This window comes from Nerophis ophidion, linkage group LG09, assembly GCF_033978795.1.
Source record: "Nerophis ophidion isolate RoL-2023_Sa linkage group LG09, RoL_Noph_v1.0, whole genome shotgun sequence".
In the NCBI taxonomy this organism is placed as follows: domain Eukaryota; kingdom Metazoa; phylum Chordata; class Actinopteri; order Syngnathiformes; family Syngnathidae; genus Nerophis; species Nerophis ophidion.
In genome coordinates this window covers 63,446,807-63,518,072 of record NC_084619.1, presented here as the reverse complement: position 1 = coordinate 63,518,072, position 71,266 = coordinate 63,446,807, and the positions used below count along the sequence as shown (strand labels likewise).

Here is a 71,266-nt window from a genome sequence, read left to right as displayed (position 1 = left end):
CATTTTAGGGACGGCGGGAACCTCCACATGTCACACCTGGTCCATCATTTGGCAAATAAGCCAACATCTCTTGTCAGGTTTCAAGCATATTGTATTCCCTTTTAAATCCGCGGTAAAATGTAACGCTCACGTAATTTATTTATTAATGCTTTTTTTAAAGGCCTACTGAAACCCACTACTACCGACCACGCAGTCTGATAGTTTTTGATTGATTGATACTTTTATTAGTGGGATTGCACAGTTCAGTACATATTCCGTACAATTGACCACTAAATAGTAACACCCGAATAAGTCGGGGTCCACGTTAATCAATTCATGGTAGTATATATTGTGGCGGTCCGCTCTCTGTACGATCAGTGCCAGAGCTTGGTCCGCATTGCCGGCAGTAAGTCGAACACATTTCCAGTGAGGGTTGGACTCCGCCAAGGCTGTCCTTTGTCACCGATTCTGTTCATAACTTTTATGGACAGAATTTCTAGGCGGAGTCAAGGCGTTGAGGGGTTCCGGTTTGGTTCTGCTTTTTGCAGATGATGTGGTCCTGATGGCTTCATCTGACCGGGATCTTCAGCTCTCACTGGATCGGTTCGCAGCCGAGTGTGAAGCGACCGGAATGAGAATCAACACCTCCAAGTCCGAGCCCATGGTTCTCGCCCGGAAAAGGGTGGAATGCCATCTCCGGGTTGGGGAGGAGACCCTGCCCCAAGTGGAGGAGTTCAAGTACCTAGGAGTCTTGTTCACGAGTGGGGGAAGAGTGGATGGTGAGATCGACAGGCGGATCGGTGCGGCGTCTTCAGTAATGCGGGCGTTGTATCGATCCGTTGTGGTGAAGAAGGAGCTGAGCCGGAAGGCAAAGCTCTCAATTTACCGGTCGATCTACGTTCCCATCCTCACCTATGGTCATGAGCTTTGGGTCATGACCGAAAGGATAAGATCACGGGTACAAGCGGCCGAAATGAGTTTCCTCCGCCGTGTGGCGGGGCTCTCCCTTAGAGATAGGGTGAGAAGCTCTGCCATCCGGGAGGAACTCAAAGTAAAGCCGCTGCTCCTTCACATCGAGAGGAGCCAGATGAGGTGGTTCGGGCATCTGGTCAGGATGCCACCCGAACGCCTCCCTAGGGAGGTGTTTAGGGCACGTCCAACCGGTAGGAGGCCACGGGGAAGACCCAGGACACGTTGGCAAGACTATGTCTCCCGGCTGGCCTGGGAACGCCTCGGGATCCCCCGGGAAGAGCTAGACGAAGTGGCTGGGGAGAGGGAAGTCTGGGTTTCCCTGCTTAGGCTGTTGCCCCCGCGACCCGACCTCGGATAAGCGGAAGAAGATGGATGGATGGCTATATATATCAATGATGAAATATTAACATTGCAACACATGCCAATACAACCTTTTTAGTTTACTAAATTACAATTTTAAATTTCCCGCGGAGTTTGTTGAAAATGTCGCGTGTTTGTAACGTTATTGGTTGGCGGGGACATTTTAGCACAGCACCACTTACGGCTAAAAGTTGTCTCTTTTCATCGCATAATTACACAGTAATTTGGACATCTGTGTTGCTGAATCTTTTGCAATTTGTTCAATTAATAATGGAGACTATAAAGACGAATGCTGTTGGTGGAAAGCGGTGGATTGCAGCTGTCTTTAGCACCGAGACACTTTGTTTGTTGTGAAGCTTTAACACAGAGCGGTCACGCGGACATGTTTCTCTACATCAACCAGCATGTTTTTGGATGGGAAAATTGTGATCTATATCTTACCGGAGACATCAGTGGATTATGCGTCCTCCTGCAGTAGCTGTCAAAAAAGGCAGCTGTGAACTTGGCTCCTCGGCTTCTCTCTGAGACACTGGCGTGTTCACCGCAGCCGTCCGACCTTGAGGTATGTCTTTACAATCTCACTAAAACACTATTAAAACAATAAGCAGATAAGGGATCTTCCAGAATTATCCTAGTAAATGTGTCTAGTTACATCTGAAACGCTCACACTGCCGCCGCCCGGAGTTGTCGTTTTTTATTTTTATTTATTTTTCTAATCCTTCACTATCAATATCGTCATCCACAAATCTTTCATCCTCGCTCAAATTAATGGGGAAATTGTCGCTTTCTCGGCTTGAATCGCTCTTGCTGCTGGTGGCCATGATTATAAACAATGTTCAGATGTAAGGAGGTCTACAACCCGTGATGTTCCGCGCACATCGTCTGCTAAATGCAGTACAGGCAAGGGTTTTTTTCTTAGCGACCAAAAGTTGTGAACTTTTTCGTCGATGTTCTGTACTAAATATTTTCAGCAAAAATATGGCAATATCGCGAAATGATCAAGTATGACACATAGAATGGACCTGCTATCCCCATTTAAATAAGAAAATCTCATTTCAGTAGGCCTTTAAGCTTGTGTAAGTGTGGTTGGGGTCATTGTTCAGTGCAATTTTCTCATTTACTTCCCTTTTGTACCATCAGTGTTGCTTCTTCTGTGTGTGAAAAGTTTGTACATCCTAACGTGACCTTTTTGTTGACATAAAAAGGTAAAGGAAGTCAAGTGGTCAGCCTGATTTACAGTATTAGCGTACACTGCCACCTTGTGGAAGAAAGCTGTTATTACAGGTCAAGCCCACCTGCTCTATTAGAGCAGGGGTGTCGAACTTGTTGTGACGGAGGGCCGCTTTTAAGAATATAAAAGTATAATCACCTCATTATATTATTGCAAATGCATCTGGTTATTTGATTTTTGTACGTATAAACCAGGGGTCACCAACGCGGTGTCCGCGGGCACCAGATTGCCCGTAAGGACCAGATGAGTCGCCCGCTAGCCTGTTCTAAAAATAGCTCAAATAGCAGCACTTACCAGTGAGCTGCCTCTATTTTTTTAAATGGTAATTATTTACTAGCAAGCTGGTCTCACTTTGCTGGACATTTTTAATTCTAAGAGAGACAAAACTCAAATAGAATTTGAAAATCAAACAAAATATTTTGAAGACTTAGTCTCCACTTGTTTAAATAAATTAATTTAATATTTTTCTTTGCTTCTTATAACTTACAGAAAGACAATTTTAGAGAAAAAAACCTTAAAAATGATTTTAGGATTTTTAAACACATATACCTTTTTCTACAGATTTTCTAGATCTGCCAAAATAAATTTTTGGGAATTTTAATCCTAATAAGTTTGAAGAAATATTTCACAAATATTCTTTGTCGAAAAAACAGAAGCTAAAATGAACAATTAAATTAAAATGTATTTATTATTCTTTACAATAAAAAAAAAATACTTGAACATTGATGTAAATTGTCAGGAAAGAAGAGGAAGGAATTTATAAGGTAATAAATAATGATTTGTCTTTGTTAGAAATATAGCTTGTTCCATTATATATATTCTAACAAAGTGAAGATTGGATTTTAACCTATTTAAAACATGTCATCAAAATTCTAAAATTAATCTTAATCAGGAAAAATTACTAATATTGTTCCATAAAATCTTTTTAAATTTTTTTTCAAAAAGATTCGAATGAGCTAGTATTTATCTTCTTTTTTTCGGTTGAATTTTGAATTTGAAAGAGTCGAAATTGAAGATAAACTATGTTTCAAAATGTAATTTTCATTTTTGTGTGTTTTCTCTTTTAAACCGTTCAATTAAGTGTTTTTTTCATCATTTATTCTCCACAAAAAAAACCTTCCGTAAAAGGGAAAAAAATGTACGACAGAACTAGAGACAGAAATACCCATTTATATATATATATATATATATATATATATATATATATATATATATATATATATACATATATCTATATATATATATAGATTTATTTATTAAAGGTAAATTGAGAAAATTGGCTATTTCCGGCAATTAATTTAAGTGTGTATCAAACTGGTAGCCCTTCGCATTAATCAGCACCCAAGAAGTAGCTCTTGGTTTCAAAAAGGTTGGTGACCCCTGATTTAATTGATGGAAAACTTGCTTTAAAATCGCAAGTCAAGGTGACAAGCAGATATTTAAGTATTTGTTATTTTTACAATCATATGGTATATAATAAGTACGGGTGGTGATTTTTTTTTTTTGATCACTATTTTTTTTTTTAGTAATTTTGAAAAATCTATTTTTTTTTTGGGACGAATTAGTTTTGAAAAAACAATTTTTTTTAGGCCATTTCTATATTTCGTGCACGTATGTGTCATACGTCAGCAAATTAGGTTTTGTTACGGTGTTATTATTATACCAAGTAATGCGGTGCCAAAATCAGTTTGAATGGAGAATCGTGTTGAATCGAGTATTGATTATGAATCAAATCCTCACCCCAAGAATAGGAATTGAATGGCGAGGAGAGGCTAAAGGTTTAGACAAACCTTCTCATTCAATGCACTTTCTTTATTTTGTCGCCATTATTAGCAGCAGCCGGAGCGAGACACGAGGTTGGATTTGGAGCCAGAGGGAGAGAGACACAGACTGATAAAACCACAACGGACTGAAAAGTCGTGGTGATACATGCGTGTGAACAGTTTTGTACCCTGAATTCCGGGCTCTCGTGGCAGTGGTCCGAAGAACCCACTAGAGGGCGACCTCTACGGGGACCTATGATTTTTATGCTTTTCCGACCCTCGTTACAAAGTTGGGTACGAGTTTTCAACAACGCCAAGGCGTCAAATCGTAAAGTTCATGTATTTTGGATGCGTCTGTTCGCAGTCTGGCTACCTTGTGGACATTGGACAATGACATACAGTACAGGCCAAAAGTTTGGACTCACCTTCTCCTCATTCAATGTGTTGTCTTTCTTTTCATGACTATTTACATTGTAGATAGTCACATCAAAACTATGAATAAACACATGTGGAGTTATTTACTTAACAAAAAAAAGGGTGGAATAACTGACAACATGTTTTATATTCTAGTTTCTTCAAAATAGCCACCCTTTGCTCTGATTACTTTTTTGCACACTCTTAGCATTCTCTTGATGAGCTAGATCACCTGAAATGGTTTTCACTTCACAGGCGTGCTTGAAGCTCATGGAGAGAATGCCAGGAGTGTGCAAAGCAGCGATCAGAGCAAAGGGTGGCTATTTTGAAGAAACTACAATACAAAACATGTTTCCAGTTATTTCAACTTTTTTTGTTAACTCCACATGTGTTCATTCATAGTTTTGATGTGACAATCTACGAAGTAAATAGTCATGAAAATAAAACACATTGAAGTAAAAGGTGTGTCCAAACTTTTGAGTAGAAGTGAAGTGAATTATATAGTGCTTTTCTCTAGTGACTCAAAGCGCTTTTACATAGAGAAACCCTATATCTAAGTTACATTTAAACCAGTGTGGGTAGTCCTGGGAAACTGTGTCCAAAAGTTTGGCCTGTACTGTATATCAAAGTTTAAAACATATAAAATGTCATGTACAAACGCTGTTTCCATATGAGTTGTGTTAGATTTGCAAATCCTTTTCAAGCCATATTCAATTGAATGCACTACAAAGACAAGATATTTGATGTTCAAACTCATAAACGTTATTTTTTTTTGCAAATAATAATAACTTTGAATTTCATGGCTGCAACACGTGCCAAAGTAGTTGGGAAAGGGCATGTTCACCACTGTGTTACATCATCTTTTCTTTTAACAACACTCAATAAACGTTTGGGAACTGAGGAAACTAATTGTTGAAGCTTTGAAAGTGGAATTCTTTCCCATTCTTGTTTTATGTAGAGCTTCAGTCGTTCAACAGTCCGGGGTCTCCGCTGTCGTGTTTTACGCTTCATAATGTGCCACACATTTTCCATGGGAGACAGGTCTGGACTGCAGGCGGGCCAGGAAAGTACCCACACTATTTTTTTACGAAGCCACGCTGTTGTAACACGTGCTGAATCTGGCTTGGCATTGTCTTGCTGAAACAAGCAGGGGCGTCCACGAAAAAGACGGCGCTTAAATGGCAGCATATGTTGTTCCAAAACCTGTATGTACTTTTCAGCATTAATGGTGCCTTCACAGATGTGTAAGTTACCCATACCTTGGGCACTAATACACCCCCATACCATCACACATGCTGGCTTTTCAACTTTGTGTCGATAACAGTCTGGATGGTTCGCTTCCCCACAATGTCGAATATTTCTGAAAACAATTTCAAATGTGGACTCTTCAGACCACAGAACACTTTTCCACTTTGCATCAGTCCATCTTAGGTGATCTCGGGCACAGAGAAGCCGGCGGCGTTTGTGGATATTGTTGATAAATGGCTTTCGGTTTGCATAGTAGAGCTTTAACTTGCATTTACAGATGTAGCGACAAACTGTATTTAGTGACAGTGGTTTCTGAAGTGTTCCTGAGCCCATGTGGTGATATCCTTTAGAGATTGATGTCGGTTTTTTATACAGTGCCGTCTGAAGGATTGAAGGTCACGGTCATTCAATGTTGGTTTCCGGCCATGCCGCTTACATGGAGTGATTTCTCCAGATTCTCTGAACCTTTTGGTGACATTATGAAGATGTTGAAATCCCTAAAATTTCTTGCAATTGCACTTTGAGAAACTTTGTTCTTAAACTGTTTGACTATTTTCTCACAAAGTTGTGGACAAAGGGGTGTACCTCGCCCCATCTTTTCTTGTGAAAGACTGAGCATTTTGTGGGAAGCTGATTTTATACCCAATCATGGCACCCACCTGTCCCCAATTAGCCCGCACACCTGTGGGATGTTCCAAATAAGTGTTTGATGAGCATTCCTCAACTTTATCGGTATTTATCGCCACCTTTCCCAACTTCTTTGTCACGTGTTGCTGGCATCAAATTCTAAAATTAATGATTATTTGCAAAAAAAAAAAAAAAATGTTAATCAGTTTGAACATCAAATATGTTGTCTTTGCAGCATATTCAACTGAAGATGGGTTGAAAATTATTTGCAAAACATTGTATTCCGTTTATATTTACATCTAACACAATTTCCCAACCTATATGGAAACAGGGTTTGTACTACATACATTTTTTCTGTCAAAATGAAAACATTTGGGAAGAAAGATTTAGTATCCACATTAAATGATACTTTAGTTCTGTAATTCACTGTAGCAATTCAATGAGACTTCACTGCCATCGGACCAGCCTCTCTGAGCTGCAACCTTATCGTGGTAGAGGAGTTTGCGTGTCCCAATGATCCTAGGAGCTATGTTGTCCGGGGGCATAAAGCCCCCTGGTAGGGTCTCCCAAGGCAAACAGGTTCTAGGTGAGGGATCAGACAAAGAGCAGCTCGAAGACCTTTATGAAGAAGAAACATCATGGACCCAGATTTCCCTCGCCCGGACGCGGGTCACCGGGGCCCCCCTCTGGAGCCAGGCCCAGAGGTGGGGCACGATGGCGAGCGTCTGGTGGCCGGGCCTGTTCCCATGGGGCCCGGCCGGGCACAGCCCGAAGAGGCAACGTGGGTCACCCCTCCAATGGGCTCACCACCCATAGCAGGGGCCATAGAGGTCGGGTGCATTGTGAGCTGGGCGACAGCCGAAGGCAGGGCACTTGGCGGTCCGATCCTCGGCTACAGAAGCTAGCTCTTGGGACGTGGAACGTCACGTCACTGGGGGGGAAAGAGCCTGAGCTAGTGCGCGAAGTCGAGAAATTCCGGCTGGATATAGTCGGACTCACTTCGACGCACAGCAAGGGCTCTGGAACCACTTCTCTCGAGAGGGATTGGACCTTCTTCAGTTGCCGGCAGTGAGAGGCGACGGGCTGGGGTGGCAATTCTTGTTTCCCCCCGGCTCAAAGCCTGTACGTTGGAGTTCAACCCGGTGGACGAAAGGGTAGCCTCCCTCCGCCTTCGGGTGGGGGGACGGGTCCTGACTGTTGTTTGTGCTTATGCACCAAACAGCAGTTCAGAGTACCCACCCTTTTTGGGAACGCTCGAGGGAGTACTGGAAAGTGCTCCCCCGGGTGATTCCCTTGTCCTACTGGGAGACTTCAACGCTCACGTTGGCAACGACAGTGAAACCTGGAGAGGCGTGATTGGGAAGAATGGCCGCCCGGATCTGAACCCGAGTGGTGTTTTGTTATTGTACTTTTGTGCTCGTCACAGTTTGTCCATAACAAACACCATGTTCAAACATAAGGGTGTCCATATGTGCACTTGGCACCAGGACACCCTAGGCCGCAGTTCCATGATCGACTTTGTAGTTGTGTCATCGGATTTGCGGCCTCATGTTATGGACACTCGGGTGAAGAGAGGGGCGGAGCTTTCCACCGATCACCACCTGGTGGTGAGTTGGCTGCGATGGTGGGGGAGGATGCCGGACAGACCTGGGAGGCCCAAACGCATTGTGAGGGTCTGCTGGGAACGTCTGGCAGAGTCTCCTGTCAGACAAAGTTTCAATTCCCACCTCCGGAAGAACTTTGAACATGTCACGAGGGAGGTGCTGGACATTGAGTCCGAGTGGACCATGTTCCGCACCTCTATTGTCGAGGCGGCAGATCGGAGCTGTGGCCGCAAGGTAGTTGGTGCCTGTCGGGGCGGCAATCCTAAAACCCCTTGGTGGACACCAGCGGTGAGGGATGCCGTCAAGCTGAAGAAGGAGTCCTATCGGGTCCTTTTGGGTCATAGGACTCCGGAGGCAGTGGACAGGTACCGACAGGCCAAGCGGTGTGCAGCTTCAGCGGTCGCGGAGGCAAAAACTCGGACATGGGAAGAGTTCGGGGAAGCCATGGAAAACGACTTCCGGACGGCTTCGAAGCGATTCTGGACCACCGTCCGCCGCCTCAGGAAGGGGAAGCAGTGCACTATCAACACCGTGTATGGTGCGGATGGTGTTCTGCTGACCTCGACTGCGGATGTTGTGGATAGGTGGAAGGAATACTTCGAAGACCTCCTCAATCCCACCAACACGTCTTCCTATGAGGAAGCAGTGCCTGGGGAATCTGTGGTGGACTCTCCTATTTCTGGGGCTGAGGTCGCTGAGGTAGTTAAAAAGCTCCTCGGTGGCAAGGCCCCAGGGGTGGACGAGATCCGCCCGGAGTTCCTTAAGGCTCTGGATGCTGTGGGGCTGTCTTGGTTGACAAGACTTTGCAGCATCGCGTGGACATCGGGGGCGGTACATCTGGATTGGCAGACCGGGGTGGTGGTTCCTCTCTTTAAGAAGGGGGACCGGAGGGTGTGTTCCAACTATCGTGGGATCACACTCCTCAGCCTTCCCGGTAAGGTTTATTCAGGTGTAGTGGAGAGGAGGCTACGTCGGATAGTCGAACCTCAGATTCAGGAGGAACAGTGTGGTTTTCGTCCTGGTCGTGGAACTGTGGACCAGCTCTATACTCTCGGCAGGGTTCTTGAGGGTGCATGGGAGTTTGCCCAACCAGTCTACATGTGCTTTGTGGACTTGGAGAAGGCATTCGACCGTGTCCCTCGGGAAGTCCTGTGGGGAGTGCTCAGAGATTATGGGGTATCGGACTGTCTTATTGTGGCAGTCCGTTCCCTGTACGATCAGTGCCATAGCTTGGTCCACATTGCCGGCAGTAAGTCGAACACATTTCCAGTGAGGGTTGGACTCCGCCAAGGCTGTCCTTTGTCACCGATTCTGTTCATAACTTTTATGGACAGAATTTCTAGGCGCAGTCAAGGCGTTGAGGGGTTCCGGTGTGGTAACCGCAGGATTAGGTCTCTGCTTTTTGCAGATGATGTGGTCCTGATGGCTTCATCTGACCGGGATCTTCAGCTCTCGCTGGATCGGTTCGCAGCCGAGTGTGAAGCGACCGGAATGAGAATCAGCACCTCCAAGTCCGAGTCCATGGTTCTCGCCCGGAAAAGGGTGGAGTGCCATCTCCGGGTTGGGGAGGAGACCCTGCCCCAAGTGGAGGAGTTCAAGTACCTAGGAGTCTTGTTCACGAGTGAGGGAAGAGTGGATCGTGAGATCGACAGGCGGATCGGTGCGGCGTCTTCAGTAATGCGGACGTTGTACCGGTCCGTTGTGGTGAAGAAGGAGCTGAGCCGGAAGGCAAAGCTCTCAATTTACCGGTCGATCTACGTTCCCATCCTCACCTATGGTCATGAGCTTTGGGTCATGACCGAAAGGATAAGATCACGGGTACAAGCGGCCGAAATGAGTTTCCTCCGCCGTGTGGCGGGGCTCTCCCTTAGAGATAGGGTGAGAAGCTCTGCCATCCGGGAGGAACTCAAAGTAAAGCCGCTGCTCCTTCACATCGAGAGGAGCCAGATGAGGTGGTTCGGGCATCTGGTCAGGATGCCACCCGAACACCTCCCTAGGGAGGTGTTTAAGGCACGTCCAACCGGTAGGAGGCCACGGGGAAGACCCAGGACACGTTGGGAAGACTATGTCTCCCGGATGGCCTGGGAACGCCTCGGGATCCCCCGGGAAGAGCTAGACGAAGTGGCTGGGGAGAGGGAAGTCTGGGTTTCCCTGCTTAGGCTGTTGCCCCCGCGACCCGACCTCGGATAAGCGGAAGATGATGGATGATGGATGGATTAAATGATACTAAATCTGTCAGATACGGGCCTTGAGTTTGACACCTGTATTAGACACTACATTTTTTTTTTTGATTATCCCTCCACCCAAAATAACCACTGCAAAGCATAATTAGAAGTAGATGATGCAAAGGTGCATACAATTCCTGTATTGCAATGACACAGCAACGGTGTTTATAATGTACATACAGTGACACATGTGGACAATTGCACTGTGGTGTTCAAGCAAAGTAAACAAAACTTGATGTTCACAGCATTAATGAAAGCTCCACATATCAAAAATATAAATAATCATCTCCTGGGAAGGCTTCATTGCGTGGAAATGGCGTCAGTCATGTAACAACTGATGTTATACTCCATTTATTTACACTCCTAGTCTGAGTGCTGTGAACTGAGTGATGAAAAATTATAAAAGGGTTATTGCTCTGATTAATTCCTGAAGAAATCCTGTTAAAATAGCGACTTGTTAAAAGGTCATTGTGTTTTTTGTATCTTTGGTACAATCGCATTGAAATCTAATCCCAATGTCTTTACTGCAGAAATACGCAGTTATTGTAAATGACGATGAAAAAAAAAAAAAAAAAGAGTCTTTAAATATTGGTGATACTTTGTCACGAAACCATATCGACGGCGTCGTTACCTCCGGTCTGCGGTGCCAGAAGCTGCAGGAGCTCGGCATAGAGCTGCACTCGGGCGAGGAGCGCCGTGTTTTTGTCGCAGCGCAGCAGCTTGGAGTAAACCTTCTTGTAGGTCTTCAGCAGCTCCTCGTCGCTTTTGCTAACAGACGAAAGCACAGTCAGGCTCGGCGCCGAAATGGAGCGCGAGTTGGATGCTCACACCTGGGCTTCCGTTTGGTTTTGGCGATGAGTTTTATCAGCTGCAGAAGCAGGTCGGAGAAGCGCGACTCGAACAGGGGGATCAACTTCGTCACTTCCTGGAGGTCCAATCCGGAACAGTCGGGAGAAGACATGTTGGCATGACTTCCCTGAGGAGGAATACAAAAGATGGATGCATGAGGACTGTTTCTGTCAGAATAATTGTACAGGAGTTATCACATAACTTGTTTTCCCATGAGATCAGGTTGCCCTGCGTGAAGACAAAAGCTGTCTTTGATCTTATCAAGCAAAAGATTGATTGGACTGGCACTGGAAGGACCCGAAATCTACGAGCAGAAAGGAGGCAAACCCGACCCCGCTCCAAGCACCATTTTCTTTGAACTGTTTATGACCCGGGCAGCACGGTGGAAGGGGGGTTAGTGCATGTGCCTCACAATACGAAGGTCCTGAGTAGACCTGAGTTCAATCCAGGCCCCAGGATCTTTCTGTGTGGAGTTTGCATGTTCTCCCCGTGACTGTGTGGGTTCCCTCCGGGTACTCCGGCTTCCTCCCACCTCCAAAGACATGCACCTGGGGATTGGTTGATTGGCAACACTAAATTGGCTCTAGTGTGTGAAAGTGAGTGTGAATGTTGTCTGTCTATCTGTGTTGGCCCTGCAATGAGGTGGCGACTTGTCCTGGGTGTACCCCGCATCCCGCCCGAATGCAGCTGAGATAGGCTCCAGCGACCCCCCGCGACCCTAAAAGGGACAAGCGGTTGAAAATGGATGGATGTTTATGACCCAGTGCAGCTGCTGTTTATGACCCCTTCCCTTAAAAGCAGCTGCAGCTATATAAACAGAAAATGCCCAAATAAATGAGGCGTGGAACTCCTTCCTCAGAGCGGTCGGGTGACACTGTACGAGGGTGCAGACACACACGCGCTCTCCTCATGAGCTAATTTGAATCCTGTCTCTGTTTGATTCCTTGCTTCTTGACTTGTTTAAAAGATAGTTCGGTGTTTGAAACTAAATTGAATCCTGTCTCTGTTTGATTCCTTGCTTCTTGTCTTGTTTAATACATAGTTTGGTGTTTTAAACTGAATTGAATCCTGTCTCTGTTTGATTCCTTGCTTCTTGTCTTGTTTAATAGATAGTTCTGTGTTTGAACCTGACAGTTTCTCGCCCTCCTTTCTCTCTCGTACGTACTTCTCGCTGCTCCTCCAGAAGTTCTGCGTGGATCATCTGGAACGCAAAGCGAGTCTCCGCCATGATGTCCAGAGCTGCGGTCAGGCTCTTCTGCTTCGCCGCGCTGCTGCTCTGAGCTGTGGCCGGAGAGGACAAAAAAAAGGTGGGGGGGGAATTATTGAGGACAAAAAGTAGGACGTACCCGCCATGGTGAACTCGGCGAAGGCCACCCTCTCCAGGAGGGCGCGCAGCAGCTCGCAGGGCGCGTCTTTGAGGCTGAGGAACAAGTAGATGGCCTTGCTGTAGTGGAGCTCGGCCAGGCTGCGATGGTGCTTCCTTAGGCGCTCGTCTCCTACCTGCTCAGTTGGAGGCCACATGAGGAAGAAGAAGAAGTAATTACAGTGAAAAAAGTGTGATGAAAACCATAGAGAAGGATACATGAAATGCTGAAGTAATAAGTCAACATCAATAATAAACAAGAGCCAACTTTCACACTGTAATCATTCTACAAAAACTATGCATGGTAAGCATTTTTAAGTTTCACTTATAGTAATGTTAAAACAGTTGTCAAAGTTGTTTTCACCGAGGGCCACATCGCTTTTAAATTTGGCCCCAGAGGGCCACTTCTAACAGTAAATACTATTATTATGCATTTTTTAATTGAATTTCTTTCGTAGATTTAAAAAATAAATAAAAAATGCAAAAAAAAATATGGTGAATTGCAATAATTTCACCTCACAACGGAGTGTATATTACAAGGCAGGTCAGTTGCCAGAATTTAACTGTAAAATGTACATTAGTTTTTTTTACTGTAAATAAAAAAAATGCAATTATACAGTAAAATTTTGGCACCTGAGCTGCCAGTTTATTTTTTTTACCACAAATCAACAACTGTAGAAAACCGAATGAAAACAGAATAACTGATTTTTTTAGGTTTTTTTTTATAATGCTATTGTTATTACTAATATTATTTGAGTTGTTTGGCTTTATTTGTTAATAATATATATATCCGTTTTTTTAAACTATATTTTAAGTGAAGTTTTGGTAGTACAATAAATACTAATGTTTTCAAATGAATGAATAATCATGTTATTAATCGTGATTCAAATATCAATCAAAATAATCATGATTTTTATTTTTACAATAATACCTACTTTATTTTCAATAAATAAATAATTGATGTTTACTAATGAATTATACAATCAGTCAGTGGTGTATGGAAAAAGACAAGACTTCCAGAGAGTATTCAGATCAACTTAGGCGATGCGAATTGAATGTGTTGTTCTTGAGGTTGGTCTCTCCAAAGCTTTGGAATACATTGCAAAATACCTACTCTGGCCTGGGTTATCATTAAAAATCAGCTTATGTGTCATCAAAAGAACTTGGGGTTGACCAGCAACTTAAGTTGAGAGCAAAACTAAAGGTAAAGAAAGGACAAGATATCGCATTCGTTTGTGTTCTTTTGTGGTTGCTATGCCTAAATATAACAAGAAGACCTGCTTGTGCAAATAAACTACCGTCATGTTAAGTCCTAGTAATAAATATTGTGATTGTTGGATCAATCCACCTCCTTTTCATTGTCCATTTTCATAACAAACTGATAACCACATTATAGCGTATTTGGAGATATTTGTTAGCATCGAGAAAATATCCTTAATAATATTAATAAAGTAGATGAATAAATCTCAGGTAGACTCAACAGCATGTACTGAATCTTGATATGGCGAGCAAACAGTGCTGAACAACAGGGACGTCTATAGCTAAATAATTAGACAAAATATGAACTTTAAGGCATAAAAACAACTGAAGACATGAATTGAAGATTAAACTAATACTAATAATAGACTAATCAACTGCAAACAGACTTATCCTCTTTCTCATTGGATCACAGCGGCACTCGTTATGTCAATCAAATACTTAACGATGCGCCAATAAGTCCAACTTTGTCTTTCACAGATTCAAGTTTAATTTCTGGACCCCACAATATTTTCTTCTCTAAATCCTTTTGTCAAATGAAGTGAGGTCATAGCGACCAGTAACGTCTTGATGATGATTGAAAGCCAGCGTGGCTTTTTAACTTCGAGCACATTGACCTTTGAAAGCCTAATTAGGGAGGACGTTGCATGAAAGACGACCTTTGTCTCAACAGGTAGAGCATGACATGAACACTCATTAGGACACAAAGCTGTTTTAGTACCAGTTTGACTTTGGAATTGATTCATTCTACTTCTGTTGTTTCATATGGGATTTTTTGTCAGGTTGTATTCCCCCGTGGATAGTGTTTTTCAACTAGTGTGCCGTGAGATACAGTCTGGTGTGCCTTGGTAGATTATGTAATTTCACCTATCTGGGGTAAAAATACTTTTTGCAACCAAATAATTATAGTCTGCAAATAATGTGCCGTTGTTAAGTGTCGGTGCGATCCTGAGTTTGGTAGCGTAACAATGTTATACAAAGTAGTAGGTGGCTAATTGCTTTGTAGATGTCGGGAACATGGTTTGTCGTGGTGAAAAGGTATCTAATGCTAAAACCAAAAGGCATCGAGGCTTAGGGAACGAAACTAAAACTGAACAGGCTACAATGTAAACAAAAACAGAATGCTGGACGACAGCAAAAACTTACAGCGTGTTGAGCAAAGACGGCGTTCACGAAGTACATCCGAACATGACATGACAATCAACAATGTCCCCACAAAGAAGGATAAAAAATAACTGAAATATTTTTGATTGCTAAAACAAAGCAGGTGTGGGGATTAGCAGTCAAGGAAGACATGAAACTGCTACAGGAAGATACCAAATAAAGAGAAAAAACACCAAAATAGGAGCACTAAAACAATACACACAGGAGCTATATTGATGCATGCTTGGTTATGCTTTTGAGCGGGGGTCAGCAACCTTTTTGAAACCAAGAGCTACTTCTTGGGTACTGATTAATGCGAAGGGCTACCAGTTTGATACACACTTAAATAAATTGCCAGAAATAGCCAATTTACTCAATTTACCTTTAACTCTATGTTATTATTAATAATTAATTATATTTATCTTTGTGGAAACACGGATCATCCTAATGATTTCTCAAAATATATATAGAAACAGATAAATATCAATATGCAACACTTTATTTTTATATTTTCTTTAAGTGCACATTTTTCAAATGATCACTTCTAAGACAGTCTTGTGAAACCGAAATATCCCATTTTAACTAACTAGCCACTAACATTTTTTTAACAAACCATGATTTATTTTGCACCATGTTTGTACAAATAATAACTCATGTAAAATACGAAAGTCAACTATCAAATGTTTTAATAAATCATGTCACAGTTTGAACTGGATACCAAATCACCAAAGCGAGACCAGCTTGCTAGTAAATAAATACAATTAAAAAAATAGAGGCAGCTCACTGGTAAGTGCTGCTATTTAAGCTATTTTCAGAACAGACCAGCGGGCGACACATCTGGTCCTTACGGTCGACCTGGTGCCCGCGGGCACCGCGTTGGTGACCCCTGCTTTAAAGGGGAACATTATCACAATTTCAAAAGGGTTAAAAACAATAAAGAACAGTTCCCAGTGGCGTGTTGTATTTTTTGAAGTTTTTTTCAAAATTTTACCGGATATCCCTAAAAAAAAGCTTTAAAGTGCCTTTTTTTCGCTCTCTGCGAAGACACTATCCATCTTCCTGTGATGTCACACAGTGCTGCCAATGTAAACAAACAATGGCGAATAGCACAGCAAGAGATTCAGACTCTGATTTCAGCGGCTTAAGCGATTCAACAGTTTACGCATGTTTTGAAACGAATGACGAATGGTTGGAGTATGAAAGTATTGAGGAAGAAACTGAAGCTATTGAGCGAATAACTATTGACGCTATTCATAGCCATAGCATGGCCGAATAGCTGCGTTAGCATCGCCGGTAAAATGTGCGGACCAAACGGTCAGGACTTTTAGCATCTTGTGACACTGGAGCAACTTAAATCCGTCGATTGGTAAGTGTTTGTTTCGCATTAAATGTGGGTGGAAGGAAACGTAATATAGTTGCAAATGCATCTTATCCATACATCTCTGTGCCATGTCTGCTTTAGCACCGCTGTTAAATAGCATGTTAGCATCGATTAGCATAGCATGTTAGCATCGATTAGCTGGCAGTCACGCAGCAACCAAATATGTCTGATTAGCACATAAGTCAACATCATCAACAACTCACATTTGTGATTTCGTTGACTTTATAGTTGCAAATGCATTTGCAGGTTATCCATACATCGCTGTGCCATGTCTGCTTTAGCACCGCCAGTAAATAGCATGTTAGCATCGATTAGCTGGCAGTCACGCCGCAACCAAGTATGTCTGATTAGCACATAAGTCAACAACATCAACAAAACTCACTTTTGTAATTTCGTTGACTTTATCGTTGCAAATGGATCTGCAGGTTATCCATACATCTCTGTGCCATGTCTGTCTTAGCATCGCCGGTCAAATGTGCAGACACTCCGGCACATTTAATGGGGGTCTGGCGGCAGATTTCTTGCCACTTTCGCATCTTCGGGCCAGTGGTGCAACTTGAATCCCTCCCTGTTAGTGTTGTTACACCCTCCAACAACACACCGACGAGGCATGATGTCTCCAAGGTTCCAAAAAATAGTCGAAAAAACGGAAAATAACAGAGCCGAGACCCGGTGTTTGCAATGTGTTGAAAATGAAAATGGCGGCTCGCCAAAAGAGCGATAAACAGAAAGGCGTTTAATTCACCAAAATTCACCCATTTAGAGTTCGGAAATCGATTAAAAAATATATGGTCTTTTTTCTGCACCATCAAGGTATATATTGACGCTTACATAGGTCTGGTGATAATGTTCCCCTTTAAAGTCATACCCAACAATTGCGACAACGACTTTTTATAGTCAATATAGGCTGCTGAGTTTCATTTTTTAAGGATTTCTGCTGGTGGTGTGCCTCCGGATTTTTTCAATGAAAAAAATCTGCCTTGGCTCAGAAAAAGGTTGAAAAACATGGTGTTAGAGAGTTGGGAATGGTTGTCCCACCTGGTTGCGGAAGCAGCTGTGGTACATGGAGGCCAGGCGGTGGTGGATGGTGGCGGCTCTGTACTGGTAGAGCGGCTGGCGGGCCGACTCGGTCTGCAGGTCGCAGTACTTCAACGACTTCATCATGGACTCGGTCACCTCCCGCTCGATCTACCAGAGAAAGCATCACATGCTGTGATGAACCTGAAAAGGCGTGATGTCGTCAGAAACCCACCTGCTCCGGGGCCTTCCTGGAGAGCGGAGCGTAGTCCTGCAGAAGAGTAGCCAGGGTGAAATATGTGGTGGACAGTTCCCAGTTGACGCTGTCCCACACTCCCGGGTGGTTGTCTCTGCATGACAGTGACCTCATGGCCCGCAGGTAGTAGTCTATAGCCTGGTAGAATAGGAGTGGGTAATGTACAGGGGAACACGGTGCAGGTGTAATGGGAAGTAGAGAAGAGAGCGCCACCTTGTGGTAGTAGAGCGACTCTTCAGGGGAGAACTCCCCTCTGTCATCAGCGGGGGCGCTGCAGTGAGCCTGAGCACAGATTCTCATCAACTTGCCCGTGTTGCACAGCAACAAGGCCTTGTTGGTGCTGTCCCCGATGGCCTCAAAGTCCTTCATGCCTTTCTCGAAGAAGGCAAAACTCTTCTTCCACATGTCCTGCTCGGCCACCGACACCGAGGTCTTCACTGCAAAAGAAGACCCGGGCTTTAGAACACGGCAATATGTCCCGTCCCAAGGGTCCTCGCCGGTCTCACCTTTCTCCGTCTGCATGGCGGCCGACTGGTTCATGTAGTAGACGCCCATCTCGTTGCGGATGTTCCCCAGCCGTTTGAGCACCTGGGCCAGGTGATCGGGCGCGTCCTCCTTCAAGGTGTGCGAAACCAGCAGCTCGTAGGCAGCCTCGTAGCACTTGCCGCTCACAAACAGCTGGTACTCGGGGTCCGTGGCCAGGTCGGTCGCCATGTTGAAGGCTGACCCGTGACAATTGTGAGTAATAAGTCGTCAAACTATAAACATTCTGCTAGGCCTGGGCCCTTCACAAATTATTGCCAAAAAAATTGTATTATTGTCAACATTACTGGTATTTTCAAAGCAGATTAAAGGCCTACTGAAACCAACTACTACCGAGCACGCAGTCTGATAGTTTATACATCAATGATGAAATATTAACATTGCAACACATGCCAATACGGCCTTTTTAGTTTACTAAATCACAATTTTAAATTTCCCACGGAGTTTCTTGTTGAAAACGTCATGGGATGATGACGTGTGTTTGTGACGTTATTGGTTGAGCGGACATTTTAGTCCAGCACCGCTTACAGCTAAAAGTCGTCTCTTTTCATCGCATAATTACACAGTATTTTGGACTTGAATGTGGATGCTGAATGACTATATTTCTTTTTGTGTTGCAGAATTATTAGAAAAGGTAACTTAATTGAATGTAAAAAATTTATGTTGGGCATATAAGCTTTTTTGCTTCTGCCTGTTTCAGTCATGTTATTCATTTTTGAATCGTGATCTATGTTTGAATATGTTTTTGTTAGACTGAAAATAAACTGAAACTGAAACTTCTGTGTTGCTGAATCTTTTGCAATTTGTTCAATTAATAATGGAGACTATAAAGAACAATGCTGTTGGTGGAAAGCGGTGGATTGCAGCTGCCTTTAGCAACCGAAACACAGCCTGTGTTTCTTTGTTTGTTGTGAAGCTTTAGCGAGCATGTTTCTCTACCACATGTCAACCAGCAAGTTTTTGGATGAGAAAATTGTGATATTAAGTCGGCTCTTGTGCGGAGTTAGCATCTTTCCTCCTGCAGCAGCTGTCAAAAAGGCAGCTGTGATCTTGGCTCCTCCATTGGCGTCTCTCAGAGACACTGGCGGTCACCACAGCCCTCCGACTTTCAGGTATGACTTTATAATCTCACTAAAACACTATTAACACAATAAGCAGATAAGGGATTTTCCAGATTTATCCTAGTAAATGTGTCTAATAACATCTAAATTGCTCCCACTGCCGTCCCCTTTTTTTTTTCTTTTTTTGTAGTGCTTCACTCAAACTCTACTCATCCACGAATCTTTCATCCTCGCTCAAATTAATGGGGAACTCGTCGCTTTCTCGGTGGCTATGATTATAAACAATGTGAGGAAGTGAGGAGCCCTACAACCCGTGATGTCACGTGCACATCTACTGCTACTTCCGGTACAGGCAAGGCTTTTTTTATTAGCAACCAAAAGCTGCGAACTTTATCGTCGATGTTCTCTGCTAAATCTTTTCAGCAAAAATATGGCAATATCGCGAAATGATCAAGTATGACACATAAAATGGACCTGTTATCCCCGTTTGAAATAGAACATTTAATTTCAGTAGGCCTTTAAGCAGTAATGTAATGATATAATACTAATAATGCAAGTAACCTTTTCAAACGCAATCAACTTTGATTTCTCATTACTGTGGTCATTTTGACCATTGTTTTTATAATTTTCCTTGATTATTTTAGAATTTTTACCATTCGCTTTATTTTATGTTTATTTACTTACTATTTGTGTGCCGTTTCTGGTATCATAAAACGTGTTTACAGATGCTAAAAGAATTTGCTGCTATATTCCCCTTATTACTTTTTTAATTCAATAAATTTTTTTATCTCGCATTACTGCAGTATTTTTGACCGTTGTGATTATAATTTTCCTTTTTTTTTTATTTCTCATTACTGCAGTATTTTTGACTGTTGTAATTATAATTTTCCTTATTTTTCATTTCTCATTACTGCAGTATTTCTGACTGTGGTACATCCAAATTTCTTTGATGAAATATTCGAGCATTTTTAACATTACCTTTATTTTATGTTTGATTATTTACTATTTGTGTGCCGTTTCTGTTTTCATAATGCGCGTTTACAGCTGCTAAAAGTCTATTTGCTGCTATATTCCCTGCTCTAAGTGCCTTGAATCCCTAGGGACAAATTACTTTTTTAATTGTAATTATAATTTTGTTTATTTTTTTATTATTTCTCATTACTGCAGTATTTTTGACTGATGTAATTACAATTTTTTTTGATGACATATTTTAGCATTTTTAAGATTAGCTTTATTTTATGTTCAATAATTTACTATTTGTGTGCTGCTACTGTTTTTTCATAATGCGTGTTTACATCTGCTAAATGTCTATGTGCTGCTATATTCCCTGCTCTAAGCACCTTGAATCCCTGAGGATAAATAATTTTTTTTAATTTAATTAATTTATGATTTCTGATTACTGTAGAATTTTTGACCGTTGTAATTATAATTTTCCTTGATTGAGTATTTTCGCATTTAGTATCTATCACTATTTGTGTGCTGTTTCTGTTTTTCTAAGTCGTGTTTACAGCTGCTCAAAGTCTATTTGCTGCTCTAAGTGCCTTGAATTTCCAAGGACAATTTTTTATTTTATTTTTTTTATTATTAACCCCCCGCCACCCCGAACGGGACAAGCGGTAGAAAATGGATGGATGGATGGATGGAAATTGAAAATAAGTAAACAAACTTGAAAATAAACTACTCTCAATATGTGTTAGTAAAATTACACTTCAATAAATATTGGACATCTTGAAGTGCAGTATTTTCCATTCAAAAATGGTAAATATTTTTCCTCCTTGGGTGGTTTGTTTTGTTTACTTTCCGACAAATACGTCATCCTTCTTTATTTTGAAGACAAAATAATCCCGCATGACATTAGACTTTGCAATCAATTTTTTTCTTCCGAATTGTTTTTACTTTGTGGTTCTTCATACTCGTGAGTGTTGACTAGTGAGTGCATCCAAGGAGGCTTCAATCAATCAATCAATCAATGTTTATTTATATAGCCCCAAATCACAAATGTCTCATAGGACTGCACAAATCATTACGACTACAACATCCTCGGAAGAACCCGTTTATTTAATTCTGCATTTGAATGAATATGCTCAGGTGCTGAGAGCGATGCACTGAGTGAACCCTCTTTCACCCTCTTTGCACGCAAAGAACAAAGATATCAGATGTATAATTTATCGTTGAATAAATGGGCCCAGGCCTCCATGTTGCTTCACTGACCTTGGCAGCTGCTCTCCCTGTGCAGACTGTGTAGGATCTCTTGGTCCTCTTTGGTCTGGTAGCTGTACTCCTCCTGGTAAGCCGCCCGGTTGTTGGAATTCTGGGCCAACATCAGCTGGATGTCCCCGCACAGAGAGAGGCACTGGCTGTGGAAGAGCAGCACCTGCGGGTGGAGCGTGCTGCCAATGCAACAATACGCATCTGGGCCGCACACGACAGAAATGAGAAACGATCCCAAAAGGACAACAAGTCATTTCTTCGATCGGACTTCTTTACCGTAACACTGCAGCGACAACTTGATGTAGCGCAAGGCTCGGCCGTACTTCAGCAGGTTGGTTGCGGCGTCAGACAAGACGTAGTACGCCTTGGCGGCCTTGAGGAAGAGCTGCAGCTTCATTTGGTGCTGCCACGTGCCAGGAATCATCCCCGAGCGGGTTGGGTGCTTCTGGTCTGCCTGCAGGGGCCCTGCTGAGGAAGATCGGACTTCACGTCTGCTTTCCTCGCCAGCTTTGTACCAGAACGCCAAGAGACTGACCTCTTTCAAGGAGAGGAGAGATGCCTTTCTCGGCAGCACAGCCTTTGCCTGCACTTCCATCCTCATACTTGAGGGGGATGGGTATGTTGGGGTCTACCGCTGGGAGGTCGCTCTCCTTCTTGATGCTGCCGTCCACTGCCTTCAGCCCCTGTGCCACCGTTTATTAATATTAAACAAATGCAGTACACAAACATTGCATCTGTACAAATAGTATGTTCGTTTACTCAACTGCAGAGAGAAACATGCATTAGAGGTTAGGCTTTTTTTTAAACGCAGAGCCCGTTTATCTGTAACAGTCACTGTCTATGTGCTTCTGGACGTCTGGGGGCCCTAAGCAGAATTTACCCTGCGGCCCATCGCTAGTTCATGACTGAGGACGTCAGTGTCTGGCTGTAGTTTGAGGTCTGGAGATGGAGACAAGATGGGGAGGCGCACAGGGACATGATGTGTAATAACATGACTATATGCCCTGCTTTGTGCTATACTAGGGCTGAGCGATATATCGATATACTCGATATATCCCGGGTTTGTCTCTGTGCGATATAGAAAATGACTATATCGTGATATTCGGGTATACGTTCTCGCAAAGTTGCTTTTGGCTGCGGGCATAACACTACAGGCTCTTCTCACTCTTTCTTGTCTCTGCTTCTCGCAGAGACGTAAAACAAGCGCGCCTTCTTACATAAGTCACGTACGTATACGCCGTCGCGGAGCAGAGCGGTAGCAGCATGGGCAACGTTAGCTGTGGTGCGAGTGGTAATACGAGAGAAAGAAAGTGCGAATCTGGTAACAAATGAAGGAAGAATTAATTCTGGAGAAAAACAGCAGGGGGTCCATCGTCTGGCGGTGGTTTGGCTTCAAGCGGGAAGATGTCGAACAGACAACCGTAATTTGTCAAGTGTGGGGCAAAAGCGTTGCTACAAAAAATAGCATTACTGCTGATATGTAGCATCATTTGAAAAGTCACCCGCTAGAGAATGAAGAGTGCTTGAAACTCCGCATGTCAACATCTCCGTTCGTTGCCACACCATCAAAATGTCGAGGTAACCATTTCTAGATCAACACCGTATGAAAAAAATAGTCAACAACAGAAGGTGTTAACATCCGTAGTAACCTACCACATAGTGAAGGACACACAGTATTTCAGTGTTTTTCAACCACTGTGCCGCGGCACACGTGAGATACGATCTGGTGTGCCGTGGGAGATGATCTAATTTTACCTATTTGGGGTAAAAAATTATTTTTGCAAACCACTAATTGTAGTCTGCGAATGATGTGTTGTTGTTAAGTGTCGGTGTTGTCTAAAAAAAACGTGTAATACTCTCCCATATCAGTAGGTGGCAGCCGGTAGCTAATTGCTTTGTAGCTGTTCGAAACAGCAGGAGGCAGAGTGCAGGTAAAAAAGGTATTTAATGCTTAAACCAAAAAATAAACAAAAGGTGAGTGCCCCTAAGAAAGGGCATTGAAGCTTAGGGGAGGCTATGCGGAACAAAACTAAAACTGAACTACAAAGTAAACAAAACCAGAATGCTGGACGACAGCAAAGACTTACTGCGGAGCAAAGACGGCGTCCACAAAGTACATCCGTACATGACAATCAACAATGTCCCCACAAAGAAGGATAATCCATCCATTTTACACCGGTTATTGCCTTCGGGGTCACGGGGGGCGTTGGAGCCTATCTCAGCTACAATCGGGCGGAAGGCGGTATACACCCTGGACAAGTCGCCACCTCATCACAGGGTAAAAACAACTGAAACATTCTTGATTGCTAAAACAAAGTAGATGCGGGAAATATCGCTCAAAGGAAGACATGAAACTGCTACAGGAAAATACCAAAAAAAAAATAGAAGCGCAAGACAAGAAGTAAAACACTACACACAGGAAAACCGCAAAAAATACAAAATAAGTTATTGCGTGATTTGACAAGTGGTGACAGTACACCTACTTTGAGACAAGAGCTGTAGTGATGCATGCTTGGTTGTGGTTTAAAGTCATATCCAACAATTGCGACGACAACTTTTTACTGTCAACTGAGTTTTGTTTTTTAGTGATTTCTGCTGGTGGTGTGCCCCTGGGTTTTTCCAATGCAAAAAATGTGCCTTGGCTCAAAAAAGGTTGAAAAACACTGCAATATGTGATTTCCTATTATGCAGCTCATTTTTATTACGTCCAACCGGTAGGAGGCCACGGGGAAGACCCAGGACACGTTGGGAAGACTATGTCTCCCGGCTGGCCTGGGAACGCCTCGGGATCCCCCGGGAAGAGCTAGACGAAGTGGCTGGGGAGAGGGAAGTCTGGGTTTCCCTGCTTAGGCTGTTGCCCCCGCGACCCGACCTCGGATAAGCCGAAGAAGATGGATGGATTTTTATTTGACAGTTATTAAAATATCTTGTGTGACATCATGCACAAAGGCGCACTTTATTTGTTTTAAACTATTGTAGTGGCATTCTGTACAAACAGTGCACTTGAATTTAGTGTTGTTTTGATATGTCATCTTGGTGACATCATTCAAAAAAGTGCAATGATAGTTTGTTTTAAAATGTCTAACAATTTTGCACTTTCTGTTTTGGAAATGACAGGAATGTCTGTGCCATTGCTTAATAACTGTTTAATAAATACAGTTTTGGTAAATTGACTTAGTTGGGATTTCCCTCTCTGCATAAAAGTTTAAAATGAGTGTATATTAACGCAGTTGAACAAGAATGTTTTAATATAGACACATAGAATCATCATAATGCTGTGATTATATGGAAAAATATATGCAAGATATCGAGATATTAATAAAAGGCCATATCGCCCAGCCCTATAGTAAATTCATTTTCTAAATATACAAATTTTCATTAAAATAAACTATTGTAGCTATTTCAATTGTTTTAGTTTTTTATTGCAAACTATAGTAATAGACTCTAAATGGACTGCACAGTTGTAGTAAAATACAATTATACTTGTATAGTTGGATTTGTCCAAAGAATAATTACACCAGGGGTGCCCACACTTTTTATGCAGGCAATTTACTTTTCAATTGACTAAGTGGAGGGGATCTACCACATTCATATACTGTATATAATTTATATTTATTTATTTATGAAAGAGACATTTTTTGTTAACAAGTTAAAGGTGTTTATTGATAACACCAGCATGTTTAACACCTATAGATTGCTTTCTTTCATGAAGAAACCTGATTCTAATGACTTGCATTGATTGGAATCAGACAGTAGTGCTGATAGCTGAATTTCCCCCAGGGATCAATAAAGTACTTTCTATTCTATTCTATTCTATAACGTCCACATTTTCAAATGGAGGAGGAAAAAAAAGTCCTCCTTTCTGTCACATTTAGTGGTTGGTTTTTGGCTTCTTATTTGTCCACCATTTATACTCCTTTTTATACACTTTAGAAGAAAAACATTGGCGGCAAACTCCGTAGCCTGCTAGCTTGTGCACGCAAGCTTTCTGAGACTCTTATTTTGTTTGTGCACACAAGATGAAGCAACGCTTTTATTGTGAAGATAGGAACTGTGCAGTCTGTGTCAGAATAAGTGTATCTAAGTTATCACAAAACTTTGTGTTGCCATGAGTTCCCGCCGAGAAGACAAAAGCTGTCTTTGATCCTACCAAGAAAAAGGCTTGTAAAACTCCACTGTGAAGGATGGGGAGCGACATAAGGGTTCTGTTTATTTGATGTATTGTAATTAGCAGAAAGATATTGTCTTGACCCAAGATCTACAGAGCGAAGAGGAAGTAGGACCTGCCTCCTCTCCAGGCGACCTTTTCTTTTAACTGTTTCACAACCTTTTCTTTGAACTGTTTGAGATCAAAGGCGCTGGCGATTTATGACCCCCCTCCCTTAGAAACAGCTGTTGCCATGTAATCAGGGAAAGTCCAAATAAAAGAGGAGGCGTACAATCTTTCGGCAGACCGTGTTGAGACACTGTACAATGGTACAGTGTCTGCACGTTTGTCCTCATTGAGCTAAATTTAATTCTGTCTCTGTTTAATTCCTTGCTTATTGTCTTGTTTAATAGATGTCATCAGAGTTTGAACTTGACAGTCTGTCTTTAGAGTTCTGACGGCAGGTGCGGCGCGAGAGTCTGTTGAAATAAAAAGTGTTTCTCGCCTTTCTGTCGGTCATTTTTTCTTAATAATGAGCTCGCAGGTCATCATCCCAGAAGATTACGGCTGCCGTGAATGTCAATCAAGTGACTTACCTCTTGGTGAAGATTGATGATCGCTAATTTTCAGGTCTATTTTTTTAATGCCTGGCTGGCGATCGAGTGACTCACCCTCCGCCGTCGACCGGTAGCTCGCGATCGACGTAATGGGCACCCCTGAATTGCACCCACCGAGTAGCCATATGTAGCTTTAGGTAAATGAGGAACTCGGTGCTGTGTATTTTCCAGCGGAGACCACTATTGCGGAACATATAGTATTCTCCTACAACAGAATCATGCAGACTTGCCTTCAACACGTAGTTTAGGACGTGTCTGCATCGTTCCTCCTTGTCTTGCGATACGGGAAAAGCACAACCAGGCTGCAAAGACAAAAAAACCCCACATTGTGTTCAATTTGTATGCTAGAAAAGCTAACTGGTAAAAGATTTAGGAGAAATAGCAAACACTGACTCGGATGAGCTGAGTGGATTTGTATTTCTCTGGGACAGATAGCTCTCCGACGGAGCGGATGACGGCCACGGCTTTACTGTCACCCTGAGGGCCGTTGCTGTCTGAGCCGCTGTCCTCGCTGTCCTCCTCCAGATCCTCGTCTTCCTCGCGGTCGTCATTACTGTAGCCGTCCTCTGAGCCACAAGACCGCAGCGATTCCCCTCCGTCGTCGTCCTCCTGAGACTCATCCAGCTGGAAGAGCTCCGACAACATGTAAAGCGCCGATGCGATTATCTGCACAGGCGGAGGCGAGATCGGGACTGAAATGTAAACTCTGCACACACGCAGAAAACAGGAAGACCTCGAGGAAGCGTACCTGGGGATGCCTGTCCTGGTCCAGAAGCTTGACACAGTTTAAAAGCAGAGTTCGGATTGTCCCATAGTGTTTTCGGTTTTCACTGGCTTTAAGCATTAGGTTGCATGCCACTCTGGAACATAAACAAACAAACTAGCTGAGAAATAAGCACAAAAAAGTAAGCACGGGGGGAAAAAAACGCAATCTTGAGTGACATTTAGGCATCTAATATCTAAATGACGCTTAAAACCCCTCAGTGAACCACACCAGCCAGGGCGAGTTGACTCTGTTGCTCTTGTTATACCCGCTAAGGCAGGGGTAGGGAACCTATAGCTCTAGAGCATCTGGCTCTCAGATAAATCTTAGCTGACATTGCTTAACACGATAAGTAATGAATAATTCCGCTGGTAATCACAATGTTAAAAATAACGTTCAAAATATAAAACATTCTCATGCATTTTAATCCATCCATCCGTTTCTACCACACCTGTTCAAGAAATAACAATGTTATTCAAAAGAATTAGAGACTTATTATACCCTAAAAATGTTGGTCTTACTTAAAAAATGCACGCATTTGGTTGTATTCAGTGTTAAAAAATATGATATGGCTCTCAAGGAAATACATTTTAAAGTATTTGGCTTTCATGGCTCTCTCAGCCAAAAAGGTTCCCGACCCCTGCGCTAAGGGCTGACCCCACGCTAAGGCACACTGGCTATAATCGATCGGCTCGGGGAGAAGCAGTCGCATCAATCGACTGTTCTTACATTCGTCTTTTTTACGAGCACGAATGTATTGTCGAGTAAGCAAGAATGCAATGTTTTCACTTCATTGGATTATTTTCGGTCTTTGTTTTCAGTCTATTCCAGTGGTTCTCAACTTTTTTTCAGTGATGTACCCCCTGTGAACATTTTTTTAATTCAAGTACCCCGTAATCAGAGCAAATCATTTTTTGGTTGAAAAAAAAAGATAAAGAAGTAAAATACAGCACTATATCATCAGTTTCTGATTTATTAAATTGTATAACAGTGCAAAATATTGCTTATTTGTAGTGGTCTTTCTTGAACTATTTGGAAAAAAGATATACAAATATCTAAAAACTTGTTGAAAAATAAACAAGTTATTCAATTATAAAAAAAGATTTCTACACATTTAAGTAATCATCACTTCTGCCATGACCCTCCCCCGCCAAATTCTTATGGGTTGACGTGTGTGTGACGATTGCTGTAATTTTCTTCGTCTCTTCCGCGAATGAGATAAATAATATTATTTAATTTAATATAATACGGTAATGTGTTAATATTTTCACACATAAGTCGCTCCCGAGTATTAGTCGCACCCCCGGCCAAACTATGAAAAAAAAAACGGCGACTTATAATCCGAAAAATACGGTACATTTGATTTAATTTGGATAGCATAAAATAAACGGATTGTCATATCCAAACACAAAACTACAGTACTGGATATTCAACCATTTGCACGCGTCAAACTGGTCATCACAGTCGCCCCTCAGTATCGGCCCAGAGGTAAGGGCTGTACAAACTGAAAACATGTTTTAGATTCTAGTTTCTTCACAATAGCCACCCTTTGCTCTGATTTTTGCACTCTCTCGATGAGTTTTAAGCACACCTGTGAAGTGGAAACCATTTCAGGTGACGACCTCTTGAAGCTCAATGCCAAGAGTGTGCAAAGCAGTAATCCGAGCAAAGGGTGGCTATTTTGAAGAAACTAGAATATAAAACATATTTTCAGTTATTTCACCTTTTTTGTGAAGTACATAACTCCGCATGTGTTCATTCATAGTTTTGATGTGACAATCTACAAAGTAAATAAAGTATTTTTTGGACTATAAGTCACAGTTTTTTTCATAGTTTGGCCGGGGGTGCGACTTATACTCAGGAGCGACTTATGTGTGAAATTATTAACACATTACCGTAAAATATCAAATAATATTATTTAGCTCATTCACGTAAGAGACTAGACGTATAAGATTTCATGGGATTTAGCGATTAGGAGTGACAGATTGTTTGGTAAACATATAGCATGTTCTATATGTTGTAGTTATTTGAATGACTCTTACCATAATACCGTATTTCCTTGAATTGCCGCCAGGGCACTAATTAATTTAAAACCTCTTCTCAGTCCGGCGCTTACCAAAGGCATGCGGTAAATTTAGGCCTGCGCTTATAAATTTGAGTGTGATGTAAGGTTACCGTCATGAAAAGCACATTTAATTAAAAAAAACGTTATTATGGTCTTACCTTTACTTATAAATGAAGTCCATGCGCAGCTCCTTCTGATCAAAAGCATTGATAACTTGTTTATGGAAGTCTTCCTTATCTTTCTTCAGTTTTAAAAGTCTCTCTGTCTCGATGGAGATCTTTCTTTATTACCTCCTGCTTCGATTGAAAGTCCAGTTTAAAAAACTGTTTTATTTTAGATATGTAATCCTCCATGTTAAAAGTGCAAGCGAGAGGAAAAAAATAATCGATCGCTGATCACTCTTGCTGCTTGTGTTTCACTTCTTCTGCAGCTGAGTAGTCGCAAGAAGGATCACTAGAGCCCTCTACCACCAGGAGGCGGGAGTCTTTTAATGACTCATATTTGACACACGCAGCTACGGTTTATTAATTAAACATAGCTGCTTACTGTTCTTTTTAGCATATTCAATAGCTTGGACCTTAAATCCTACTGAATAGCTCTTAATCTTCTTCCCTTTATGTGATTTCAAATTTTTGAAATCAGCCTCCTCTATTTTGAAAATGATGACAGGTAAAGTGTCACTCGTGACGTGGCGAGTTTGAACCTGCGGAAATTCTAGGCATATGCTAATTATTTTGCGAAACGAGTTTGACCCGGCGGAAATTCTAGACATGCGCTGATAAAATTAATATTTTGCGAAACGAGTTTTGACCCGGCGTTAATCTTGAGCCGGCGGTAATGCTAAGCATGCGCTAATTATTTTGCGAAACGAGTTTGACCCGGCAGTAATTCTAGGCACGCGTACACTAGATACCCGTCGGCAATTCCAGGAAATACGGTATGTTACGTTAACATACCAGGCACCTTCTCAGTTGGTTATTTATGCGTCATATAACGTACAATTATTCAGCCTGTTGTTCACTATTCTTTATTTATTTTAAATTGCCCTTCAACTGTCTATTCTTGGTGTTGGGTTTTATCAAATAAATTTCCACAAAAAATGTGACTTATACTCCAGTGCGACATATATATATGTTTTTCTTCTTCTTTATTATGCACTTTCGGCAGGTGCGACTTACAGTATACTCCGAAAAATACGGGTAGTCATGAAAATAAAGAAAACGCATTGAATGAGAAGGTGTGTCCAAAGTTTTGGCCTGTACTGTATATTTACTGTTACAAGTGGCCCTCTGATGGCAGCCATAATTGCAATGTGGCCCGCCATAAAAATGAGTTTAACACCCCTGACCAAGAAGGATGTTTCCTTTTTTTGAGAAATGAAGACATGTTCCTACTTGTAAAGTAACACAGCCACAGGAAGCGTGAAGGGATTGTGGCTATTCTCCTCCTCGGCCTCTTCGCACAGCGTTGTGAGATCATAAAGCTTCACGAAGTCGCTCCCACTCGCTAAAAACGAGGAACGAAACCAAAGACAGTGAGGATGACGTAACAGATGTAAAATAGCGATGTATACCTTTAAAAAGCCAATAGGTGTGACCCTCTTTGGTGCAGTTGGACTTGAGGAATGAGAGGATGTTCTGAGCAATGTCTTTCACCACCCTGGTGGAAAACATCGAGTTTTCCAGATGCGGGATGTCCTCGGTTTTTATCATCTCGTACTTCTGCAATGAAGATGACTTAAGATAGCAGAAATGTACGGACAAGGATCAAGGCCGCACTCCTCGTTTACCTGAACGATGCCGTTGACGTGAAAGCACATAACCAGTTCTGGAACGTTACACATTAGATTGTCCAGCCAGTAGTCGATACCGGTCAGGATGTTGATTGGTTTATTGTCGTCCCTGGAGAAACACAGACAGAGCGAACTAATGAAGGTATGACACGAGCATTTCAGCCTCCAACCCCAAGTTGTCTTTAAATCAACATGCAGTCATTCATCTTGAAATGTTAATAGTAGAGAAGTTCCAATTAGGGGTTTATGTTGCAGATACCGATTCCTTCGTAAATGCGATCGGCTGATACCAATACCAATTACATGCATTAACTGTACATTTTCACTACAAAAACTGAAATCTAAGTAAGAGTAAATATCTCAAACAAGGGTGATATTTGCTTATTTTCCGTCTGATAAGGTAATTCTTCTCCCTCAGCAGATTTTATGTTAGAGTGTTTTACTTCTTTTAGGTGTTTTGGTCCTAAATGATCTCAGTAAGATATTACAGCTTGTTGCTGAGATGTGATGACCTATATCGAGTAAAACATGCTTGAAACTAGAATATCAAGTGTAGCAAAACTGTGTCTTCAACACTCAACTATAAAACTACTTTTTTAAAGTAATAAATTCTTACTTGAAGCATGAAAAAAAAAATCATGATGCCGAGCGCATATCATTATGTTACTTAATTTTAGAATATTTTTCAACATATTGAACAAAAAGGTCTCATTTTTATTGCTACCAACAAAAGTACACTTGTTATTAGTGAGAATATACTTATTTAAGGTATTTTGGGTTCATTGAAGTCAGTTAATTTTACTTGTTTTGGAGAGTCTTGACAAGCCGAATTTTCTTGTTCTATTGGCAGATATTTTTGCTTATTTCGAATGAAATACTCCAAATTTTCGTTTTCTTGTTTTTAAACACTGACTTTTTGCAGTGTACAGTATTTATGCTGAATGCTATTGATTGTTTAGTAATATCAACACATAATTCAAACTCATTCCTTATATTCATTTTTTACATACAATAGATCAAAACAAAGTCAATAGTACACAATAACTAAACAAAAGCAAATACAACTATCTAGTACTCATTTAAATACTTTGATTTGTGTCCTCTTATATCCAGGGAATTATTCACTGAGCTTTTGAGTATCAACAAAAACAACATAAAAAATTATTTGGAGAAACTAAAACGATTGATGTATCCATCATATAATAATAATAATAATAATAATAGGTTTTATTTGTAAAAAGCACTTTACGTTGAGCAAACAACCTCAAAGTGCCACAGTGTAAAAAAAATTGTAATAATAAAAATAAATAAAATATAAAACTAGAAACAGCCCAAAAGCTACAACCAGCATGCATGTCTATAGAAAAGTTTTTTTTAAAAGATGGGTTTTTAAGCCTTTTTTAAAAGCATCCACTGTCTGAGGGGCCCTCAGGTGGTCAGGGAGAGCGTTCCAGACTGGGAGCAGTTTATACCAAGGGTACTGATAGTACCCTTGGTATAAACACCACTGATTCATGGATCGAGCCGCCATCCTCTTACATATAGTGTACTGACAGTGACACCAACAGTTGTTATAGTATTCTCTCTAAAAACGTGTTAATTCACTTGTTAACGCACGGAAAAAAAGAAAAAAAAATGGGGAACCGGTACTTTTCAAACATAGTACAGTACTATTTTTGATTCATGCGTACCGCGATACTATAATGGTACCGGTATACCGTATAACCTTAATGTGCACAATTAGCTGCTAATAACTTGTGAGCCGGGGCACTAAAAAAATAAATCGGCAATCGCGATTACTTACTTTTCCGAGAAAATCAGCCGATTGATAACAACATGCTGGAGCACTTATGTTGTTTTTGTCATTTTACGCTGCTTAGCGATAATGAGGAAGTTGCCAATACGTTATCTGACATAAACTGACTGACTTTTCATCTAAATTCCACCTTTGGATCTCAAATTTTAAGTCGCCTTTGACTTAACCTGGTACTTTTTTAGTGTTAAGAAGACGTGGACAGAGACTTGATGAGTTGGTCGCAGAGTTCCGCTGTGGACTTATTGACAGTTCCCACCTGAGTTTGAGGCTGACGGCCGGGTAGCGCCCTCCTCCGAAAATAGGCATGTTGGATCCAACCAACATGTGGATGTCCTCAAAGGTCCACATGATGTTTCGCACAAAATCGTTTCTCAAACCCTGTAAAGAATATTAATATCATTTAGAGATGTCCGATAGTACTGGCCGATAAATGCTTTAAAATGTAATATCGGAAATTATCAGTATCTGTTTCATAAAGCAAACTTTATGACTTTAAAAACGGCGCTGTGTACACTGACGTAAGGAGAAGAACAGAGCGCCAATAGTCCATTTAAGTGCCGGCCCAATCACATCATTTCTATGGCTTTTCACACACACAAGTGAATGCAAGGCATACTCGGTCAACAGCCATACAGGTCACACTGAGGGTGGCCGTATTAATAACACTGTTACAAATATGTGCAACACTGTGAACCCACACCAAACAAGAATGACAAAAACATTTCGGGAGAACATCCGCACCGTAACACAACATAAACGCAAAAACCCAGAACCCCTTGCAGCACTAACTCTTCCAGGACGCTACAATATACACCCCCCAGCTCCCCAATTCGGAGGTCTCAAGGTTGGCAAGTATGCGCTAGTACACTCTGGACTGAAGCTGTGTGCCTTCATTGTTTTTGTAGCTGTTGTTTTGATGCATGTTTCCAAAAAAAAAAAAAATAATGCACTTTGTGAACGTCAAAGTATAGTATTTCCCATAGTTGTAGTGGGTATCCGGATTATCTCAGGGAGAGCACGTCCCAAATTCCAAGCTGCTGTTTTGAGGCATGTTAAAAAAAAATAATGCCCTTTGTGACTTCCATATTAAATTAGGCAGTACCATGTTGGCATTTTTTTACATAACTTGAGTTGAAGTTGTTCTCTTATTTTGGAAAGCCTTGTTTTTGATTGATTGATTGAAACTTGTATTAGTCGAATGCACAGTACAGTATATATTCCGTACAATTGACCACTAAATGGTAACACCCGAATAAGTTTTTCAACTGGGGTCCACGTTAAATAAATTCATGGTAATATTACATTGTTTAATGCACCCAGCGGGGCATCACAACAAAATTAGGCATAATAATGTGTTCATTCCACGACTGTACATGTCGGAATCGGTAATTAAGAGTTTGACAATATCGGGATATCGGCAAAAAAGCCATTATCGAACATCTCTAATATCATTATTACAGGTGCTTGGAGAAAGCATGACCTAATGGACTTACCTGACTGTTCTCGCCCTCGTTAAAGAGTGCCAGCAGGTTCTGCTCATGTGGCACCGCCGTCACCTGGCCCAGAGCGTATTTGCTGTCCATGGGCACGCTTTCCTACAACATTTGGAGTGAAATGTCACTCAAAAGTCATCAATCTCGGGTTGACGCTAAATAAACTACCTGTTTACAAGCAGCAGACTCTGCATCCGTGTTGGAGCTGGTGAAGGCGGTGGGCCACGAAGAGCTGAACTCCTGCGCCCCGCAGTCGCCATCGTTCAAGTTGTCCTCTACAGGCTCGGCGGCACAGTCGCCATTAATACTGTAGTAGAGAAACTTGGAGAGGATGGCTTTTTGATACCAGTGCTCTTTGCTCTTCTTTTTCCTCTGCCACTTCTTATCCATCAGTCGCTGGTAAAAGTCTTTCAGCCACGTCCAATCCCCGGTCTACAACACACACAGCTCATTATCAGAGGTGGGACCAAGTCATTGTTTGGCAAGTCATAAGTAAGTCCCGAGTCAAGTCCAAAGTCAAGACTGGAAAGTCTCAAGTCAAGTCCCAAGTCCTGCATTTTGAGTTTCGAGTCCTTTCAAGTCCTTTTAACCACAGAATTATGTATTTACACTGATTGTGTATGCTTTAAAAACGCTTTATTCATTTATTAAAACAAGTGCATTTGAAATTGCAGGAAAAAAATTGTGCTGAAACTGCATTTTATAATAGCACTATTAACCAGTTATTTTAAACATGTAACTCATTCCTTTACAGAATAAACACATTTGAAAATACAAGTGCAACTGTACTTATTTACACAAAAGTGTTAACATTGTATTTCCATGGCATATTGCATTTTAACTAGTTTTACAGCAGTTTATATCCTTGTCTTACCTTATCTCATTGATCTCATCTCATACTGTATGTGTGTAGATGTGTGCGTACACATGAAAAACACAAGTCGTTTGCACTTTTTAGATGTTGGGAACTTATGCAATATGTACACATATTCTTAATATAGTGTACATCTTAAATGACCTTTATTTGACTATTTTTGTCTTTTTGTTGGTGGCCAAAATACGTGGTGCTGCTGACTGCCGTCTAACGTTACGTTATTGAGTGTGATACATTGACTAACGTAACGTTATGTGTAGGTACCTCATGCAACCGAAAAAAAGTATGAATAAGGTAGTGAACTGCAGTGGATGCAACAGATTGCCGTGTTTGTTATAACGTTAGCAGTTAGTTTACAGCCTCACTGCTCGAACTACACAGCAAATAAAAGTAACATTACTTAGCCAATAAACGTTAGCTTGTATTCAAAACCTACCGTTCTTAGTGCAACTTCAAATGTCGAACGAAGTTGGAAGTTGTTGCGTCTCTGTCTGTAATCTTCGAACCACATGTTTTGCATACTGCAATTCGTTTTTTGTCGACCAACTCGTAGTTTTTATACCCGAACGAAACTCTTTGGTATCATTTTTTTCCTCACTGGCGCGTTGTTTGATAGCTCTTTTTCGTTAGTTGTCCTGCAATTTGATTGGATGAATGCTGTCGGATGAAAACAACGTGGATCTAATTTGATTGGATGTTGTACTGACAGGCAGCACAAATGCTGACAGACGCACACGTACACAATGAAAGATACAGAGCGCTCCTGAATAACTTATTAAGCTTTGCGTTTTGGGGAAAGTAGCAAGTTTTGTCAAGTCGAAAGGCTCAAGTCCAAGTGAAGTCACAAGTCATTGATGTTAAAGTCAAAGTCGAGTTTCAAGTCTCTTTACATTTTGTCGAGTAGAGTCTAAAGTCATCAAATTCATGACTCGAGTCCAAGTTATGTGACTCGAGTCCACACCTCTGCTCATTATACTTCCACCGTGGTTCCTGTCGGTAGTAATACGGGACTAGAAAAACTGTTGTACCTGAGACGATCTCATGAATAGCTCTTGAATGTCCAACTCGTCCAAAAGAAGGGTGCGACCCACGCGATGCACGGCCATGCTGACATGGGACTTGCTGTAGGGGATTTTCAAGAGCTTCTTGATGTTCTGAACGGGTCAGAGGACAATTAAGTATCGCTGCAACACACCCGTGTCAAGTCTGTAACAGTTTCACCAACCTCAGAGTCAGATACGACATCAACGTCATCCCCGATGCAGTCAATAAAATCATACGCCATCCCGAAACTGCAAAAAATACAACATAAGTGTGACTGGTGATACCTTTGACCCAACAAAAAACTAAATCAACACTATTTTAGTGCCTTTTACAAAATTAAACATTACATTGTGGCCCCAACGTGCTAAATTTCCACAATTAAAAAAATAATAGGATGACCAATTGTTTCAATCCAGTCCAATCATGGCTGTATGGATTTCTTTGCACACAAAAGGGTAAGAATTTGGCAAACCATACACCCCTAGGTTATCAAAACTCAAAGTTTTACCCTACAAATGAATTGACTTGTGTTTTCTCACACAGCTCAATGCGCGTTACAAAAACACTCAATGAGTGTTAACTCCAATCACTAAATTTGGTGCACACCTTTATTAGGACCCTCCCTTTACGGCAGTGGTGTCGAACTCAAGTACAGAGTGGGCCAAATTTTAAACTGAACAAAGCCGCGGGCCAAGGTTCAACAAATTAACCTTTTAAAAGGGACCCGGACAACTTTTGCATTGAACATTGAACAAGCAAGGCTTACATAACTTTATAGCGACATGCAAAATCCCGTTTCAAATAATAATAATAATAAAATATCAATAATTATTGCTCAGTTTGCTACACTGATTTGCTTTAACTCTGAATATGGAACAAGCAACGCTTATATAACTTATATATACTTATATAACTTATGTATACTCTAGCCTTTAAATAGACCTCCTTTTTAGACCAGTTGATCTGCCGCTTCTTTTCTTTTTTCTCCTATGTCCCCCCCTCCCTTGTGGAGGGGGTCCGGTCCGATGACCATGGATGAAGTACTGGCTGTCCAGAGTCGAGACCCAGGATGGACCGCTCGTCGGGACCCAGGATGGACCGCTCGCCTGTGTATCGGTTGGGGACATCTCTACGCTGCTGATCCGCCTCCGCTTGGGATGGTTTCCTGTGGACGGGACTCTTGCTGCTGTCTTGGATCCGCTTTGAACTGAACTCTCGCGGCTGTGTTGGAGCCACTATGGATTGAACTTTCACAGTATCATGTTAGACCCGCTCGACATCCATTGCTTTCGGTCCCCTAGAGGGGGGGGGGGGGTTGCCCACTTCTGAGGTCCTCTCCAAAGTTTCTCATAGTCCGCATTGTCACTGGCGTCCCACTGGATGTGAATTCTCCCTGCCCACTGGGTGTGAGTTTTCCTTGCCCTTTTGTTGGTTTTTCCGATTATGTCGTAGTCGTAATGGTTTGTACAGTCCTTTGAGACATTTGTGATTTAGGGCTATATAAATAAACATTGATTGATTGACTGACACCTCAATCCAACCCACTTCTCCAAAGTGGGCTGGCTCAGGGTGGAGGACAGAGGAAAACAACTTGCACTGAGCCTAGTCTATAAAATCCGCTACACCTCCTTGATACCGAAGTACATGTCAAACTACTTCCTTAACGTAAATGACCACCATAACCACAACACCAGGGGGAGCTCCACAAACCATGTTAAACCCAGATTTCGATCTAACAAAGGTCTTAACTCATTCTCTTTCTATGCCACATCAATGTGGAATGCACTCCCAACAGGTATAAAAGTAAGTGCATCTCTATCCTCCTTCAAAACCGCTCTAAAACAACACCTCCAGGCAACTTCAACACTTTACTAATACCCTCCTCCATTCACATCCCATCTCCCCGGATTATAAACAACTCAAATGTACTTCTAATGTATATACTTGTTCTTATGCTATGTGAAGTCACTATGTTCTCTGCTGGCTGTACATATCCTACTAAATAAGACCTACACTGTTTCAATGTCCACATTTCTCTGTTGATGCAATTGTTGATGACTGAAGTTCAGATATCAACCAAAGCTCCTCATCCCACCCCCCGGATTGTAAATAATGTAAATAATTCAATGTACATACTATGATGATTAACTTGTGTGATGACTGTATTATGTTGATAGTATATATTTGTACCACAAATTGATTAACGTGGACCCCGACTTAAACAAGTTGAAAAACGTATTCGGGTGTTACCATTTAGTGGTCAATTGTACGGAATATGTACTGAACTGTGCAATCTACTAATAAAAGTATCAATCAAACAATCGTTGCAAGAAGCTTGTGTCCGGTTATGTATCACGTTTGAAGGATGTCATTACTGCCAAAGGGTGTTCTACTAAGTACTAAAGATGCATGTAACTAGGGCAGGGGTAGGGAACCTATGGCTCTAGAGCCAGATGTGGCTCTTTTGATGACTGCATCTGGCTCTCGGATAAATCTGAGCTGACATTGCTTAACACGATAAGTAATGAATAATTCCACAGTGTTAAAAATAACGTTCAAAATAGAAAACATTCTCATGCTTTTTTATGTTCAAGAAGTTGCATTAATGGTAAGAAGTAATTCATTTATTATTGGTTAATGTGGGGCTTGCCGTCCTGGGGGTTCTTCAGACCACCAAGAGCCTGTTTTAGGGTAACAATATTGTTTTATTTTATTTTTCTCTCAGTTGCTTTCCAGCAATCGTCTTTTCCTCTTTCGTCCTCACTCGCGCTCCGGCTCCAGCCCCAACCCTGTCTCTCCTCCTGGCTGCTGCTTATAACAGAGCGACAGGTGATTAGATAACAAGGCCCAGGTGGGCGTTCTGCGCACCTGTCGCTGATTTCAAGGTCGGTCCTGGCAACATCTTGCTTTGCTGCAGGCCCGCAGGCCACGCCCCCTCCACAGTTAGCTTCAGAATAACAATGTTATAATAAAGAATAAGAGACCAATTATACTCTGGAAATGTTGGTCTTACTTAAAAACGCACGGGTTTAGTTGTGTTCAGTGTTAAAAAAAAATATTATATGGCTCTTAGGGAAATATCATTTTAAAATATTTGGCTTCTTGGCTCTCTCAGCCAAAAAGGTTCCCGACCCCTGAACTAGGGGGTTGAATCATTTTGTCAATGAGATATTTAAGAAAAATGTCCTTTTTTTGGTATTTTGTAAAATACAGTGTTACAATTTAAGTTGCATTTGTCTAATTGACACATCTTTATTTGATATGACTATAAACAAAATACGGAATAAATGTCCAACTTGCTAAAACACCAAAATTGTGTAGGGGTTGAATAATTTCGATCACAACTGTAGCTGGAAGCAATTTGCAAAAAGATTGCGCATCATACAATTTTGCAAAATGCGCAACCGCATTTTGCAAATCGCTCCCATTGGTATTGTGGTTACAACAATAGCAGGTTATAGCACCTTGAAAAGGGCTTGCTCTTGCTGCTGGAGCCCAACACGGTGGTGCCAGCACTACCCAGCTGGGAGTTCTCTCTCAGCCAGTTGGCAGGCGGTAGCTTCAGGTCGGTCTTCTCCTGCAGGAGGGCATATGTGCTTGGAGGTGGGGCCGCACAGTATTTGACAACAGCACTGCTCTTGATTTCACCGCTGCTGGAACACATGGCTGAGTCCTTCACAACAACAACAACAGTTTAGTATTGGAAAATGACTTCCAACCCACACAGACCTAGAACATTCTATACCCACCTGCTTGCTGTCGTCCATCACAGAGATGGTGTTTTTTTCCTGGGCATTATCTGTCGTAATTGCAGCTGGATCACACATAGTGGACACAGGACCAGGCACAGAAACACAATTAGACCTCGGCAAGTTTTCCCCGGCGTGGGTAGTCCGTGGACTACATAAGTTGTTGACGTGAGTTTGGCTAGCTAGCTAGCTTTTCGACAATACCGCGAGTCCAGAGAGGAAACCCGCGTGTGGTAAAATGTCAAACCTGACTTGTCCAGGGTGTACGCCGCCTTCCGCCCGATTGTAGCTGAGATAGGCACCAGCGCCCCCAAAGAGAATAAGCGGTAGAAACGGACGGACGGTAAAATGTCACATATATATACCGAAACGAGTCATCCTCCTTGTCTTATTCTGTAACCTTTAGTCAAGTGAAGTCCCGAAATAAGAACTTTAACTTCTCCTCCGCCTAACAGCAAGCCGTCACTATCGACGGCGACACACAACAACTTCCGGTTTTGGACAACGTGACAATTTTTACCAAAATTATTTTGTGTTTGAGATGGAGTAAAAACATGAAATGTAACAAAACATCAACACCACGTGAAGTAGATCGATTTTCTATCAAATTAAATATTAGTAATAGTGTTAAACGCGAGAACGCAAACCGGAAGTACTTACCAGCGGGGGTTCCTTCTAGAAAAGTTGAGAACATTTCTTTTCAACGTTCAAATCTTGGAGAATGATTAAGAATACAAAAGCCCTTACATGTTTATATATTTATTAAATACCTTTAAAGGTGATTTAGGTAGACTTTTGTGTTTTTTTTAAATAATGATTTATTATTTATTAATATTTAATACTCTATCTGTATTTGTTTTTTTTTCTTGTTGATGAAAGTGCCTTGACTATTGAGTGAATTATAAATGTAGGTTTTTTTGTTTAATAGAAAAAAATTAAAAATATATTTATTTTTAACGTGCTTCTAAAACGAACTGAATGACATCAGCTTCCGGGATTGACCACGTGACATTTTTTGTAAGTCTTTTACCAAATTATTTTGTGTTTATGATGATGTAAAAAACACGAAATGTAAAACCATATGAACACCACATCAAATTAAATATTAGTAATCGTATTAAACGCGAGACCGCAAACCGGAAGTACTTACCAGCCGGGGGTTCCTTCTAGAAAAGTTGAGAACATTTCTTTTCAACGTTCAAATCTTAGAGAATGATTAAGAGTACAAAAGCCCTTAAAATTTATATATTCGTTAGAAATATTTAATAGTGATTCAGGTAGCCCTTTTTGTCTTAAAAAAATATATATACATATATTATTATTTAACACTCTATCTGTATTTTTTTCTTTGTTGATTGACTGCTGAGTGAATCATAAACGTAGGTTTGTTGTTCAATAATGAAAAAATAAAAAAAACTAACAAAAAATATTTATTTTTCACGTGCTAAAAAAGAACTGAATGATATCAGCTTCCGTGTTTGACCACGTGACAATGTTTGTGCGTCATTTAACAAATTATTTTGTGTTTATGATAAAGTAAAAACACGAAATGTAACAAAACATGAACACCACATGAAGAAGATTGATTTCCTCTCAAATTAAATATTAACAAAAGTGTTAAACGCGGGACCGCAACCTGGAAGTACTTACCAGCCGGGGATTCCTTCTAGAAAAGCTGAGAACATTTATTTTCAACGTGCTTCCAGAACAAACTGAATGGCATCAGCTTTTGTTGAATTTGGAAAAATAAACCACTTCCTTTTGGTTCTTTTTCATTTTCATTTAATTCTAATTGACATTCCCGTCCTTTACATCATATTTGCATGCCCTAAATGTCAAAATATTTTTTTGTTTATATCCCAACGATGCCACCCTCCCGCCCCGAATCAGCAGGAAAACAAAATAATAATCATAATTACAGATACATCTATTAAATAAATAAAAATTCTAAATTATCAACAATAATAATTATAAATGAAATAAATTAATATAAACAGATAATACATTATCATTTTGATAAATATACACATATAGGGAGTAATATCCTTTTTTTAACAGTACAATCACTAATTAAAGAAATTAAAATAAGGCTTATGGGTCGCGACATAATTGACCCAGTTTTCCCAGTATGATGTACATTTATCCAATTTATAACTAATAAAAGCAGTTAACGTCTCCATTTTATATATGTCCATTGTGATTTCCATCGTTGCTTCAAAGTTGGGCTCTATTGGGATATCCGTTTCCTAGTAATGGACTTTTTACAGGGCCACTAGTAGGATATTCATTAAGTGTTAATCTTTATTTCACAGGGAATATATTTATTAAACAAACAGGGGGAAAATAAATAACCTATTAGTACTGTTTTGACATGCATGATCGTTTTGCTTAATAACTTCAATTATATTCCATATTCTATGATTATTTATGATACATTTATTAATAACTTTTTCATTATCCTATTTAACTTTGATTATTAATAACTAACGGATTCACTATGCAAACTTGACCGGTGACGTTTTATTTTGAAAATCTAGCCAACCTAACCGGAAGCTAGACTGGCCCATTCATAAAGTGAAACACTACAATATTAATTTTGAAATAATAATAATTAAGCACAGTATGAACATTTTTAATGTCACGAAGTAAAAAGTGTCAACCTTGGTTTGTACAGTTAACATAATTGTTGAATATGAAGAAGGAAACGTAAAACCGGAAGTAGGTATTAACTTCCGGTTTCTTTAGTCACGCAACTATTGGTTTCGAGAAACAAAATACAAATGAACATAATTTTATACCTCAAAATTGAAATGAAAATGTTTTTATATCTTAATTGTACGCGATATTGTATAGTTTTAAATAATTAATAAAAATGTTTTATTGTGGGGGGAGGAGCCATGACACCAACGTGCCGGCTTCGTGGGCAGGGCAGGAATTCATCAGCTGATGCCAGCTTTTCAACAATCAACTGTTGTTCCAGCACCGCAGCAACAGAATCGACTTTGTCACCGAGGAAAAAGGTTCTTTTTATTTTGGCAAGAGCTAAAATGGGGAGCTGGAAGAGTCAAGTGCGTGGTCAACTGCTACTCAGAGATCAGAGAGAAAAGCATCCATATGAAGGAGTCTTTACAAGCTGTGAGAATGATATACATTTTCATATTATAATGGGAATATGTTTTATTTCATTATTTTTTTATGTTGTAGTGTCTCGTTTGGAAGAACGATTCGAAAGTCGTCTGCAGATTTTGAAAGATGTCCAGTCAAACAGGTTGTTTTTTAATTGTATTTTTTTTTGGTCAATTTTTCCAGCCATTTGTTGATATTTGACAAATACAATATTTGCATTGCAGCTCAGAAAGTGGAGTCAATGTGAGAGTACTTCAACTACAGCTCAGGGAGAGTGAACATCTGGCTGAAAAAGTGAGTTGGCCCATTTTAACCAAGTAGGAATTTGCATTAAGACAACGAGATGAGGCAATTCCGGAAAAAATGCTCCAATGCTGAAAGTTTGAAAAAAAAACAAGAATTCTTTGAAATGTGTTAAACGTGGAAAAATGGGATGGGTTGAATGTGTTGAAGGTGGAATGGCTTGAATCGGTGGAAGTTTGAGAAATGGATCATTCATTTTGAATGGGGGGGAAATGGTTCTAAAAACTGGGAATTCTAGGAAATCCTGGATTTTTTTTTTTTTAATCATTGCTGAAATGGAACACACAATTTTGAACAGGCTGAATATTTTGAAGTTGGAACGGTTTAATTCAGATGAAAAATGTAGGAGTTGTGGATCTGCGAAAAATGTCCCGTTCATTTCAATGGGAATTTCATGAAAATTAGATTTATTTTTTTTGGAAAATGGTAAAAAATTTAAACTTTCTGAATAGTTGGTGTTCGTAGTTTTTAAAAACGATCAAGAAATGTTGAAGTAGTAACATATTTAATTCAGATAAGGTATCCCGGAATTCCTGGAATTTCGGGAAAACTTGGAATTTTTCCTGTTAAAAAACAACTTGTTTTTCTGTCCTGAATAAAAGGAGTGTTTTGATGGTGGAACGGTTGAAGTGGTTTGAAAAAGGTGGGAGGAGTAGTCGACTGAAAAAAGGGTTTGGAAAACTGGGATTTATGGGAATTCCTGGAATTTTTTAGAACTTGTAAAAATGACAGTTTGAATGTCCAGGAAGAGTGAAATATGTTGAAGGTGGAATGGTTTGAATCGGTTGAAAAATGTGGGAATTGTAGAAGTTTGAGAAATGGATGATTCACTTTGATTGGGGAAAATGGTTCTAAAAATTGGGAATGCTAGAAAATCCTGGAAAAAAATGTTAACTTTGTTGAAAAGGAACACGCAATTTTGAAAAGGCTGAATATTTTGAAGTTGGAACGGCTTGATTCGGATGAAAAATGTAGGCGTTGCGGAAGTTCAAAAAATGTCCCGTTCATTTTCAGTGGGATTTTCATGAAAATTTGGGAATTCCGGGAAAAATGATTTTTTTTTTTTAAATTGGTCAAATGTTTTGAACGAGTTGGTTTTGGAGTTTTTCAAAACGATCGAGAAATGTTGAAGTAGTAACATTTTTGATTCAGAGATGGTATTACGGAATTCCTGGAATTTTGGGAATTTTTCCAGTTCAAAAAACAACTTTGTTTTTTGTCCTGATTTAAAGGAGTGTTTTGACGGTGGAATGGTTGAAGTGGGTTTAAAAATGTGGGAGGAGTCGTCGACAGAAAAAAGGGTGAAAATAGCGTTTGGAAAACTGGGATTTATGGGAATTCCTGGAATTTTGTTTGGACTTGAAAAAAATGACAGCTCAAATTTCCAAGATGAGTTGAATGTGTTGAAGGTGGAATGACTTGAATCGGTTAAAAAAATGTGGGGATTGTGGAAGTTTGAGAAATGGATCATTCATTTTGAATGGGGGAAATGGTTCTAAAAACAGGGAATTCTAGGAAATCCTGGATTTTTTTCTTTTTATCATTCTCCAAAGGGAGCACACCATTTTGAACAGGCTGAATATTTTGAAGTTGGAAAGGTTTGATTCGGATGAAAAATGTAGGAGTTGTGGAACTTTGGTGAATGTCCCCTTCATTTCAATGGGAATTTCATGCAAATTTGGGAATTTTTTGGAAAATGGTAAAAAAAAATTGAAATGTTGGTGTTGGAATTTTTCAAAACAATTGAGAAATGTTGAAGGAGTGACATTTTTCATCCTGAAATGGTATTACCGAATTCCTGGAATTTCGGGAAAACTGGGAATTTTTCCTGTTAAAAAAACCAACTTGTTTTTTGTCCTCATTAAAAGGAGTGTTTTGACAGTGGATGTTTAGTTGGAATGGTTTGATTTGGATGAAAAATTTAGGAGTTATGGAACTTCGAAAAATAACCCGTTCATTTGAATGGGAATTTCATGAAAAATTGTGAATTCCGGTAAAAAGGACATTTTTTTTGAAAATGGTAAAATGTTCTGAATGAGTTGGTGTTGGAGTTTTTCAAAACGATCGAGAAATGTTGAAGTAGTAACATTTTTAATTAAGAGATGATATTATGGAATTCCTGGAATTTTGGAAAATTTTCCAGTTCAAAAAACAACTTAGTTTTTTATCCTGATTTAAAGGAGTGTTTTGACGGTGGAACGGTTAAATGGATCTAAAATTGTGGGAGTAGTCGTGGACAGAAAAAAGGTTGAAAAAAAGGTTTGGAAAACTGGGATTTATGGGAATTCCTGGAATTTTTTCGAACTTGGAAAAATGACAGTTTGGACGTCCAGGATGAGTGGAATATGTTGAAAGTAAAATGCTTTGAATCGGTTGAAAAATGTGGAAATGGTGGAAGTTTGAAAAATGGCCAATTCACTTTAAATGGGGAAAGAAATGTCCCGGAAAACCTGGAAATCTGGGAATTTTTGGAATGTGCAAGGGAAAAGCCCGCAACTCACATTTTGGTGTAGAAAACAAAAGTGGAGCATTTACACAATTAGGGTTGGGTTAGGGTTAGGGTTAACCTTAACCCTAACCCTAATCCTTACTGTTAATTAACAGTTCTAGCATTAAGCATCGTTGTTGTATACTTGCAGGGCTTCTGCACCTTTGAGCTTGTGCTGAGCATTTAATTGTCCTCATGTCCGTTGTTTGGTTTCTCTTCAGTTGTCTCAGACTGTCTCCGACCTGACCACCGTCCTGCATTTGAAAGACGCCGAGCTGCAGCACTGGCAGTCACGGTAATTACCTCCGCCAGGGAGCCTGCGTTGACTTGTCCGTACACTGATACCTCAACTTACAACCCTGATTGGGTCTGTGATGGCGCTCTAGACTCCAAACTCTAATCAATATCTCCCATTGACATTCATTGAAATCAATTGAATTGGTGCTTGAAAGAGATACGTGTGGACTGCAATATGATGGCAGTCACACATAAGAGATACGTGTAGACTGCAATATGATGGCAGGCACACATAAGAGATACGTGTAGACTGCAATATGATGGCAGTCACACAAGAGATACATGTAGACTGCAATATGATGGCAGGAACACATAAGAAATATGTGTAGACTTCATTATGATGGCAGTCGCACATAAGAGATACGTGTAGACTGCAATATGATGGCAGGCACACATAAGAGATATGTGTAGACTGCAATATGATGGCAGTCACACAAGAGATACATGTAGACTGCAATATGATGTCAGGCACACATAAGAGATACGTGTAGACTGCAATACGATGGCAGTCACACATAAGAGATATGTGTAGACTGCAATATGATGGCAGTCACACATAAGAGATACGTGTAGACTGCAATATGATGGGAGTCGCACATAAGACACACGTGTAGACTGCAATAGGATGGCAGTCACACATAAGAGATACGTGTAGACTGCAATAGGATGGCAGTCACACATAAGAGATACGTGTAGACTGCAATAGGATGGCAGTCACACATAAGAGATACGTGTAGACTGCAATACGATGGCAGTCACACATAAGAGATACGTGTAGACTGCAAATTGATGGCAGTTGCACATAGATACGTGTGGACTGCAAAATGATGGCAGTCACACATAAGAGATACGTGTAGACTGCAATATGATGGCAGTCACACATAAGAGATACGTGTAGACTGCAATATGATGGCAGTCACACCTAAGAGATACGTGGAGACTGCAATATGATGGCAGTCACACATAAGAGATACATGTGAACTGCAATATTATTGCAGTCACACCTAAGAGATACATGTAGACTGCAATATGATGGCAGTCACAAATAAAAGATATGTGTAGACTGCAATATGATGGCAGTCACACATAAGAGCTACGTGTAGACTGCAATATGATTGCAGTCGCACCTAAGAGATACATGTAGACTGCAATATGATGGCAGTCACACATAAAAAATACGTGTAGACTGCAATATGATGGCAGTCACACATAAACAATACGTGTAGACTGCAATATGATGGCAGTCACACATAAGAGATACGTGTAGACTGCAATAGGATGGCAGTCACACATAAGAGATACGTGTAGACTGCAATACGCTGGCAGTCACACATAAGAGATACGTGTAGACTGCAAATTGATGGCAGTTGCACATAAGAGATACGTGTGGACTGCAAAATGATGGCAGTCACACATAAGAGATACGTGTAGACTGCAATATGATGGCAGTCACACATAAGACATACGTGTAGACTGCAATATGATGGCAGTCACACATAAGAGATACGTGTAGACTGCAATATGATGGCAGTCACACATAAGAGATACATGTGGACTGCAATATGATTGCAGTCACAAATAAAAGATACGTGTAGACTGCAATATGATGGCAGTCACACATAAGAGCTACGTGTAGACTGCAATATGATTGCAGTCACACCTAAGAGATACATGTAGACTGCAATATGATGGCAGTCACACATAAAAAATACGTGTAGACTGCAATATGATGGCAGTCACACATAAAAAATACGTGTAGACTGCAATATGATGGCAGTCACACATAAGAGCTACGTGTAGACTGCAATATGACTCAATTAACCACACCAACATTGGATATGTTCCATTGGAAATATAGAACATTAAACATGGAGCTCAAAATTCCGGATGAGGAGATGCTGCTCCGTCATGGATTAAAGTGAAGTCTGACTGTCATTGAAACAGTTAGCGCCATCTTTCAACACTTCTTCCACTCCCTTCCTTGCACGCTACACTGCTACAACAAAAATGACGGGGAGAAGACACTGTCGAAAGTGAGCTACGTAAATACAAACCCCGTTTCCATATGAGTTGGGAAATTGTGTTAGATGTAAATATAAACGGAATACAATGATTTGCAAATCCTTTTCAACTCATATTCAGTTGAATGCACTACAAAGACAAGATATTTGATGTTCGAACTCATAATTTATTTTATTTTTTTTCTTGCAAATAATAATTACCTTAGAATTTCATGGCTGCAACACGTGCCAAAGTAGTTGGGAAAAGGCATGTTCACCACTGTTTTACATCCCCTTTTCTTTTAACAACTCTCAATAAACGTTTGGGAACTGAGGAAACTAATTGTTGAAGCTTTTGAAAGTGGAATTCTTTCCCATTCTTTTTTTATGTAGAGCTTCAGTCATTCAACAGTCCGGGGTCTCCGCTGTCGTGTTTTACGCTTCACAATGCGCCACACATTTTGGATGGGAGACAGGTCTGCACTGCAAGCGGGCCAGGAAAGTACCCGCACTCCTTTTTTACGAAGCCACGCTGTTGTAACACGTGCTGAATGTGGCTTGGCATTGTCTTGCTGAAATAAGCAGGGGCGTCCATGAAAAAGATGGCACTTAGATGCCAGCATATATTGTTCCAAAACCTGTATGTACCTTTCAGCATTAATGGTGTCTTCACAGATGTGTAAGTTACACATGCCTTGGCCACTAATGCACCCCCATACCATCATAGATGCTGGCTTTTCAACTTTGCGTTGATAACAGTCTGGATGGTTCGCTTCCCCTTTGGTCCGGATGACACAATGTCGAATATTTCCAAAAACCATTTGAAATGTGGACTCGTCAGACCATAGAACACTTTTCCACTTTGCATTAGTCCATCTTAGATTATCTCGGGCCTGGTGAAGCCGGTGGCGTTTCTGGATGTTGTTGATAAATGGCTTTCGCTTTGCATAGTTGAGCTTTTACTTGCACTTACAGATGTAGCGACGAACTGTATTTAGTGAGAGTGGTTTTCTGAAATGTTCCTGAGCCCATGTGGTGATATCCTTTAGAGATTGATGTCGGTTTTTGATACAGTGCCGTCTGAAGGATCAAAGCTCACGGTCATTCAATGTTGGTTTCCGGCCATGCTGCTTACGTGGAGTGATTACTCCAGATTCTCTGAACCTTTTGATGATATTATGGAGCGTAGATGTTGAAATCCCTAAATTTCTTGCAATTGCACTTTGAGAAACGTTGTTCTTAAACTGTTTGAATATTTGCTCACGCAGTTGTGGACAAAGGGGTGTACCTCGCCCCATCCTTTCTTGTGAAAGACTGAGCATTTTTTGGGGAAGCTGTTTTTATACCCAATCATGGCACCCACCTGTTCCCAATTAGCCTGCACACCTGTGGGATGTTCCAAATAAGTGTTTGATGAGCATTCCTCAACTTTATCAGCATTCATTGCCACCTTTCCCAACTTCTTTGTCACGTGTTGCTGGCATCAAATTCTAAAGTTAATGATCATTCCCCCCCCCCCCCCAAAACAATGTTTATCAGTTTGAACATCAAATATGTTGTCTTTGTAGCATATTCAACTGAATATGGGTTGAAAATGATTTGCAAATCATTGTATTCTGATTATATTTACATCTAACACAATTTCCCAACTCATATGGAAACAGGGTTTGTATTTTGACACTTCTTCCACTCCCGTCCTGTCACGCTACACCGCTACGAGGGAGAAGACGCTGTCGAAGTGGAGGCACACAAATAAGACCCGCCCACAAAGCGAAGCGACTTCATTTAGACCAGGGGTGTCCAAAGTGCAGCCTGGGGGCCATTTGCGGCCCGCCACACATTTTGCAAAAATTGCAAAATTGATAGTAATGCAAAAATAAAAGAAAAAAAAACATTTAAAAAAAGTGGAATGAGGTGAAATCTAATGAGAAAAAGTGGCAATGTTGACAAAAAAGCTGCCATGCAGGCAATTTTTTTTTCATTTTGTCTTTATTTTCTTTTTTTTCCATTGCTCCAAAAAAAAAAGGACAAACAAATCTATGTTATAATGAAGTATTACTTAAAAATGATCACTTTAAAATGTTTTATGTGGAAAAAATATTGCATATGTTGTGTGGTTGCTATCTATCTATCTATCTATCTATCTATCTATCTATCTATTTATCTATCTATTTATCTATCTATCTATCTATCTATCTATCTATCTATCTATCTATCTATCTATCTATCTATCTATCTATCTATCTATCTATCTATCTATCTATCTATCTATCTATCTATCTATCCATCTATCTATCTATCCATATCCACCCATCCATCTAAAAACTGCATATTTCAATTTTACTATAAAAAAGGCATAAAACCTTATTTGGTTTACTCCATATCAACCTCAAGTTGATATAGAGATTTACTGTAAGCATTAAATAAATAAAAAATAATAATATTTTGACTTATTTTTAAAATTTTAGTGACTTAGACCCTATGCTCCCCAGGAGCACTAAGGCTTAAAAAAAAAAAAAAATTCACATATTTTGTTATGGTTTGGAAATTAAAAATATCAAAATTGCGCCCGCCTGCTTAAATTTTTCCGTGTGCGGCCCTCTGTGGAAAAAGTTTGGACACCCCTGATTTAGACCAAAGAACCACCGTCACATGTTAAGTAGACCACAAGGAAGTAGAGATGCCCGGATAGGCAATTATATCATCCGCAACCGCATCACCAAAGTCGTCATCCACCCGCCGTCCACCCAAACCAACATTATGCGTGTCGCATATTAGTAAGTGTTAAAGTTGTTTATATCACAACCATCAGTGTACTCTGTATCACCCAGTATGCCTTTCAATCTTGAACGTGTAATTGCGGAAGCTGCATACAACATGTTACCGGACCAACAATCGGTTTGTACGTGTTGTTGAAGGTGTCTAAGGCAATGGTTTCACAGCACGCCCATATTCTTGTAATCAGGATGAACGCTATTGGATAGTCGCGGGAATGTTAGCGGATCCAATTGTCATCATTACTCTGTGAAACGGGTTTATTTGGCTCTGCGAGGTGTAAAGGCGGACTACCTCTGATGTATTTCAGCGGGCGGGTACGGTCCTGATAAAATGTTGGTTCGGGTGGATGAAGACTTTGGTGATGCGGATGCGGATGATATAATTGCCTATCCGCGCATCTCTAAAAGGCGGGTTCCGTTTCAGTGTGTCCCGCCACCGCCAAGAGGCCCTCACTCTGGCCAAAGAGGGCAACGCCCTGAAGGCCAGCGTCGCCCGACAAGAGTTCGCCATGGAGTGTCAGACCAAGGACCTGGCCGCCCTTCACCTGGAGCGTACGGGGCTTAAAGAAACGCTGCGGCAGGCTCGGCGTGACAAAGAGGATCTGCTGCGGCGCTGGATGGAGGAGAAGGAGGAAGAGGCGGCGAGGTTGAATAAATACAACGACACACAGGAGAGGTAGGTGGCGGGTCCACGCTTGAGTGCGGCATTGTTTTACTCCTTTTATTGCTTTTTGGCCAGGTGGCGACGTTTAGCCAGGCGCTTGAGGAAGCACCTGGCGAGAAAAGGCGGCGATCCCCAGGAAAGCGGCTCGTGAGCACGCCTCGTTTTACCGACGAGACGAGTAAATCGGCGTTTTTATCGAGGTAACACGGCCGTTTTAGTCGTGGGGAAAAGGAAGCGTCCACGTCCGCACGGTCCATGGCGATGATTGCCTTGATGATGCAGTAAGAGGTGCGGTGACCTCATCAAAGTTCCTTCTTTCACCTTGTTACACACGTCGCGATGTCACCGCTCATTTTAAAGATAGTTTTTTGGGGGGCGAATTTTTACTTTTAACAAACGCATTCCTTCTTCCAGGTAAATTGTGTTTTAACTTGCTAACAGTGGTTTGAAAATGTAGCAAAAGCTCGGAACTTTTAAGCATGTTTTGAAAGAAATTGTGTTTGCTGTTCATTTTTTTTGTATGTTTTTTTGTTTTATCTGAAATACTGAGTATTGTGGAAATAAAGTTACGTTGTTTTTTTTTGCTAGTTTAACCTCTCCTGTTATGTGTACTATAGCAGACTTGTATTTTAAATTCCACTAAAAAGAGGAGCAACGTTCATATGTTGTTAATATTCAGTGTTTTATTGTTCATAGTTAATATTGTAAATCCCACGTAAAAGAGGAGCGACGTTCATATGTCGTTAATATTTTATGTTTTATTGTTCATAGTTAATATTGTGAATCCCACGTAAAAGAGGAGCAACGTTCATATGTTTTTAATATTCAGTGTTTTATTGTTCATAGTTAATATTGTAAATCCCACGTAAAAGAGGACCGACGTTCATAAGGTTTTAATATTTTATGTTTTATTGTGTGTGCTATAGCAGACCTGGGCAAAATACGTTTATATGTTGGTCATATATTCAGTGTTTTATTGTTCATAGTTAATATTGTAAATCCCTCGTAAAAGAGGAGCGACGTTTGTGTGTTGTTAATATTCAGTGTTTTATAGTTAACATTGTAAATCCCACTTAAAAGAGGAGCAACGTTCATATGTTTTTAATATTTAGTGTTTTATTGTTCATAGTTAGTATTGTGAATCCCAGGTAAAAGAGGAGCAACGTTCATGTTTTTAATATTCAGTGTTTTATTGTTCATAGTTAATATTGTAAATCCCACGTAAAAGAGGACCGACGTTCATAAGGTTTTAATATTTTATGTTTTATTGTGTGTGCTATAGCAGACCTGGGCAAAATACATTTATATGTTGTTCATATTCAGTGTTTTATTGTTCATAGTTAATATTGTAAATCCCTCGTAAAAGAGGAGCGACATTTGTGTGTTGTTAATATTCAGTGTTTTATAGTTCATATTGTAAATCCCACTTAAAAGAGGAGCAACGTTCATATGTTTTTAATATTCAGTGTTTTATTGTTCATAGTTAATATTGTAAATCCCACGTTAAAGAGGACCGACGTTCATAAGGTTTTAATATTTTATGTTTTATTGTGTGTGCTATAGCAGACCTGGGCAAAATACGTTTATATGTTGGTCATATTCAGTGTTTTATTGTTCATAGTTAATATTGTAAATCCCTCGTAAAAGAGGAGCGACGTTTGTGTGTTGTTAATATTCAGTGTTTTATAGTTCATATTGTAAATCCCACTTAAAAGAGGAGCAACGTTCATATGTTTTTAATATTCAGTGTTTTATTGTTCATAGTTAATATTGTAAATCCCACATAAAAGAGGAGCGACGTTCATATGTTGTTAATATTCAGTGTTTTATTGTTCATAGTTAATATTGTAAATCCCACGTAAAAGAGGAGCGACGTTCATATGTCGTTAATATTTTATGTTTTATTGTTCATAGTTAATATCGTGAATCCCACGTAAAAGAGGAGCAACGTTCATATGTTTTTAATATTCAGTGTTTTATTGTTCATAGTTAAAATTGTAAAACCCAGGTAAAAGAGGACCGACGTTCATAAGGTTTTAATATTTTATGTTTTATTGTGTGTGCTATAGCAGACCTGGGCAAAATACATTTATATGTTGTTCATATTCAGTGTTTTATTGTTCATAGTTAATATTGTAAATCCCTCGTCAAAGAGGAGCGACGTTTGTGTGTTGTTAATATTCAGTGTTTTATAGTTCATATTGTAAATCCCACTTAAAAGAGGAGCAACGTTCATATGTTTTTAATATTCAGTGTTTTATTGTTCATAGTTAATATTGTAAATCCCACGTAAAGGAGGAGCAACGTTCATATCTTGTTAATATTCAGTGTTTTATTGTTCATAGTTAATATTGCAAATCTCACGTAAAAGAGGACCGACGTTCATATGTCGTTAATATTTTATGTTTTATTGTTCATATTTAATATTGTAAATCCCACGTAAAAAAAGGAGCAACGTTCATGTTTTAAATATTCAGTGTTTTATCGTTCATAGTTAATATTGTAAATCCCACGTAAAAGAGGACCGACGTTCATATGTTGCTAATATTTTATGTTTTATTGTGTGTACTATAGCAGACGTGGGCAAAATACGTTAATATGTTGTTCATATTCGGTGTTTTATTGTTCGTAGTTATTATTGTAAATCCCACGTAAAAGAGGAGCGTTCATATTTTGTTAATATTCAGTGCTTTATTGTTCATAGTTAATATTGTAAATCCCACGTAAAAGAGGACCAACGTTCATATGTTGTTAATATTTAATGTTTTATTGTGTGTACTATAGCAGACCTGGGCAAAATACGGCACGCGAGCCATCAAGATTTTCAATCCGACATCATTTTTTTTAGACCTTTAACTTTAAAACTGTAGCCACCATTATGATATCCAATTTTTAAATGACCGTAAGTCTTGAACCATTGAAAGTATTTCAACGGTTGAAATCTGCCAGCCCGGAACGCGTGTGTCAGAAACCGATTTTTGTGCAACAAAGTTCTGCATAAAAGTGACAAAATATCATATTGTAGGTGTTTATTACATTTTTCTGTTTTTTTATACATATATGTTATTTTGCTTGATTGTACAAGATGTCTATCGAAGAGTTAATCCGACAAGTAAAAGAGGAGCGACGTTCATATCTTGTTAATATTCAGCGTTTTATTGTTCATAGTTAATATTGTAAATTCCACGTAAAAGAGAAGCGACGTTCATTTGTTGTTAATATTCAGTGTTTTATTGTTCATAGTTAATATTGTAAATCCCATGTAAAGTAGGAGCAAAATTAAAATGTTAATATTAAGTGGGTTTTTTTTATAGTTAATATTTTAAATCTCACGTAAATGAGGAACGCCGTTCATGTGTTGTTAATATTCAGTGTTTTATTGTTCGTAGTTAATATTGTAAATCCCACGTAAAAGAGGAGTGATGTTCAAATATTTATATTCAGTATTTTATTTTTCATAGTTAATATTGTAAATCCCACGTAAAAAAGGAACAACGTTTATATCTTGTTAATATCCAGTCTTTTATTGTTCATAGTTCATGTAAATCCCTCGTAAAAGAGGAGCGACGTTTGTGTTGTAATATTCAGTGTTTTATAGTTCATATTGTAAATCCCACATAAAAGAGGGCTGGCATTCATATGTTGTTAATATTCAGTGTTTTATTGTTCATAGTTAATATTGTAAATCCTTCGTAAAAGAGGAGCGACGTTTATGTGTTGTTAATATTCAGTGTTTTTGTTCATAGTTAATATTGTGAATCCCTCGTAAAAGAAGAGCGACGTTTATGTGTTGTTAATATTCTGTGTTTTATTGTTCATAGTTAATATTGTAATTCCCTCGTAAAAGAGGAGCGACGTTTATGTGTTGTTAATATTCTGTGTGTTATTGTTCGTAGTTATTATTGTAAATCCCACGTAAAAGAGGAGCGATCTTCATATGTTGTTAATATTCAGTGTTTTACTGTTCATAGTTAATATTGTAAAACCCACGTAAAAGTGTGACGTTCATATGTTGTTAATATTCACTGATTTATTGTTCATGGTTAACATTGTGAATTCCACGTAAAAGAGGAGCGACGTTCATATGTTGTTAATATTCAGTGTTTTATTGTTCATAATTAATTTTGTAAATCCCACGTAAAAGAGGAGTGACGTTCTTATGTTGTTAATATTCAGTGTTTTATTGTTCATAGTTAATTTTTAATCCCACTTAAAAGAGGAGCAGCATTTATATGTTGTTAATATTCAGTGTTTTATTGTTCATGGTTAACATTGTGAATTCCACGTAAAAGAGGAGCGACGTTCATATGTTGTTAATATTCAGTGTTTTATTGTTCATAATTAATTTTGTAAATCCCACGTAAAAGAGGAGTGACGTTCATATGTTGTTAATATTCAGTGTTTTATTGTTCATAGTTAATATTGTAAATCCCACATAAAAGAGAAGTGACGTTCATCTGTTGTTAATATTCAGTGTTTTATTGCTCATAGTCAATATTGCAAATCCCTCTTTCTTTATTTTCCTGTACATTTTGGGTGTCCCATTCAGTATAAAACTGTAATTTTTCATTCCGTTTTTTTAAGTGGTCTGTCATTTCATTTTTAGAACGCTATCAGACATTGTGACTTTCGGTATTAGTGTTCCAGGAATAAAAAGGGACGCAAACACATACCGAACAGCAGTTTTTTGTTTTTTTTTACACACACAAGCCCCCAGACACATTTTTTTTCTCCCAATGTGGCCCCTGAGTCAAAATATTTGCAAGGCTCTTTCCTTTGCAAACCTCCCATTAACTGCAGTGGACAATGGAGTTAATAGTGCGGATCACATTTTTGTCCCTTTTGCTTTGCAGTTCACCACCTGCGTGGCAAACTTGAGCTCACCTTGTTTTGTTTCGGCAGCACGTTGCCATAGTTACCAGGGCTTTCCCGCGCTGTGTAGCCGGGTGGTGCGTGCGCCAATGTCTGCCTGCTTCGGTAAAACCCCGGATGCCGAGATGTCTGCCAAAATGATCAAAAGGGGAAAGCGTCATTATTCTCCTAAGGGCAACGACGCCAAATGGGTAAGACCTCTTTTTTTCCCCAAAAATGGTGAATACCACTAATATGTACCTAATGCAGTGTGTGTCCTGGCCTCGTAACGTTTTGTCCTCAAGTTTCCTCACCCAGATGTGCCGCAGACCGAGGGCAGGGATCGCGAGCTGTCCACCAGCACTGGGATCATGCTGACCCAAGTGACCACCGCGCTGCCGGAGGCCTTCCAATTTGAACGCTTTCCCAAACAGAGGATCGAACACGTACGTACGCGGACAACTGCACGCTCGGCGTCAGTGTAGGCCGAGTCTGATGCGTTTTTTTGGGATGAGGCAATCTCTGAAAGTTCTGAACTCCTGTTTCCATGCCAGCGTCGTGTAATTGTGTTGATGTGGGTCACCGGTGTCGAACTCAAGGCCCGGGAACCAGATCTGGTCCTTCACTACAATTAAAATCAAAGTAAATACTTACCGTTGTTTCCGGACTATATAACCCACTAAATTTTTGTAGAATTTGTTTTTGGTCTTTACATTAGCCGCAAATATATACATTGTGAAATTAGTTGGGTTTATTTTACACAGAAAGATTTTGCAAATGTTTATTTACATACCTTAACTGATGCGTGCAACAGGGCAGTAAAACGGCTGATCAGACAAAACGGAAGTCATGGTCATGGACCCACTAGCTGCGGAAGCTAGCTCTCCAATCAGCTGAACAGACTCAGTAACTCCACAGTGACGTTTTGGTGAATTTACTGAAGAATTTGCGAATACTTACCGTTTTTTTTCCGGACCATATAGCGTACCGGTATTCAAGCCGCACCCACAATATTTTTGTAAAAAAAAATATGTGTCATATTAGCCGCAAAGGACTATAAGCCGCAGATATATACGTTGTAAAATTAGTTGTTTTTTTTTACGCAGGTTTATTTACATACCTTAAATGACGCGTGCAACACAGCAGTAAAACGGCTGATCAGACAAAACAGAAGTCATGGTCATGGACCCACTAGCTGCGGAAGCCAGCTCTCCAATCAGCTGAACAGACTCAGTAACTCCACAGTGACATTTTGGTGAATTTACTGAAGAATTTGCGAATAGTTACCGTTTTTTTTCCGGACCATATAGCGTACCGGTATTCAAGCCGCACCCACAATATTTTTGTAAAAAAAAATATGTGTCATATTAGCCGCACCGGACTATAAGCCGCAGATATATACGTTGTAAAATTAGTTGTTGTTTTTTTTTTACACAGGTTTATTTACATACCTTAAATGATGCGTGCAACACAGCAGTAAAACGGCTGATCAGACAAAACAGAAGTCATGGTCATGGACCCACTAGCTGCGGAAGCTAGCTCTCCAATCAGCTGAACAGACTCAGTAACTCCACAGTGACGTTTTGGTGAATTTACTGAAGAATTTGGGAATACTTACCGTTTTTTTTCCGGACCATATAGCGTACCGGTATTCAAGCCGCACCCACAATATTTTTGTAAAAAAAAATATGTGTCATATTAGCCGCACCGGACTATAAGCCGCAGATATATACGTTGTAAAATTAGTTGTTGTTTTTTTTACACAGGTTTATTTACATACCTTAAATGATGCGTGCAACACAGCAGTAAAACGGCTGATCAGACAAAACAGAAGTCATGGTCATGGACCCACTAGCTGCGGAAGCCAGCTCTCCAATCAGCTGAACAGACTCAGTAACTCCACAGTGACGTTTTGGTGAATTTACTGAAGAATTTGCGAATACTAACCGTTTTTTTTCCGGACCATATAGCGTACCGGTATTCAAGCCGCACCCACAATATTTTTGTAAAAAAAAATATGTGTCATATTAGCCGCACCGGACTATAAGCCGCAGATATATACGTTGTAAAATTAGTTGTTTTTTTACACATGTTTATTTACATACCTTAAATGATGCGTGCAACACAGCAGTAAAACGGCTGATCAGACAAAACAGAAGTCATAGTCATGGACCCACTAGCTGCGGAAGCTAGCTCTCCAATCAGCTGAACAAACTCAATAACTACAAAATGACGTTTGGTGAATTTACTGAAGAATTTGTGAATACTTACCGTTTTTTTCCGGACCATATAGCGTACCGGTATTCAAGCCACACCCACTAAAATGTGCCAACTTCACTGGTTTTGGGTTTTGTAAATACATCTGACTGTGTTCCTGTTTGACAGAAAACCAGGACATATCCGGTCTCAGACATCAACAACAGGCTTTCCCTCCACGACAATATCATCGTTTTCGATGACGTGAGTACGAAACCGTGCGTGTTGTGTTACATCCTCCGCCTTCAAAGCCAACCGTTTTGCCCACGTGGTGTGCCAGGGCGCGGGACGCAGAAAGTGCCCCCACGACGCCAGCATGCACAGATCCCACTTCTGCCTGTGCCACGACGGCCGCAAAGGCAGCGTCAAAGTGGGCGACTCGGTCTACAGGGCCGACTACGCCACGCAGCCGGCCGTGGAGGATACCACCCCCACCCGGCGCTTCCCGCGTGACCACAAGAAGAAGTGTGAGAAGACGGCTACGGCGCCGGGGGAAGGGGACTTCATGTGGTTTGGGAAACATAACCGTGACGAAGAGATCAGCATGGAAGTTCTGGGCTTTGCCAACCTTAAAACATCTATCAGGCCGTAGGATTCCCATTTAAAGTAGCTTTGTAATAAATAAAATAACGAATGCAAAATAATCGTGGTTGGTGTTGGAATTGTTTGTGGTTGGTGTTGGAATTGTTTAAATCGGGCAAGAAATGTTGAAGTAGGGAATTTTGGGAATGTCAGGTTCAAACAGTGATGACATCTATTAAACAGACAAGAAGCAAGGAATCAGGCAGCTGCGGACTCTCTTGCCTCCTCCCACCTGCCACCCCCGACCGTCGGATGGTCCCAACGAGGAGGAAAACAAAAAAAACCCAAAAAATCTCAGCCCGGCCCCACCGGCTGCCTTCGCCTCGTCAAGAAACGTTGCTTCCCTCGGAGACACTGGCGGTCACCACACTCGTGGCCGCACCCCTCCGACTTTCAAGTTGTACAGGTACGACCATATAATCTCACTAAAACACTAGCAACACAATAAGCAGATGAGGGATTTTCCAGAATTATCTTAGTAAATTTGTCTAATAACATCTGAATCACTCTGCCGTCTAGGTTTTTTTTTTCTTTTTTTTCTAGTCCTTCAATCTCATTTTCCTCATCCACGAATCTTTCATTCTCACTCAAATTAATGGGGAAATCGTCACTTTCTTGGTCCGAATCGCTCTCGCTGCTGGTGGCCATAATTATAAACAATGTTCAGATGTGAGGAGCTCCACAACCCGTGACGTCACGCGCACATCGTCTGCTACTTCCGGTACAGGCAAGGCTTTTTTATTAGTGACCAAAAGTTGTGAACTTTATCGTCGATGTTCTCTACTAAAACCTTTCAGCGAAAATACGGCAATATCGCGAAATGATCAAGTATGACACAGAATGTACCTGCTATCCCCGTTTAAATAAGAAAATCTCATTTCAGTAGGCCTTTAATATGATTAAACTCATGAATAGGATTACTAATTCGGTGTGAACATTGGAACGGGCCCTGGGCTCGTAAACCCAGGTTTGTGTGATTATGTGCCAAAAGTTGCAAGAGGACAGGGTATAATGTTTGAAACACTTTGGAAAGTACCAATTTAAAGGTTGCAAAAACTGAAAAAAATAAAGAGTTACAAACACACTTACTGCTTCTGTACTTATTTGTCTACTGTTACATACAAAATGTAACTGTAATGTCCCAAAATGTCCAGCAGAGGGAGACAGTCGTCCGCCTGAATTACTTGACCATGTTGTGTCTAATTCAACAATTCTATTCAACATATCGGCACTATTATTACACTTTTTTAACATGTCTGACATGTTATTAACTTGTTAAATGCAACTTACGGCATTGCTTCCACGCCGCTTGGTGTAAGAAAGCAGTAGAGATTATTTACAGACGACGGCAACATGTACGAGTCACTTTTAGACCACGACCGGAAGTCAACCAACAGGAAGTAACGCCTTCACTCTGGCCACTTCATTAGGTACACGGTGACCCTCACGACGACATGCGTGATACCATCGTCTTATGGTATCATCATATTATCATTGATCATGTTATCATTGGATCATCTTTAAGGTGTAATGTTATCATGAATCCCGATGTCATTGGATCATCTTTTTATGGTATCATATCATCATTGATCAAGTTATCATTAGATCATCTTTATGGTGTCATGTTATCATGAATCATGTTATCAATGGTCTGGATCATCTTTTATGGTATGTTATTATTGCATCATCTTTAAGGTGTCATGTTATCATGAATCCAGGTGTCATGTTATCATGAATCCCGATGTCATTGGATCATCTTTATGGTATCATATTATCATTTATCAAGTTATCATTAGATCATCTTTATGGTGTCATGTTATCATGAATCATGTTATCAATGGTCTGGATCATATTTTATGGTATGTTATCCTTGGATCATCTTTAACCTTAGTCATGTTATCATTGATCAAGTTATCATTGGATCATCTTCATGGTATGTTATCATGAATCATGTTATCCTCGGATGATCTTTTTATGGTATCATGTTATCATTGATCATGTTATCATTGAATCATCTTTAAGGTGTCATGTTATCATGAATCATGTTATCAATTAATCATCTTTTATGGTATGTAATCATTGGATCATCTTTTTATTTTATCGTGTTATCATGAATCATGTTATTAGAGGATCTGTTTATGGTATCATGATATCATTGATCATGTTATCATTGGATCATCTTTATGGTGTTATGTTATCATAAATCATGATATCATTGGATCATCTTTTATGGTATCATGTTATCATTGTATCATCTTTATCGTGTCATGTTATCATTGATCAAGTTATCATAGGATAATCTTCATGGCATCATGTTATCATGGATCATGTTATCATTGGATCATCTTTTTATGGTATCATATTATTGTTCAAGTTATCATTAGATCATCTTTATGGTGTCATGTTGTCATGAATCATGTTATCAGTGGATCATCTTTTAATGGTATCGTGTTATCATGAATCATGTTATTAGAGGATCTGTTTATGGTATCATGTTATCATTGATCATGTTATCATTGGATCATCTTTATGGTGTTATCATAAATCATGATATCATTGGATCATCTTTTATGGTATCATGTTGTCATTGATCATGTTATCATTGGATAGTCTTTATGGTGTTATCATAAATCATGATATCATTGGATCATCTTTTATGGTATCATGTTGTCATTGATCATGTTATCATTGGATCATCTTTATGGTGTCATGTTATCATTGCCGCGGCCCCAAAAGGGAATAAGCGGTAGAAAATGGATGGATGGATGTTATCATTGATCAAGTTATCATTGGATCATCGTCATGGTATCATGTTGTCATGGATCATGTTATCATTGGATCATCTTTTTATGGTAGCATCATATCATTGATCAAGTAATCATTAGATCATCTTTATGGTGTCATGTTATCATGAATCATGTTATCAGTGGTCTGGATCATTTATGGTATGTTATCATTGGATCATCTTTAAGGTGTCATGTTATCGTTGATCAAGTTATCATTGGATCATCTTCATGGTATCATGTTATCATGAATCGTGTTATCATTGGATCATCTTTTTATGGTATCATCATGTTATCATTGATCATGTTATCATTGGATCATCTTTATGGTGTCATGTTATCATGAATCATGTTATCAATAGATCATTTATGGTATGTAATCATTGGATCATCTTTTTATGGTATCGTGTTATCATGAATCATGTTATTAGAGGATCATTTCATGGTATCATGATATCATTGATCATGTTATCATTGGATCATATTTATGGCGTTATGTTATCATAAATCATGATATCATTGGATCATCTTTTATGGTATCATGTTATCATTGATCAAGTTATCATTGGATAATCTTCATGGCATCATGTTATCATGGATCATGTTATTATTTGATCATCTTTATGTTGTCGTGTTATCATGAATCATGATATCATTGGATCATTTTCTGGTATCATCTTATCATTGGTCATGTTATCGTTGGATCATCTTTATAGTGTCATGTTATCATGAATCGTGTTATCATTGGATCATCTTCATGGTATCATATTATCATGAATCATGTTATCATTAGATCATTTTTATTGTGTCATGTTATCATGAATCATGTTATCAATGGATCATCTTTTATGGTATGTTATCATTGGATCATCTTTCATGGTATCATGTTATCATGAACCATGTTGTTATTAGGGCATCTGTTTATGGTATCATGCTATCATTAATCATGTTATCACTGGATCATCTTTATGGTGTCATATTATCATAAATCCTGTTATCATGATCATCTTTTTGTGGTATCATGATATCATTGGATCAATCTTTTATGGTATCATGTTATCATTGATCATGTTATCATTGGATCATCTTTTTATGGTATCATTTTACCATAAATCCTGTTATCATGGATCATCTTTTTATGGTATCATGTTATCCTTGGATCATCTTTTGTGGTATGTTATCATTGGATCATCTTTTTATGGTATCATGTTATCATGAATCATGTTGTTATTAGACCACCTGTTTATGGTATCATTTTACCATACAGTAAATCATGTTATCATGGATCATCTTTATGGTATCATGTTATCATTGATCATGTTATAATTGCATCATCTCTATGGTATCATGTTATCATTGATCTAATTATCATTGGGTCCTCTTTTTACGGTATCATTTTACCATAAATCATGTTATGGATCATCTTTTTATGGTATGTTATCATTGATCATATTATAATTGGATCATCTTTATGGTATCATGTTATCATTGAACATGTTATCATTGGATCATCGTTTTATGGTATAATTTTACCATAAATCATGTTATCATAGGTCATCTTTGTATGGTATCATGTTATCATGAGTCATGTTGTTATTAGACCATCTGTTTATGGTATCATGTTATCATTGATCTTGTTATTATTGGATCATCTTTTTATGGTATCACGTTATCATTGATCATGTGATCATTGGATCATCATTTTATGGTATCATGATATCATTGATCATATTATCTTCCGATCATCTTTATGGTATCATGTTATCATGGATCATGTTATCATTGGATCATCTTTTTATGGTATCATCTAAGCTGATTGGATTGTGCAACACATGGACTATGGACTAGTCCGAGCGGATTGGATTGTGCAACCCCTGGACTATGGACTAGTCCGAGCTGATTGGATTGCGCAACCCCTGGACTATGGACTAATCCGAGCTGATTGGATTGCGCAACCGCTGGACTATGGACTAATCCGAGCTGATTGGATTGCGCAACCCCTGGACTATGGACTAGTCCGAGCTGCTTGGATTGTGCAACACATGGACTATGGACTAGTCCGAGCTGATTGGATTGCGCAACCCCTGGACTATGGACTAATCCGAGCTGATCGGATTGCGCAACCCCTGGACTATGGACTAATCCGAGTTGATTGGATTGCGCAACCCCTGGACTATGGACTAGTCCGAGCTGATTGGATTGCGCAACCCCTGGACTATGAACTAGTCCGAGCTGATTGGATTGCGCAACACCTGGACCATAGACTAGTCCGAGCTGATTGGATGGTACAACCCCTGGACTATGGACTGGTCCGAGCGGATTGGATTGTGCAACCCCTGGACTATGGACTAGTCCGACCTGATTGGATTGCGCAACCCCTGGACTATGGACTAGTCCGAGCTGATTGGATTGCGCAACACCTGGACCATAGACTAGTCCGAGCTGATTGGATGGTACAACACCTGGACTATGGACTGGTCCGAGCTGATTGGATTGCGCAACACCTGGACTATGGACTAGTCTGAGCTGATTGGATTGCGCAACCCATGGACTATGGACTAGTCCTACCTGATTGGATTGCCCAAACCCATGGACTATGGACTACTCCGAGCTGATTGGATTGCGCAACACCTGGACCATAGACTAGTCCGAGCTGATTGGATGGTACAACACCTGGACTATGGACTGGTCCGAGCTGATTGGATTGCGCAACCCCTGGACTATGGACTAGTCCGAGCTGATTGGATTGCGCAACACCTGGACCATAGACTAGTGAGATCTGATTGGAGGAGAGCCACAGACCGGGGCGACACAGGCGAACAGTGCAGTGTGTTTATTGTTCTTCAGCCGCACACCAGACACGTGGAACCCGCCTCTCCCTCCAAGTCCCAACCTCTCAGCTCCTCGACGAACTCCTGAATGACGTCTCTCCGACTATGGTTGCCGGTCTTGATGGTCAGGCAGTCCTGGTCCTTGGGAAAATACGCCGTATATGCTCCTGCGACTTGGATGGAGGCTTCTAGAGAGGGAAGAAAGACAGATGATTGACAACACGTCTATTTCTGTGTGCACTACACCGGCACTAGTATAGTACCGGCATACTAATGAATCATTCGGTACTATACCGCCTCTAAAAAAGTACCGGTCCCCTGTCCCTTACCTCTTGTTTTTATTAACAGGCATCAGAATCGTAACCAGATTCGTCGATGGCGCGTCGAGACATTGCCAATTTTACGAGCAAGGGAACATGTTCGGCAGCGCGCGCACTGAGTACTTACAAGCAGAGACAGTGTGTCGACAGAAGAGGAGGAACGGACGCATTTTGACCTAAAAACTAAAGATAAAGGTGAAGTTATAACACTAAAACGCCACTAGCTTGCAGCTAATGTCACCATGGCGACAAAGTATGTTTCTTACAAGTAATATTAGCACTGGAGGACGAGGGATAGCTAAACATGCTAGGAGGATACAATAGCTCACCGGCATCACAATGTAAACAAACGCCATGGGTGGATCTACACCTGAAATCCACTGTAATGATACCAAGTACAGGAGCGTATCAAGTCGATACTACTACGATTACATTGATATTTTTTATCCTCACAAAATCTTTTTTTCCTTTTTTAAACATTCATATTATGTCTATAAACTCAGAAAATGTGTCCCTGGATACATGAGGACTTAAATATGACCAATGTATGATCCTGTATCTACTTGGTATCGGATCGATACCTAAATGTGTGGTATCATCCAAAACTAATGTAAAGTATCAAAGAAAAGAAGAATAAATGATTATTAAATTTTAACAGAAGTGTAGATAGAACATGTTGAGACAGACAAGCAAATATTAAACAGTAAGTGAACATGTGAATTAATAATCCATTTTTTTTACAGTTTGTCCCTCATAATGTAGACAAAATAAAAGGTGTATAAATGACACAATATGTTACTGCTAACGTCAGTGGACTAATTAGAAGCCTTTTTGTTTACTTACTACTAAAAGACATGTTGTTTACTATGTTCAATATTTTATTTAAAGACTTAAGTGCAATAAAAAAACATATTTAATGTAGATTTTTTGTTAAAATAAACCCAATTATAACATTTTTTGTGGTCCCCTTGATGTAGAAAATGACCAAAAAGTATCTAAATACATTATGGTACTAAAATATTGGTATCGGGACGACACTAATTTATACTGATATATTGGTGGGTCTACACCTGACATCCACTGTAATGATACCATGTACAGGAGCGTATCAAGTCGATAATGCAATGATTATGTACATTTTCTTGGCATTACAACATCTTAATTAATATTATGTTTATAAAGTCAGAAAATATGTCCCTGGACACATGAGGACTTTGAATATGACCAATGTATCAACCTGTATCTACTTGGTATCGAATTGATACCTAAATTTGCAGTATCGTCCAAAACTAATGTAAAGTATCAAAGAAGAGAAGAATAAGTGATTATAACATTTTAACAGGAGTGTAGATACAACCAGATGATACAGGAAAAAAAAGCAGATATTAACAGTAAGTGGATTAATAATATTTTTTTTTACAGTTTGTCCTTCATAATTCTGACAAAATAATAGGTAGATAAATGACACAATATGTTACTGCATACGTCAGCGGACTAATTAGCAGCCTTTGTTTGCTTACTTACTACTAAAAGACATGTTGTTTACTATGTTGACTATTTTTTTTAAGGACTTAAGTGCAATAAGCAACATATTTAATGTAGATTTTTTGTTAAAATAAAGCCAATTATAACATTTTTTGTGGTCCCCTTTATTTAGAAAATGACCAAAAAGTATCTAAATACATTATGGGACTAAAATATTGGTATCTGGACAACAATAATTTATACTGATATATTGGTGGGTCTACACCTAACATCCACTGTAATGATACCAAGTACAGGAGCCAAAAAAGTAAATTTTTTTTGGCATTACAACATCTTAATTCATATTATGTTTATAAAGTCAGAAATGAGGACTTTGAATATGACCAATGTATCATCCTGTATCTACTTGGTATCGAATTGATACCTAAATTTGCAGTATTGTCCAAAAAGTAATGTAAAGTATCACAGAAGAGAAGAATAAGTGATTATTAGATTTTAACAAGAGTGTAGATAGAACCAGATGATACAGGAAAAAAGCAGATATTAACACTAAGTGGATTAATAATATTTTTTTTTACAGTTTGTCCTTCATAATTCTGACAAAATAATAGGTGTATAAATGACACAATATGTTACTGCATACGTCAGCGGACTAATTAGTAGCCTTTGTTTGTTTACTTACTACTAAAAGACATGTTGTTTACTATGTTGAATATTGTATTACAATAATAAACATATGTTTAATATACACTAAGATTTTTTTTGTTAAAAGAAAGCCAGTAATGACATTTTTTACAGTTTGTCCTTCATAATTCTGACAAAATACTAGGTGTATGAATGACACAATATGTTACTGCATACGTCAGCGGACTAATTAGCAGCCTTTGTTTGCTTACTTACTACTAAAAGACATGTTGTTTACTATGTTGACTATTTTATTACAATAATAAACATATGTTTAATATACTGTAAGATTTCTATTGTTAAAATAAAGCCAGTAATGACATTTTTCTGGTCCCCTTTGTTTAGAAAAGGACTGAAAAGTATCTAAATACAATTTGGTACCAACATATTGGTATCGGGACAAGCCTAATGCACACAAGTAGATAGTAAGTGTGTGTATCAAGTACCCTAAGTGCATTTGCTATTTAACGGCCGTGTGCTAAACACGCTCTGCAAACCGCAAGGGCTGCAGTTTGACGGAGTCATGTGACCCGCGAGTCCAGCAGGCAGGGAGACAAGTAAAAAAAAAAAATAATAATCATGAAAAACCTGATCCTGTACCCTGAAACAGAGGAGAGGTTTCGTGGATTTAGTTTGGCACAATTGTTACTTTATTAGACATAGTCGACATATTCAATCGTCACTAAATTCGAGAGTAAGTTGTAGAGTCAACAAAAAGGAATCTGCCTTAAAAGGCAGAATATCGGGGAAATGTATATTTTTTTGAGTGAAATGTTGTCATCTCCGTTGTGTTGTTGTGAACGACATCATGGATGTAACGGCAATGTACAAAAACCCCAAACCGGTGAAGTTGTCACGTTAAGTTGTAAATAAAAAGAGAATACAATGACTGCAAAGACAAGATATTTAATGTCCGAACCGGTAAACTTTGTTATTTTTCGCAAATATTTGTTGATGCCTGCAACATGTTTCAAAAAAAGCTGGCACAAGTGGCAAAAAAGACTGAGGAAGTTTATCAAACACTTATTTGGAAGATCCCACAGGTGGACGGTCTGATTGGAAACAGGTGGGTGCCATGATTGGGTGTAAAAGCAGCGTCCGTGAAATGCCTACAAACAAAAACGTGGCGAGGGTCACCACTTTGTCAACAAATGCCTGAGCAAATTGTTTGAGAGCAACATTTCTCAACGAGCTGTTGCAAAGAATTTAGGGGTTTCACCATCGACGGTCTGTGATATCATCAAAAGTTTCGGACAATCTGGAGGATTGATTTTCGGACCTTTGATCCCTCAGGCGGTACTGCATCAAAAAGCGACATTAGTGTGTAAAGGATATCACCACATGGGCTCAGGAAGACTCAATCCATCAATGTTTACTTATATAGCCCTAAATCACTAGTGTCTCAAAGGGTTGCACAAACCACAACACAAACCACTACGACATCCTCGGTAGGCCCACATAAGGGCAAGGAAAACTAACACCCAGTGGGACGCCGGTGACAATGATGACTATGAGAACCTTGTAGAGGATGAAAGCAATGGATGTTGAGCGGGTCTAACATGATACTGTCAAAGTTCAATCCATAATGGATCCAACACAGCCGCGCGAGTCCAGTCCAAAGCGGATCCAACACAGCAGCGAGAGTCCCGTTCACAGCGGAGCGAAAAACGATGTCAGTAACTACAGTCGGTCGCTACATATGTAAGTGCAAGTTAAAACTCCACTATGCAAAGCCAAAGCCATTTATCAACAACACCCAGAAACGCCGTCGGCTTGGCTGGGCCCGAGCTCATCTAAGATAGACTGATGAAAAGTCTTGTGGTCTCACAAGTCCATATTTTAAATTTTTTTGGGAAACTGTGGACGTTGTGTCCTCAGGACCAAAGAGCACCATCCGGATTGTTCTAGGTGCAAAGTTGAAAAGCCAGCATGTGTGATGGTATGGGGGTGTATTAGTGCGCAAGGGGTGTGTAACTTACACATCTGTGAAGGCACTATTAAAGGTACATACATGTTTTGGAACAACATATGTTGCCATCCAAGCATGGACGCCCCTGCTTATTTCAGCAAGACAATGCCAAGTCAGGTGTTACAACAGCATGGCTTCATAGTAAAAGAGTGCGGGTACTAGACTGGCCTACTTGCAGTCCAGACCTGTCTCCCATTGAAGAGTAAGATACCAAAAAATGGACTGTTGAGCAACTTAAGCTGTACATCAAGCAAGAATGGGAAAGAATTCCACCTGAAAAGCTTCAAAATGTGAGAGTTGTTAAAAGGAAAGGTCATGTAACACAGTGGTAAAAATGCCCCTGTGGCAACTTTTTGGCAATGAGTTGCTGCCATTAAATTCTAACTTCATGATTATTTGCAAAAAAAATCAAGTTTCTCAGTTGGAACATTAAATATCTTGTCTTTGTGATTTGAAAAGGATTAGCAAATCATTATATTCTGATTTTATTTACCATTTACACAACGTGACAACTTCTCTGGTTTCATTTAAAGGTGCAATAAATGCTTGATTTCCAATGAATTGTGTTCTGAATTGCGAATTCAGCGTCAATCCAAATAATCGCTAATGTTTTCGTTGGTGTTTTGGGTCTAGTTCCTGTGTTTTCAGGCTGTTTCCTGTTGAGCGCTCTTATTTTGATTCCACTTCCTGTCATTGTCTGGCAGTAATTTGAGCCCTGCTTGTAAAGCCCCAGTGATTAGTAATTATGCCTCTCACCTGCTGTGTTTGATTACCGGAGGGCTTTCAATGCCAGCCTCACAGCTTGCTTGTTTTGGTTCGGTGGATGTTTGTTACGGATCCTTTTGTTTTGGGACCTTTTTAACGTGCACGGCTCGACTATTCCGATTTTCAACCTGCCGTTACATTTTCGGGGTTCTCTGCCGCGACGAATGAATGAACGTGACTCCCGTGGTTGAGACTAGAACGAGGTCCTTGGGTGTGTTGGGTTCTTACCGTTGCAAAATGCCAGCGTGTTTCCGCCGACGTATTGACTTTTCCATTTGTAGCCCGTCTGCTCGCTGCATTCCTCGAACGTGCGACTCGTCCTCAGGAAGGCAAAGTCGTAACCCTGCAAGAAATGCGGCAAAGTGACTTCCTGCCGGCCGCACGGCGGAGTCGTGTGACTTACATGGTTGCACAAGGGTTTGCAGTAACGCCTGTTGGCCAGCGTCACGCACGCCAAGCCTCCGTTCTTGGGAACCTCCGGCTCAGGGCATTGGACAGGCTCCGCCCCTTGGCATTCTGTTTGCAAACACAGTTGTCACGAAAAGTTTCGGACAATCTGGAGAATTAAGTTACGGACCTTTGAGCCATCAGGCGGTACTGCATCAAAAACCGACATCAGTGTGTAAAGGATATCACCACATGGGCTCAGGAACACTCCAAAAATCCACTGTCAGTAACTACAGTCGGTCGCTACAATTGTAAGTGCAAGTTAAAGCTCTACTATGCAAAGCCAAAGCCACTTATCAACAATACCCAGAAACGCCAAGCCTCCGTTCTTGGGAACCTCTGGCTCAGGGCATTGGACAGGCTCCGCCCCTTGGCCTTCTGTGTGCAAACACAGTTGTCACGAAAAGTTTCGGACAATCTGGAGAATTAAGTTACGGACCTTTGAGCCATCAGGCGGTACTGCATCAAAAACCGACATCAGTGTGTAAAGGATAACACCAAGTGGGCTCAGGAACACTCCAAAAATCCACTGTCAGTAACTACAGTCGGTCGCTACATCTGTAAGTGCAAGTTAAAGCTGTACTATGCAAAGGCAAAGCCACTTATCAACAACACCCAGAAACGCCAAGCCTCCATTCTTGGGAACCTCCGGCTCAGGGCATTGGACAGGCTCCGCCCCTTGGCATTCTGTATGCAAACACAGTTGTCACGAATGTGTTATGGACCTACCGCGTACGGAGTTGGACGTTTGAGTAAAGTCTGACGGACTGTAAC

General features: G+C 40.1%; 5 protein-coding genes across 9 annotated transcripts in view; 3 read left to right on the top strand and 2 right to left on the bottom strand.

Annotated features, from left to right (window-relative positions):
- LOC133559624 (disintegrin and metalloproteinase domain-containing protein 12-like) overlaps positions 1 to 2,912 on the top strand; it is a 158,286-nt gene extending 155,374 nt beyond the window's left edge. For 2 of the 3 annotated variants that reach the window (XM_061911558.1, XM_061911557.1), the window contains exon 23: positions 1 to 2,912. This exon is cut by the window's left edge and continues 362 nt beyond it. The gene's annotated coding sequence lies outside the window, so the exon portion shown is untranslated. The other variant, XR_009808209.1, reaches the window with a different exon arrangement.
- A 7,614-nt stretch (positions 2,913 to 10,526) lies between these two features.
- Positions 10,527 to 40,365, bottom strand: edrf1 (erythroid differentiation regulatory factor 1). Of its 3 annotated transcripts, none has more exons than XM_061911555.1 (24): positions 39,865 to 40,365; positions 39,580 to 39,788; positions 36,297 to 36,363; positions 36,100 to 36,225; positions 34,366 to 34,629; positions 34,198 to 34,299; positions 32,961 to 33,082; positions 30,886 to 30,997; positions 30,670 to 30,817; positions 30,491 to 30,602; positions 27,017 to 27,128; positions 26,662 to 26,934; positions 26,499 to 26,570; positions 22,040 to 22,187; positions 21,781 to 21,972; positions 21,505 to 21,705; positions 18,196 to 18,411; positions 17,903 to 18,126; positions 17,669 to 17,827; positions 17,455 to 17,604; positions 12,619 to 12,772; positions 12,438 to 12,553; positions 11,254 to 11,399; positions 10,527 to 11,191 (listed from the first exon to the last, which is right to left on the bottom strand). In XM_061911555.1, exons 1-24 carry the CDS (start codon positions 39,940 to 39,942, stop codon positions 11,026 to 11,028), a joined length of 3,669 nt encoding a protein of 1,222 aa, XP_061767539.1. In that variant the 5' UTR covers positions 39,943 to 40,365; the 3' UTR covers positions 10,527 to 11,025. The 3 variants fall into 3 exon arrangements, with proteins under 3 accessions (XP_061767539.1, XP_061767540.1, XP_061767538.1); XM_061911556.1 differs by having other exon boundaries at positions 21,781 to 21,969; XM_061911554.1 differs by having other exon boundaries at positions 17,903 to 18,411.
- Positions 40,366 to 42,764: 2,399 nt separating this feature from the next.
- On the top strand, positions 42,765 to 52,112 carry si:ch1073-143l10.2 (uncharacterized protein LOC565165 homolog). The gene is made up of 6 exons (XM_061911553.1): positions 42,765 to 42,999; positions 43,069 to 43,132; positions 43,215 to 43,284; positions 46,003 to 46,076; positions 51,280 to 51,531; positions 51,595 to 52,112. The coding sequence occupies exons 1-6, from the start codon at positions 42,912 to 42,914 to the stop codon at positions 51,668 to 51,670; spliced, it is 624 nt and encodes a 207-aa protein (XP_061767537.1). The 5' UTR covers positions 42,765 to 42,911; the 3' UTR covers positions 51,671 to 52,112.
- A 116-nt stretch (positions 52,113 to 52,228) lies between these two features.
- On the top strand, positions 52,229 to 59,235 carry tex36 (testis expressed 36). The gene is made up of 4 exons (XM_061911552.1): positions 52,229 to 56,582; positions 56,676 to 56,816; positions 58,756 to 58,830; positions 58,907 to 59,235. The coding sequence occupies exons 1-4, from the start codon at positions 56,256 to 56,258 to the stop codon at positions 59,216 to 59,218; spliced, it is 855 nt and encodes a 284-aa protein (XP_061767536.1). The 5' UTR covers positions 52,229 to 56,255; the 3' UTR covers positions 59,219 to 59,235.
- A 5,574-nt stretch (positions 59,236 to 64,809) lies between these two features.
- The window catches only part of si:ch1073-126c3.2 (uncharacterized protein LOC555816 homolog), a 12,952-nt gene continuing 6,495 nt past the window's right edge, over positions 64,810 to 71,266 (bottom strand). Inside the window, exons 4-6 of the mRNA XM_061909976.1 lie at positions 70,449 to 70,561; positions 70,274 to 70,388; positions 64,810 to 65,010 (exon numbers count right to left, since the gene is read on the bottom strand). Coding sequence (XP_061765960.1) covers positions 64,835 to 65,010; positions 70,274 to 70,388; positions 70,449 to 70,561 — 404 coding nt within the window. The 3' untranslated portion in view covers positions 64,810 to 64,834. The remainder of the gene's footprint in view (positions 65,011 to 70,273; positions 70,389 to 70,448; positions 70,562 to 71,266) is intronic.

What these genes read in the sequence shown, in the direction of transcription:
- tex36 (XM_061911552.1), top strand. Translation starts at nt 56,256, where the DNA reads ATGTGGCCCCTGAGTCAAAATATTTGCAAGGCTCTTTCCTTTGCAAAC. An exon ending in AGGGCAACGACGCCAAATGG is followed by an intron (nt 56,583 to 56,675) that starts GTAAGACCTCTT and finishes TTTGTCCTCAAG; the next exon opens with TTTCCTCACCCAGATGTGCC. An exon ending in CCAAACAGAGGATCGAACAC is followed by an intron (nt 56,817 to 58,755) that starts GTACGTACGCGG and finishes CCTGTTTGACAG; the next exon opens with AAAACCAGGACATATCCGGT.
- si:ch1073-143l10.2 (XM_061911553.1), top strand. Translation starts at nt 42,912, where the DNA reads ATGGGGAGCTGGAAGAGTCAAGTGCGTGGTCAACTGCTACTCAGAGAT. An exon ending in TGAAGGAGTCTTTACAAGCT is followed by an intron (nt 43,000 to 43,068) that starts GTGAGAATGATA and finishes TTTATGTTGTAG; the next exon opens with TGTCTCGTTTGGAAGAACGA. An exon ending in GTGAACATCTGGCTGAAAAA is followed by an intron (nt 43,285 to 46,002) that starts GTGAGTTGGCCC and finishes GTTTCTCTTCAG; the next exon opens with TTGTCTCAGACTGTCTCCGA.
- edrf1 (XM_061911554.1), bottom strand. Translation starts at nt 39,942, where the DNA reads ATGTGTGATCCAGCTGCAATTACGACAGATAATGCCCAGGAAAAAAAC. An exon ending in CCAGGAAGGCCCCGGAGCAG is followed by an intron (nt 17,605 to 17,668) that starts GTGGGTTTCTGA and finishes TTTCTCTGGTAG; the next exon opens with ATCGAGCGGGAGGTGACCGA. An exon ending in CGCCGAGTTCACCATGGCGG is followed by an intron (nt 12,554 to 12,618) that starts GTACGTCCTACT and finishes CTCCGGCCACAG; the next exon opens with CTCAGAGCAGCAGCGCGGCG.